We start from the raw sequence: 60,948 nt of genomic DNA, 5'->3' as shown, positions 1-60,948 counted from the left end.
AAAAAAAAAAAAAGCCTGCAATGCCTCTTCTGTCTAGCGTGTTATGTGTAGGGGGCCAACTCAGGCCTTCCCCAGGCCCCACACTCGGACACAAAACCAAGATGGGCCCCGGCCCGGGCCCCCTAGGATGGAGTCACGTCTCCTCAGACCAAACCTGGGACAGAGCGAACCACGCCATTCTCTAAATATATTTATATGTGTGTGTATAGAAAGAACCGAACTCCAAGTCTAGCCCTGCCCCGCGGCCCGCCCCCCCAACACCCTTCTCCAAAAACAACCAAGAAAAAAAGTTTATAAAAATATCTTGCAGGAATTCTTTAAAGTTTACAGTAGCTTGCCGGCGCTGCACCGGCCGGCTGCCCCCAGCACCCCGACGGCTCTGTCCATGGGGCACCTTGGCCCAGACCCCACCCTGCCCAAGACACACACACACACACATACAGACAGACAGACGGACGGACAGACGGCAGGACGGCGCTGCTGCTGCCCCTTCCCTGAACAGAGAAGAAACTCAATAAGTTAAAACAGCAAATAAATAATACTGATCTCGGCCAGCCTCGGGGCGACGGGCACGCTGGGCCCGGGGTTTCGTTCCACCTGCGGCCCCCAGGGAGCTGGGGGTGGGGCGCGGCGGGTCAGGTGGGCGGCGCTGAGGTGCATGGACGTGGACGAGGAGCGGCGGGCTCGGGGAGGGGCGCGCCGGGGAGAGGCCGAGGCGGCTGGGCCAGACGACTGCTTCGCCCCCTCGGGCCCGCCCCGGAGGCCGGCTGGACCCGCCGAGGGCGCTAGTCAGCGCGCGTCCAGTTGGGGGGGCCTGGGTCCTCCTCCCCATGGCCATGCGGAGCTGAAACTGGGCAGAGCTGCCACGCGGGCAGGCGGGCAGGCGGGCGGGCGGGCGGCAGGAGGAGAGAGGGCGGGTCTGCGGCAGCTGCCTTCGGTCAGCCGGAGTCCGGCGGAGAGCACGGAGGGCGGCCTCGTGGAGGTGACATGTTAACTTTTCGGGATAATTCCTGGTATCAGAGTGGAGACAGTGGCGTTGTCAGAGACAGGCAGAGAGAGACAGCGAGAGAGAGAGAGAGAGAGAGCGGGCCCGGTCGGCCTGGCCTGGGCTGCAAACCCCGGGGCCCCCTTTCCTTTCCTCCCCGGCTTGATGGCAGTCTAGACGGACTGTGGCCCTGGGTCCACCCCGGGCGGGCGGGCGGGCGGGCGGCGGGCCGCACAAGGGGCGGGGGCTATGTGTCTGTCTAAGGCTGCTCCCGGCGGGCGGCGGGCAGCCCCGTCCTGGCCGCGTCCTTGCCCGCTGGGTACTCGGCGTCCCCTCCAGGGCCGGGGCCAGCGGCCGCGGAGTCCCCGAGTGGGCTGTGGGAACTCCGCTTGGCGGGCGTGCTGGGGGCCTGGGCCGCCTGCCCGTTCTTCTCGTCTGAAAAAAGTTGTTTAATTACGTCAAAGAAGTTACTCAATGGGCTGCCTGGGTGCACAGAACAGAGACAAAAGAAAAAAAGAAAAGAGAGAAAAGGAGGGAGGGAGGGAGGGAGGGAGGGAAGAGAGAGAACAGACGGATGAACCAGGGGCCCACGAGGGCGGGCGCGCGGGGCCGCGGCAGCAAGCGGGGCTGGCGGCCGGGGGGCTCGAGGCCTCTGGGCGGCAGGCTGGGGCCCAGGCCGGCGGGGACCCTCCTCCGCCGCCAGGCCTCCCATCACCCTGAGTCCTCAGCGGTGGGAAGGCCAGGGCCAGGCAGGACCCAGGGAATGGAGGCCCAAGCCAGTCACACTCCTCCTGGGAGGCCTGGAGCCCCGCCCCCGGCCAGCCCGGGTGGCACAGCGTGGACACAGAGGTCAGCAGCGGACAGACAGACGGATGGATCGGTGGACAGGCATGGAGCTTGGGTGTGGTGAGGGCTGGGGCAGGCAGCCAAAGTGGGGGCCCCAGAGAGACCATCCCGAGGGAAAAGGAAGGGGCAGCCGTGGGGGCCCAGCCTGTGCTCCTGGCCCCAGGGCACCTCAGCCCCTCCTCCTAAGCCAGGCCTCCACCCGGGCAAGGACAGGCAGGACCCCCATCTCTGCTCTGATGACAGAGCAGCAGGTGCCCCGCTCTGCTTCTGCCGACGGCAGAGGGCCTGACCCGAGCCTGCAGCCCAGGGCCTGGGGGCCCCCTGACCTCGGGCCAGAGCCCGCAGCTGGGAGCCTTGCTGGCCTTGGGGCTGAGGCGCCCCTTCCTGCTCTGAGCCTTGGAGTCCCTCCCTGGCCTGCCTTGATCTTGGGCCGGGCTTGCGGCCGCTCTGGGGACTGAATGAGGGAGGTGGCTGGTGGCAGAGACTGGGGGCTGGGCACAGCCGGGCGCCTTGGGGGCAAGCGCGGCCCTGTGTGCGTGTCCGGGCTCCTCAGGCACACAGGGACCCCAGGACAGCCGGGGGTGGGGGCAGCACCCACCAGAGCAGGCTGCAGGGGGTGCAGGGGTGAGCAATGGGGTGACAGGCTGGGGGGCCCCGGTGCGCGTGAGGGGTTCTTACCACATTTGGAAAGCCTCCCCGTCATCATTTCCATACAGTTAGTGGTGTCTGGAGCACAGAACGGAGAAAGGAGGGGAGACGTGTGAACACAGCTTCCAGCTCAGACCTCGAGCTGGGGGGGGCAGCCTCAGGCCGGGCCCGGGGAGGGGGCGGGGCCCTGGGAAGGGCGGGGCCTAGGAAGCGGGCGTGGTTGTGACCAAGGGTGGGCGGGGCTGGGGCCAAGGGGTGGAGCCAACGCAGGCGGGCTATGAGGGCCTGTGCTCAGAAAGGCGCCAGGAACACGGAGTGCGGGGCTCAGCGGGGAGGCGCCCGCCGGGGCGGGCAGGGCTCGGCAGAGGGCAGCGGAGAGCGGGACCCCTCTCCTGGGCACTGGGGGTCATGCCTGGCCCTCCCTCCCCTCTGACTCTGGGTCCAGGGCACGCGCTTCAAAGCTAAGAGGTCCAGGCCTCTGGCTGGGATCTGTGTGGGCCGCCTTTGGGTCCTCAGCCTACCACTCACTCTTTGACCCGGTGGCTGCAAGGCTCCCCTTTTCCAGACTCAGGGAGGCACCCTCTTCCCAACCCTCTCCGCTCGGCCGGGCCGGGTGGGCTGGGGGTGGGGAAGGCAGCCAGGCCCTCTAAGAGCCCCTCCTTGGGCTGCATGGGGCCCTGCTGGACTGGCTACCAGGTCTCAGCCTCGTGCCCCAGAGGGACCCCAGCTTCTGCCCCCTTCCCACATCCAGCGGCTCTGAGCTCTCGGGACAAGCAGGGCAAGAGGGAGGGACCTGGTAAGGGCCGACCCCTGGAGGAGGGGCTGGGGTCCCTGAAGGAAAGCAGGGCAGACGGGCTTGGCCCAGAGCTGGCACCCAGCAATCTCCAGGGAGGCGGTTCAGACCCAAGCTGGTGCAGGATTGGGACCCTGCAAAAGGGTCGGTCCACCAGGTTTGCTCCTGGGCCGGGGCCTAGCGCAGGGCACACTGGCAAACGGGAGGGGGCCCCCTAGGGCGGGACTCTGCCTGGCCAGGAACAAAGAAGGCCCGTGTCCCTGTCCTCCAGGCAGTTCGCCAGGCCCCCTGCTCGCTTCCCTGGAGAAGCTGTCCTGACTCAGCTTCAGCCTCCCCCTGGGAGCGCTGCCTCCTCTGAGATGGGGGCATTAAAGGCACAGCCCCCAGGCCAGCCAGCTCCCAGGGCTGGGGGAGTGGGCCCCCTCCGTGGGTCAGAGCCCTCCAGCCCCAGCCCCCCCCCCACCAGAGGGGCACACGTGACAAGGGGGAGAAGGTGGAACACAGACGATGGAATGAGCATGGCGGGGCGGGATGGACGAGGGCCACTCGGCCTCTAGGATCCCACACAGAAGCACAGACGGTCGGCCACAGGGGCCCTGAAAAGGGGGCTCTGGGCTGGACCCTGCGCTCCCCAGGCCCCACATGGGCCTCACGGTCAGCTGGCATCTGCCGCCGCGAACCCGCGCCGCTCACCCTCCCTGACACGCCGCTCACCGTTCATGCACGAGCCCCAGGGCTCACCCACACCTGCGCGGCGACAGCCCCCTCCCTGCCAGGGCCCAGCCGTGCTGACCCTCAGGCTCCTGGGCCTCCAGCGCTGCAGGCCTGGGCAACGCCAGCCCCTGTGTGCACCCCTCTAGGCCCACCGGGAGACCCCTGCTTCGCCTGGACCTCAGGCCCCCGTCCTGCCCGTCTAGGGGAGGGTGGGTGGCGGACAGCCCCTCACATCAGCCAGAGTGGGTACCACCCCCCACCCTGGAGAATGCTGTGTGGGGGACCCCAAGGGCTCAGGGCCCTGGCAGGACCCCAGTCACTCCGGAGAAGCCTGCTCTCACTGGCCAGGGGCCGGGCTGCCCCATGTCCAGCTGCTCAGCTGGGTGCTGGGCCCGCGTGGCCTGTCCAGGGCCGGGAGGCAGCCGCTGGATGTGTGGGTGGGCACAGGGCGCCCTCCTCGGGCCAGCCTGGCTCTCACAGAGGACCTGCCCACAGCCCCCTCCCTGCCCCGGCGGTGGGGCCGGACACCTTACCTGCCAGCGTCAGAGGCTACTCTCGTAGCTGGTGGCCACCTTCTGGCCCTTAAGCCCAGCACCCCAGCTTAGTCCTGGAGCTGGCGGGGGGGGTTCTACAGTGGACAAGAGGCGCCTTTCAGTGTGGCGTGCGGCCCTACCTCCCTGGCGTGCAGAGACGCCGCTGTGCGGGAGCGCCCTGCTCCCTGGGGGCGCATGGCTGCGGGCCAGGCGGCTCGCAGAGGGGGCCACACCCCGTCCCCAGCCCTCGGCCGCCGGGCCAGGCCCCTCCCTCACCTGACAAGTGCTGGGCAGAGGGCTGCTCGTGTGTGCTCAGCAGCTGGGCCTGAATGGTCTCCACGACCCTCTTGAAGCGGCGGCTCGGGCCTGGGGGAGACAGGGCGCGTGAGGGGCAGAGCCCACGGCCCCGGCGCTCCAGCCCCGCCCCCAGGGGGCGGCCCCAGGCCTCCCCAGCGGCTCACCTGACAGGAGCGTGAACGTGACCGAGTAGATGCCGTTCTCCTTCTGCGCGGCCCCGCCCTCCGTGTACGTGATGTCCACCTGGAACTTGACCGGCTTCTGGAACACGGCCGGGCCCCCGGTCGCCTTGTACTCCGCCCGGAAGCTCGTCTGCGAGATGACGCTGTGGCTGAGGCTGGGGATCTGTGGGCGCAGGCAGTGTGAGTGCGGCCTCCCCTTGTGGAGCCGCCCGCCCCCGGGCCCCCAGACCCCAGCGGCAGGGGGTCTCCACCTCAGGCAGGGGGACCCCGACACGGGGCAGAAAGCAGGGTCTGCCGGTGGGAAGGGAGAGGCGGGGCCAGAGCCTGGGCCGCACGTAGGGGACGCGCCCCCCGGGGTCAAAGCCTGACTCTGCAGGACTCAGGCCTGCGGCTCTGGTTGGGCCGAGCAGCCTCTGCACGGAGGGGCGCGGGGCTGCGGGAGGCAGGCAGCGGGCACGCAGGACAGGGCGCCGGGCTCCCGGGGACAGTCTCGAGGCCCCAGGTGAATCCCCCAGACCTGCAGAGCCCCCCACCCCACCTCCTCAGAGCGGCTGTGCATCACCCCACCTCAGTGAGGGGTCCCTGGAGGCACCACCACACCCCGCCTGGGCTCGGCCCAGGGGACACCCATCTCCTGCCCACCTGGCCCGGCCCAGGCCGGGGTCCCAGGGCCAGGGACCTCGTGGCGAGAGGCTCACCGACAGGAAGGCGTGGACGATGTCAGCTTTGATGGAGCTCAGAGGCTTATCCTTGATGACCACGAAGACCTGCTCCTCCTTCTCTAGGCTGATGAAGTTTCCGAACCAGGACTTCTTAGCGAGCCTGGGTGTGGGCGGACAGCTGATCAGCTCAGGGCACCCCAGCCGAGCCGAGCGCGGGCCTGTCTGCTCCCCCGGGCTGCGGACAGCTCGCTGTCCTGACTGGGCCACAGCCCTGACCTCAGCATCCTAACCCTCAGCCATAGCCCTGACCTCAGCATCCTGACCCTCAGCCACAGCCCTGACCTCAGCATCCTGACCCTCGGCCCACAGCCCTGACCTCAGCATCCTGACCCTCAGCCCACAGCCCTGACCCCCACCATCCTGATCCTCAGCCCACAGCCCTGACCTCAGCATGCTGACCCTCAGCCACAGCCCTGACCTCAGCATCCTGACCCTCAGCCACAGCCCTGACCTCAGCATGCTGACCCTCAGCCCACAGCCCTGACCTCAGCATCCTGACCCTCAGCCACAGCCCTGACCTCAGCATCCTGACCCTCGGCCCACAGCCCTGACCCCCACCATCCTGATCCTCAGCCACAGCCCTGACCTCAGCATCCTGACCCTCAGCCACAGCCCTGACCTCAGCATCCTGACCCTCAGCCACAGCCCTGACCTCAGCATCCTGACCCTCAGCCACAGCCCTGACCTCAGCATCCTGATCCTCAGCCCACAGCCCTGACCTCAGCATCCTGATCCTCAGCCACAGCCCTGACCTCAGCATCCTGACCCTCGGCCCACAGCCCTGACCTCAGCATCCTGACCCTCAGCCACAGCCCTGACCTCAGCATCCTGACCCTCGGCCCACAGCCCTGACCTCAGCATCCTGACCCTCAGCCCACAGCCCTGACCCCCACCATCCTGACCCTCAGCCACAGCCCTGACCTCAGCATCCTGATCCTCAGCCACAGCCCTGACCTCAGCATGCTGACCCTCAGCCCACAGCCCTGACCTCAGCATGCTGACCCTCAGCCACAGCCCTGACCTCAGCATGCTGACCCTCAGCCACAGCCCTGACCTCAGCATGCTGACCCTCAGCCCACAGCCCTGACCCCCACCATCCTGATCCTCAGCCACAGCCCTGACCTCAGCATCCTGATCCTCAGCCCACAGCCCTGACCTCAGCATCCTGACCCTCAGCCACAGCCCTGACCTCAGCATCCTGATCCTCAGCCACAGCCCTGACCTCAGCATCCTAACCCTCAGCCACAGCCCTGACCTCAGCATCCTGACCCTCAGCCACAGCCCTGACCTCAGCATCCTGACCCTCGGCCCACAGCCCTGACCCCCACCATCCTGACCTGACCTCTGGTCCCATCATCCTGACCCTCAGCCCACAGCCCTGACCTCAGCATGCTGACCCTCAGCCCACAGCCCTGACCCCCAGCATCCTGACCCTCAGCCACAGCCCTGACCCCCAGCATCCTGACCTGACCTCTGGTCCCATCATCCTGACCCTCACCCCACAGCCCTAATCCCCACCATCCTGACCCTGACCTCTGACCCCATTATCCTGACCCTCACCCCACAGCTCCTGCCTTGACCCCATCACAGTGACCATGACCCCACAGCTCTGACCCCCCAATCCTGACCCTGACCTGTGACCCCATCCTGACCCTCACCCCACAGCCTGTGCCTTGACCCCATTATGGTTACCGTGACCCCACAGCTCTGACCCCCCCATCCTGACCCCCATCCCAGCCGTGACTGTGACCCCATCTTGACTCCACTATCTTGACCAACTTCCCGCCCTAATCGCCCCTCCATCCTAACCCCTGACCAGCCCCGCCCTGGGCCCCACAGCCCTCACAGTGGTCCTGCAGCTACCCCCTCCCACCTGGGTGTGGGCAGCACCTGCTGAGACCCCGTCAGGAAGGGAGGAGGGGAGGTGGGGAGAGTGGGGAGCGCCCTGCCCTTGAGCACACCCCGACCCCAGCCTTGCGTTATACCGCTGTTTGGGGGTGACTTGCAGGGTGGCCTCCCTGCAGTTCCCAGGGAGAGGTGCCCATCGGGGCTGTGTGGGTGGGGAGGGCGGGGGACCCTGTGCAGGTCTGCCCGGGGAGAGGGGCAGGGATGGAAGCTGGGGCCCAGATGCCACCTGCCCTCCCTCTGAGCCCGGGGGATTGGTGCCCGCCTGCCCGGCCAGATCACTCCTGGAAAACAGATCTCGCTCAGACCCCTGGGGGCCCAGCTGCTGCATGGAGCAGGGCAGGGGCCACCCCAGGGACCCAGGACGGCAGCCCCCTCTTGCATGAGAGCCCACACCTCACAGGCACCGGGCCTGCCCTGCCCATCGTTCTCTGTCCCTCTGCCTCATCTGAGGCCCCCATCTGGGCTGGGCCGCCCCCTCAGCGCACACATCCTGCCTCCCGTATTCAGCCCATGCAGGCCCCTCCCTCGGTGGACGAGGCTGGGACTCGCTTCTGAGCAGGAGGGCAGCGGGCCTCTCCCCCAAGATCAGGCTCTGAAAGGCTGGCCTCCCCCTGGCTAGGGGCCTCCACCTCGTGTGGACAAACTGACACGGTTAGACGCAGTGGGGACAGACGGACGGAATGGGGAGGCTTGTGTGGCCAGGAGCCTGAATCCTGCTGGTGGCCAGCTGAACCTGGAGGTGGATGGAGCCTTGGATGGGCCTTGAGATGACCGTCACTGACCAACACTGTAGAGTGGGGCCTGACCCAGAGGCTGGGTGATGGACAAGCATTGGCGGGAGCGCCTGCCCGATGCCAGGAGCTCAGCTGTGGACAGGGCCAGGGCTCTGCAAGTAGGGGGCCCGCCCAGGCCAATATTGCTCGGGCGGCACTGGCAGCGTGAGTGGTGGGGCCTGATACCCCGCAGGCGCCAGGCTGGGTCTTCAACTTGCAAGGCACTCTCCCGTGTGGCTCCCCTTTCTCTTGCCCGTTTCTGGAGCTGGCTCTGGGGCCCGTGGCAACGCTGCGGCCCTCGACACTGTGGGCAGAAGGCAGCCTGCCCACAGAGGCTGTGTCCACTTGTGGGGCTGGAGCCGGCCTCTGGGCATGGACTCCGAGGCAGAGACACGGGACCTGCCCTTCCCAGGCCCCGGCGATCGCTGGCTACCTTCTCCTCCTTCCGCACACCCTGCTGGCTCCGCAGCCATTGTCGCATCCAGAGCTCCGCGGGCCTGAAGTTCAGAAAAGGGCCAGGAGGCAGCTCTGGAGCCCTCGGTGGGGGCCAGCGCCCCGCCTCCCTCGATGAAGACACTGAGTCACAGGAGCACTCAGCTGTGTGCTTGGCGTAGGGTCTGACAGCAGCCTGAGGGGCTGGGAAGGCCTGTGCGGTTCAGTCTGGGCCTGGCTGGGCCTGTTGGTGAAGGCCTGTTGTCTGATAGCAGCTCTTACACGTGCTGACGCGGACTCTGAGCCTCACCCGCTGGGGGAAGGTGCTGAGAGCAAAGGCTGGGACTCCTGGAGGAGACAGAGCTTGCGGCCAGAGACGAGGCGCCGGCCTGGTGTCTGCCCGAGGAGCTGAGAGTCTGGGCCATCATGCAGGCCGGGTGTGAACGCCACGCGCACACGACGGACCGAGGCTGCGACCACGTGGAGGGGACGTCTCCGGGCCAACGACCACAGCCTCATGAGGAGCGGGTGCCAGGGACGCCCCTGCCCTAGGGCAACCCGTCGGCTCCCTCATCAGCCACACCCGCTGAGTGGAGGCCAGGTGCCAGTCAGGGCCCTTGTGGGGGGACCAGGCCTCCAGGACTCGAGAGTGGGCGTGAGGCTGCGGGCCGCCTGAGCGGTGCTGTCCGCTGCTCTGGGTAGGCTTTTTTTTTAAGCTTTTCTAGAAAACCTAACAATTAAGTTACAAACATGGTTGCCAGAGCTTCTGATGACGGCAGGAAATCCTGACCGAAGGGACACCAACGGGGGGTCCCAGAGACCCCGAGGCCCTGCACCTAGGGCTGGCGGCCCTCCAGCTCCACCCTGGCGCTATGTCCACAGGCCCACGCAGGGTCTCGACGCTGTGGTAACGGAGCTTCTCCTGCAGTGAGGTCACGGCGAGCCTGCCCACGGCCACCCCCCAGGTCTCATTCACACGCTGAAGGGAGAAGAGGCTGGGACCTCTCGGGAGTCTGGGCCCCAGACACGGGGACTGGCGTCCAGACATCCAGCACAGCACTGCCTGCCTGTTGCCTGAAGGCCATGCTTCCGCCTCTCGTGGGACGGTGGGTGGAGGCCCCTCCTACAGGCACCTCACAGCTGGCCAGGGGCTCAGGGCCCGCCAGCTTCCCCGCGTAGAGCCCATGGCTCACAGCAGGAGCCGACGGTCACTCTGAGGCGCGGCTGTGCTGTCCCTGCCACCCGCGTGACCCGCCCCCTGAGCTGCGGCTTCGGAGCAGACCTGGGCAAGGCTTCGTCGCTGCCCCGGCCTCACACCGACCCTGGCACTCAAAGTGAAGTCGCAGGCGGCCTCAGCACCCTAGTGACCCCGGCCTGACACCCAGGATCCATCCCGGATGCCCACACACTCCACGTCCAGGCAGCGGGAAGAAGCCAGCAGCACATACTCGAGCTTGAGCAGGGCCACTTACTCTGGGGACGACTCCGGGGTCAGGTTGGACATCTCCTCGGGTGTCGGAACTGCATGCGGAAGGACAGGGAGAGAGCACGGTGACCGCCCCGCCCCACCCCCAGCAGGGCCCCGGGCACAGCGAGCTGTCCGGCCTCCTGGTGCTGAAACCAGTCTTTGCCTTCTCTGGCCTCCAAAGGGCCCTGCTGGGGAGGTGGCCACGCCCCCCACGCCCTGCCCATTGACACGCTGCGGCTGGTGTACCCGGCTGGCCAGGGCCCCCGCCCCCTGCTCTCCCAAGCTCCCCCCGCCCCCTCTCCCGAGCTCCGCCGTGCCCCATCCCCCAGCCCCGCCCACCTGATCTCCCAAGCTCCGCCCCCTGCCCCCCTCTCCCGAGCTGGCGGCCCCCCAGCCCCTCTGCTGTGTCTGGCCACTCTCACCTTGCAGTTTCCGGCGGTGGAAGCGGGGCGACCCCAGGAAGCTGTTCTTGATGGAGTTGAGCCGCGTCCTCCAGGGCACCCCTCCCACGCTGGGGCTGGATGGCGGCGTGGGGTTGGGCGTGCCAGCCGGGCTCTCCTTGGGCGTGTGCACAGGCGTCCCCTTGGGGGTAGGGAGGGGACTGCCCCTCGGAGAGGGGTGAGGGGTCACCTGTATGATGGGGACAGATTTGGTGTTCGGTTCAGTCCCAGGGGGTGGGAGCCGGGCAGGCGACGGCAAGGCGGGTGGGCCCGGGGGCAGGGCCGGCTGGGGGCTGAGGCCCCCTGGGACAAGGGGCTGGGCCTGGGTGCCTGCCGGGAGTGGGTTGGACTTGGTGCCCTGCAGCGGCTTGTCGGTCAGCTTGGCCTTGCTCGGCAAGGTCTGGGTCTTGGGGTTGGGCCACGGGGCGGCCTGTGGAGGGAGGAGGTGTCCGGGCCGGGAGGCGCTCCGACAAGCTTCAGGCTCCGTGGAGGTGGCCGGGGGGCAGGCCACAAAGGGGAGCTCGGGGGGCGGGGGGGGCAGGATGAACTTTCTAATAGGCTACAGGGCAGACGGGAGCCGCAGGGGAGAACAGGGGGCGCCCAGAGCCCAGAGCATGCCCCGCCCCCCGCATGCCCCGCCCCCGCAAGTACACACACCGCCAGGAGGACCCCAAGGCAGGAGGGGGGACAGGCGGGTGGGGGGAGCGTTCGCCACAAAAGGAAACGACACACGAGGGAACAAAACAGAAAACGTGCCGTTAGCAAGAGCAGCCGGAGCCCCCGAGCAGCAGGTGGGGTGGGGTCCGCCCGGCCACCCCCCGCCCTGGGGGGGCGCCCTGGGGGGCGGGGTCACTCACCCGGGGGCTGCTGAGCGGGCTGGTGGACAGGCCCGAGGAGGCGCCGCTGATGGACCTGGACCTGGGAACACGGGCACGCAGGGCGGCTCAGACCCGGGGCTCCCGGCGCCTCCCCCCTCGGGTGGGCCCGCAGAGAGCCCTGCAGTGGCCCCGGCCCAGCGCAGGCCTGGCAGTGCCCAGGGCAGGCCTGCCATCCCCCCCGCTTTGCACCAGGCCCAGGAGGGCCCGGGCCCCTGGGGGCCACTGGAGCCCCGTGGTGCAGCTGGCGGCCTGGGGGCTCCTCTTCCCCCCACGCAGAAGCTGCCTCACGTCCAAGGCCCAAAGCCCCAGGCCCAGAGGGCAGAGAGGGGCCCTCAGCAATGCTCTCGAGCCTGGTGAGCAGAGGGACAGGGGAGGCAAGGCTCCCGGGGGGCCCTCTCCACACACCCACTGACCTGAGCCCAGCTGAACTTCCAGGCTGAGCTGTTGCAGACCCAGAGTCCTGCACTCCACCGAGCGCCTCACCCCTGGCGCCTGGGCACCAGCCTAGCCCCTCCATGCCCACGGTCCACCTGTATGGCTCAGAGCCGCCCCCCCCCCCCACCTGCCGCCTGCACGGCGCCTGTGACGGCCGTCAGCAGGGATGTGGACGGCACCCTGCCTCCGTGTGGCCTGCAGACTTGGCCTGGGCATGGCCGCAGAGAGGTCACTGGCCAGCTTGCCCGGTGGAAACCACTGCGGCCGCTGCCCCCTTGGGGCAGGAACCAGACGCCTCTGGGGCGGGGCTGGGCCTGCAGGGCCTTGCTCCACCACCCACGTGGCCTCGAGGGAAAGGAGACGCCGCTCACCCCTGGGCGCCGGCACCGGCCATCCTTAGAGGAAGGAAACCGGAGGGGTCGAGGCAGCCACAGGAGAGAAGAGGACAGAACAGCGTGAAGGGCAGCCACACCGCCCGCCCGGCCACATTGCCCACGCCGCGGCCAGCTCCTGGGCCTCGGGGAGGAGCCGGGCCCCCGCTGGCCTGGCCCCCCGGCACCCGTGGGCTGAAGCCCCCTGGCGACGACCCTCTGACCCCCACCCCACCTGACGCAGCCACGGAGCCGGCGCCTTGCCCTCAGCAGCCCCAGCCCAGTCCACTTGTATCTGCCGGGCAGGGCCCTCAGCCCTCAGCCATGAGAACGGAGCGCAGGCTGGCAGTCCCAGCGGGGGCCTGCCCCGCACTGCGGCCGGCAGGGGCAGCGGCTGCGAGCTTGCCGCTGGGCACGAAGGAAGCGGAGAAGCAACAGCAGACTGTTGGGGCCGCTCCCAGGCCCTGCTGCCTAACCCTGGAAGCTGAGCTGCGGGAAGGACACACCAGCGCAGAGCAGCCGGGGTGGGAGGGGGCACGGAGGGGGGGCCAGGGGCTCCGGGCCAAGTGAGGCCCCGCCACGGGCGCTGCCGGGCAGCGGGCCCTGCCGGGCAGCGGGCCCTGCAGGTGGGGTGCAGGGGGCCTGGAGGGCTGGGCGGCGTGCAGGGCCTCCTGGGACCCGCACAGCCCCTGCCCCTTCCTGGGGAGCCTGCAGCGCCCAGGGTGACCACCTTCACTCTGGTCCGTGTGGACAGCCGGGCGGCCCCCGGACACAGGCCAGTGTGGAGCGGGGAAGGGGAGCTGAACAGGCCCAGAGGCCCACTGACCACAGCCGAGGGCAGCCCAGGGCCCGGGGCGGGCAGAGCCCGGGTCTCCTGGCACTCCTGGGGGGCCGCGTTCCTCCTCCTGGGCGTCAGCCTCAGCTGACCGGCCCTCCCCCGCCCCGGCTCACGGGAAGTCTCCCTCGCCAGATGGGGGAGGCCACCCGAGGCCCAGCCCTGCCCCCAGGCCCGCCGCTGTCTGTGGGGCTGGGGCGGGGGATGGGGGGGCAGGGTGTATACCTGTCTTCTTTGCTGAATTGGGGGTGGGCTTCAGCGATATCCAGGCTTTTACTGAACATTGCTTTACTACAGCGGGAACAAAGTGAGAAAACAGAATTACTGCCGCGGCCCCGCCAGGTGGCCCAGGAGGCCGGCCCTCCACACCTCCGGGTTGGGCACAGCCCGCTGGCCGAGGCCAGGCGCAAAGGAGGGCCGGTCGGGCAGGGGCGGCACAGCCGGCGGCCTGATGGGCAGAGCGGCCCCGGGGGACACCTGGCGCCGCCCCAGGGGGGTGGCCTGTCGCCTCGACAAGGGGCCAAGCCAGGGAGGAGCAGCCTCTGAGACGGAGCAGTAAGTGCGGAGGTCGAGGAGGGTCGGCTTTCCAGTGAGTGACCCCTGGGATGGGTGACCCCTGACCCTGCCCCAGCCCCCCGCCGCCCCGAGGCACGCGGGCCTGAAAGGCAGAGCGGAAGCCAGGAGGGCCAAAGGTGGGGTGTGCAGGGCGGGGGGAGGCTGGCGAGCCCCCAGCCTGCCCGCAGCTGTGGAGCCGGAAGCCAGTGCAAGGCTCGGAAAGGATGGCGCCTCCAGGAGAGGCGCCCCGACAAGCAGGACCTTCCTCCTGCTTCTCCCCGCCCCCCACCCCGGGGCAGGACCCGCGGGCGGTGGACCGCGGTGGCCGGCAGACCTGGAGAGGGCCCCAGAGGCTGGGACCCCAGAGGGTGGGGGCTGGGACCGCCGGGGGTGGGGGCCGTGGCCGGTGGGTCGGTGACCCATTTAATCCTGACGGTGGCCCACAGCCTGCAGTTCCTCAGAGGCCCGGCTGGCCCCAGCGCCGAGCACCCAGCTGACTGGTGTGGCCGGGGCTCCGGCGGTGACACCTCCCGTGGAGCCTCCGCCCCAGGGTCTCCCTGAGGGCTGAAGGCCCTGCCTGGGCAGGGAGGCTTGGTCTCGCCCAGCATCCCGGGAACAGCAGAGGCTCTGCAGGGCCCCGATGCACCCCCCCTTCTCAGGGGGGCCCAGACCCCCCACACCAAGATTCCACATCCCTGACCCCTGCCCAGCCACAGCTGACCCAAACACGGGCTCAGCATCAATCAGGGTTAAGCCTCCTGGGCTGCAGCTCTGAACACAGCTGACCTCCGCCCAGCCCTGCCCAGTCTAATCCACTCCAGCCCAGCTCTGTCCAGGATGGCCGCACCGAACCCATCCTGACCCAAGCCAACCAAGCAAAGCCCTGCCCCTCTCAGCCCAACCCAGCCCAATCTGCTCCAGCCCAGAGTTCAGCCCAGATCACCTTATTCCAGCTTAGTCCAGCCCAGTCCAGCTCAGCTCAGCCAGCCAGCCCAGCCCACCGCAGCCCATGCAGGCCCCTACCCCGACACCTCCCCAGGCGCACCTCAGCCCAGTGCCACGCAGCAGCCTTAGCCCAGCCCCAGGGCCGGGGTGCAGAGAGGAGCCAGGCCCCGTCCAGCGCCGCCTGGCCGGGGCGGCAGGAGGCACGCACCTCTGGCCGTGCTGGGCCATCTCCAGGGCCCGCCGTGCGGGCACAGGGGAGCCGCCGTCCGTCACGCTCAGCACCTCCATGGACTTCCGCTCGGGCCGCCGCTTGCCGTGCCGGTTGAGCATCGGGGAGTCCACGCGCTTCCGGGGCGGGTCTGCGTGCAGAGCGGGGTCAGGGCCGGCAGCCCGCAGGGGCGGCGCGGGCGGCCCCAGGACCCCGTACCTATCTCGTTCCTGGGCGGCAAGTCCTCGTCCTCGTGGCTCGGGTACCTCTCTTTCCGGTCCAGGAGGAGGAAATAGATCATCTTCTCCTGGTTCTCCCTGCAGAGGGTGAGAAGCGCCGGAAGGCTGGGTGGGGGTCCCCGCAGGGCGGCGCCCCCGCCCCCAGGCAGGCCCCCGCACGCACTCCTCGGACAGCAGGTCCTGCAGCAGCTTGTTGCGGTCCCGGAAGCAGCCGAGCGAGTGCATGCTGTCCAGCACGTCGGGGTCGATGTCCTCCAGGCTGGGCAGGGAGCGGATCTGCACCTTGCGAGGGACAGGCTGCTCCGGCTCCGGCTCGTTCTTGCCTCCTCTGCGGGGACAGGGCCCGGTCACTCCCTCCGGCAGCACCCGAGGCTCCTCGCCCGCTCCCCGGCCCTGGGCCTGAGTCCTGCTGCTCTCCCTGCGCCCGGCCCCTGCACATCTCCTGCGTCCTGCCTGTGCCCAGCGTGGGCCGGCCAGGGTCCCCGAGAACTGGCCAGGGGCCCGAGGCTGGAGGCAGGCCTGCGTTGGGCCGGGCCCTCCCCCCGCCGTCCCTAGCGGGGCCCCCCGGGCCACAGAGGCAGGCAAAGCGGGCGATGAGGGCAGGAAAAGCTACTTACATATACCATATGTGTTTCTGAATGTGCTCTAGCTACAAGGAAAGAGAAACAGGGAGTTAGTACGAGGAAGGAGCGGAGCCGCGTTAGGGAGCCGAAGGTGCAGGAGCCGAGGGGCGGGGCTGGAGGCTGAGCGAGGAGCCAGACAGACGGCTGGGAGGGAGCGGGCGGGGGTTGGAGGGGGAGGAGACAGGTGTGGAGCCGGGGGTGGCAGAGAGCGCGGGCACGGGGCGGGCTCACGGAGGGGGGCCATCCCAGACGCCTGGCTAGCGCCCTGAGCCTACCTACCCACGGGGGAGAGGACAGGCCTCCCCGGAGACGGCGGGGAGCTAGCGGGAGCGGGGCTGCAAGCAGGGGTAGAGCACTGCGAGGTGGGCGGCAGGAGCCCCCCGGGGCTCAGGGCGGGGCGGAGGGAGGGGAGCAGCGGGCAGCGGGGCGCGGGCCGAGCGGGGGGACTGAGGGCAGGGAGAGCAGGAGGCGCTCCGCCCCGACGGGGGCGCGCTGGGCCTCTTTCAGAGCGAGGGGCCCCCAGACCCTGGCTCCCCCCAGACCCTGGCCCCCCCCAACGCCCGCCGGGCCCCCCTCAGGCCCTGACTCTCCCCCCCCGCCCCGCCCCGGAGCGGATCCGGGAGCAGCGCGCTCGGGGCCCTGCCCGGGGCGCACGCACCGTGAGACGCCGCGCCGCGTCCACCTCGATCATGCCGCGCAGCAGGCTCTGGCAGTCGGGCGGGATGAAGTGGGGCATGTGGAAGACCCCGCGCTTCACCTTCTCCAGCAGCTGCCGCAGGTTGTCGTCGTCGAAGGGCAGCGCCCCCTGCCGGCGGGGCGGGGTCAGGGCTGGCGGGCCCTCGGGGCGGGGTGTGGGGGCAGAGGGGCGGGCGTGGATCGTGCAGGGGGGAGCGGAGGGGCGGGGATTGGGGGATGGACGGGGAGGGGCGGGGGGCGAGGGGGGGGTGCGTGGGGTGGACCGACGGGGCGCCGGGAGGGCCACGGGGAGCCTCACCACCAGCAGCGCGAACAAAATCACGCCGCAGCTCCACACGTCTGCCTTGCGGCCGTCGTATTTCTCCCCCTGCGGACAGTCCTGGGGTTGGTGGGGGCGCAGGGCCGGAATTCTTGCGGGGACAGAGGGTCCGGGAAGCGATGGCCCCGGGGGCTGCGCCTCGGACAAGCAGCCAGGCCCCGACTTGGGGGTCTGCGATCACCAGGGCAGAAAGGCCCCTTGGCTGGACAAGGGCTGGTGTGGGGTGGCTACTTACCCGGATCACCTCCGGACAGGCATAGTGGGGCGACCTGAAGGCAAAAGCCGAAGTCAGGGCCCAAGACGCACCGTGCCCCGGCCATCCCAGCCCCTGGACTTCCGGGCTGCCCCCAGAACGGCAGCAGGTGGAGACCGAGGGCAGGGGGAACCCAGCTCCATGCCTCTAGACTCTGCCTGGCATGGACGCCCTACGGGGGGTTCCAGGGCTTTGGTGCCAATTCTCCCACAACCTCATAGCCTCTGCATGCTCCCGGGAGCCAGGGACCCAAGGAGCCGGCGGGCAGAGACAGGACCACGGGGCACGTGTCTCCCCACCCTGGCAGCCCCACAGGGGCGCCGGCCCCTGCCTCCAGCCCAGGCTGCGGGGCCATCTGCCGGTCCTGGCCGGTGTAGAGCCGGAGGCCGGCTGGGGGCTCAGCTCACCCGCAGCTGGTCTCCAGCAGGCTGTCGCCAACCTGCAGCGACGCCATGCCGAAGTCTGCGATCCGGATGTTATTCTTCTCGTCCAGTAGAAGGTTTTCTGGTTTCAGATCCCTGTGGCTGGAAGGAAGGCAGGATTGAGGCTGACCGCGGCGGCCCCCCTAAAACCCCGCCTCACAGCAGGAGGCCAATGGCAGCGCAGCCCGCTGATGTCACCAGCGGCCAATCGGAAGTCTCCCTCGGGCCGATGGCTGCAGGGTGGCAGGATGGGCGGACAGGACTGCCAGCAATGGGGCACGCTCTGCTTCACTCCCTGGAGTCTCTCCCCTTTCCTGCTGCCCCCACCACACCTCACACCTGCTCCGGGCCAGCACCATCCTGGGGCCCCCAGACCAAGGACACCCTGGCCACCGGGCCTCTGGAAGCACCAAGGAGATTTGGGTGGGCACCTGGCAGAAAGCTTTCTGATGCCCCGAGGGGGTCAGTAGGGATATGCTGCCTGATCCAGTGCGGAGGGAGTGGGGGGGGGGGAATGCAAGAGCTGGGGGAGGCACACGTGCAGGGATGGGGGCTGTTTGGTGGGGGGTGGGGTGCCTGGGTGCCTGCACAGAGATCCAACCAGCCCATCCTAAAGGAAATCAGTCCTGAAAATTCATTGGAAAGATCAGTGATGAAGCTGAAGCTCCAATACTTTGGCCACCTGATGCAGAGTTGACTCACTGGAAAAGACCCTGTTGCTGGGAAAGATTGAAGGCAGGAAGAGAAGGGGGCGACAGAGGATGAGACGGTTGGATGGCATCACCAACTCAATGGATACGAGTGTGAGTAAGCTCTGGGAGTTGGTGATGGACAAGGAGGCCTGGCGTGCTGTAGTCCATGGGGTCACAAAGAGTCGGACACAACTGAGCGACTGAATTGCACTGGGGCGCCTGGAGGGCAGGGGGCGCCTGGAGGGGCAGGGGGTGCCTGGAGGGGCCGGGTGCCTGGAGGGTGAGGACACACCATATGGAGTGGCTGTGGCAGAAGTCCAGCGCAGAGATGATCTGGCGGAAGAACTTCCGGGCCTCTTTGGGGGTCAGCCTCCCCTTCTTGACCAGGTAGTCAAAGAGCTCTCCACCAGACACATGTTCTAGCACCAGGTATCTGCAGGGGGCAGGCAGGCGTTCGGTGGGCGCCCCCAGCCAGGGCACCACTGCCCCTCAGCAGGTGGGCGCCCGCCACTCCCCTCCTGGCAGGCCCAGGCAACAGGCCCACACTGAGCCTCAAGACCAGGGGGCACTGAGGTAGCTGACCCTCTCGTGAGCCTGAGGTTTCGTCTTTCCAGGCCCTTCCTGGGCTCCTGGATGAGCGAGGACACGTCAGATGCTCAGGCTCTGAGGGAGCCGGGGGCCAGCAGGGTGGACCTCAAAAGGGATGGGTTGGGGCAGGGCACAGCTGGTCTGGGAAGATGTGAGGCAGGGTTGGGGGAAGGCCGGGGCAGGGGAGGGACCTGGGGGGGGGAGGGGCCTGAGGGGTGTCCAGATGGCAGATAGTGACTGCCCCCAACTTGGCTCAACACAGCTGGATGGTGTAGGGGGGAACCCTATGGCCCTCTGAACCGAGAAGGGGGCTGTGTCCGAGCTGAGCCTCCCTGGGGTGGAGCCTGAGGGGCTGGTTTCTGGGGTGGAGTGGGCGGCGGTCCTCAGGGGAGCTGGGACTCAGGCTGAGCACAGACCGTAAGGAATCCCTGGTGGGAGCCGGGCAGGGGTGGTTCTGCTGGTCTGAGGGGGCTTGGGGATGGGAGGGGGTGACAGGGCCCGTGCGGTGGGATCAGGGCAGGCAGGGACGGGGGTGTGGGCCTGGAGCTGGTCTTACAAAAATGGAGGGGCCGGTGGGGGGGCAGGCTGTCTGTGGCGAGGAGGAGTTGGGGGAGGAAGGGACGGGGACACGCTGGGATGTCAGCGGGGAGAGAGGCGGTTCCCGGGGCCCGCCCTGTTCCTGAGAGGGGGGTCCAGGCAGTGCCCCCAGCTGAGGGGCAGAGGCCCTGCCTGAGCTCCCACCTCCAGGCTCCTGGCCGCCCCTGGCACCCTGGGAGGGCACTGGGCCCAGCAGCAGCCAGGCCGGCCTGTGTCCTCCCAGCATCCTGTCCCATCACCCAGCCTGTCTTGACTGTGTCCCCCACCTGGCCTGCGATCCCCAGCCCCTCCCTGCTTCTAGCCCATCTTGGGGGGACCTCCTAGGAGCCCCACTCTCTGCCCAGCAGCCCCATAAGTATCAGAACGGGAGGACAAGTGACTGTCTCCTGTGTGCAGACGTGGCAAGACCTGCCCAGCACCCACCCGCACCCCAGGCTCACAGGCCGTCATCGAGACACGAGCAGGTGGGTCCCCAGTCAGGCCAACGGGGGTGATGTGGGCAGGAGGGGAGACCCATGGGTTGTGCCCCTCATCGTGGTCCTGATGGCAGCTCCAGCTCACCAGTGTCGGGGGCCCAGGACCGCCCCCCACCCCGCCCCGCCTCCCTCAGCCCCCAGGCCTCTAGTGCGGGGACCCTGTTCTTCCCGGGGCCCCATGGGGGCAGCTTGTCACACTGTCTGCCACTAAACACTCGGAGGGGGCTGCTGGTGGGGCGCCGGGCCCCCTGCTCCCCAAGGGCTGCCCAGAACAGAGCCACCTGGGCTGGCCGTCCCGCGTGCATCAGAGCGCAGTCAGGGCAGGGCTGGAGGCCCCGAGGAGCCCCTGGAACGGCGGGCCTGCGGGAGCGGTGCCAGACGAACCTCCTGCCCGCACCCCCTCGCGCCGCCACCGCTGTCCCAAGGAGGACGTGGGCCCTGCCTCGAGCCACGCCCACGGCAGCAGCAGAGCCGACGCCCCCTTGGAGACCCCGTGAGCGGGCGGTTCCACCCTGGGTGCGCTCGCTCAGGCCACGCGCGGGAGGGGGCACGTGCGTGGCTGCCACGCAGGGAGAGGTCGCCGGCCTCAGTGGTGACGGAAGGTCAGCCACACTCAGGCAGCCGGACAGCAGGCCGTGGCGACAGTGCAGCCAACCAGCCTGGGGTCCCCACGCCCGTGAGGAGCACGTGGGGGCTGCGCGAGGGTCACAGGGCAGGAGAAAAGGCCTGAGTGACTCCTGCCCCCGGAGCCCCGCCCCCATGAGGCCCCGCCCCCGGAGCCCTGAGCCCAGGAGGCTCCGCCCCGGAGCACTGCCCCCCGCCAGGCCACGCGCCCAGAGGCCCGCCCCCAGGAGGCCCCGCCCCTGAGCCCTGCCCCCAGGAGGCCCTGCCCCCAGGAGGCCCCGCCCCCGGAGCACTGCCCCCCGGAGGCCCCGCCCCGGAGCACTGCCCCCAGGAGGCCCCGCCCCCGGAGCACTGCCCCCCGGAGGCCCCGCCCCGCTCTCCGCACCCAGCAATACCTACAAATATTTTTTGTTTTCATAGACGTCGTGCAGTTTGAGGACGTGGGGGTGCTCGATCAGCTTCAGGATCGCGATCTCCCGCTCCACCTGCGGGGGGCCGCCGTCACTGGGGACTCCCCCGGGGGTTCTCCCTGCCCCAAGCTCTGCCCTGTTCCTGCCCCCCAGCTGTGCTCGGTCCCTGGCCACCGCCTCCCAGCCCCCGGTTGCGCCCCGTCCCTGCCAGTCCACCCCCGGGTCCCCTTCCGTGAGCTCCCAGCTCCCCACCCGGGTATCTTGGAGCATCTTACTTCGTGCCCCCGACGCACGCGGTCACCAGCGGCAGGGCCCGCGCCCGCCCTCCTCACCTTCATCAGTACGGACTCGCTGAGCTTCTCCCGGTTGACGATCTTGACGGCCACCTTCTGGCACGTGACACAGTGGATCCCCAGCTTCACCAGGCCTGGAGGGGCAGCAGGCCTCAGACCCCGTCCAGCCGGGCCTCGGTTCGCACCCTGCCCTTGGGGCCCCTCACTCAGCCCCTGGGCCCCTGGGCCCCTGCCCTGCCTGGCGAGTCCTGAGCCAGACCCCAGGAGTGCTCTGCCCCCACTCCTCAGGTACCGGCCAGAGGCTGCCCCCAGCACAGTCCCTGCCCCACGCCACGCGGCGGTCTCGGCCTCCTCCAGGCTTCAGTCTGGCCTCACTCTCTCGCCAGTGACACCTGGAGTCACTCCCCAGACCTCAGTGGAAGCCCAGCCCCTCAGTGGGGAGGCAGGGTGACACCCCATCCCACACGCCCCCCCACTCCCTGGGCCTCACCGACCCTGTACCACTACCCATCACTCTCCTTCTGGCCTGCGGACCTCTGGACAAAGGGGCCTTGGGCACCGGCTCAGCCAGGGACACTGGTGAAGGTGTAGGGCCCCTCCCGGGCAGGACACTGTCAACACACCTCCACCGTCACCAGTGCGCTGCAGGGACCCTCAGTCCTGCTCGCTGCCTCCCAGCCACGTGGGCACAGCTGGCCACCTGCCCCCTCCCAACCCCGCAGAGATTTGCTGACAGAGCCCCTGGCAGCCTCTCTCCCTCCCCAGCCTGCTTCCTGGCCTCCTGTGCCCTCTGTGGCCTCAGACCCAGACACCCTGGGCTCTCCCCTCCCCAGCATGGGCCCCGCCTGGACATTCCCCGATGGGCACGGAGGTGACCACCACAGCTGGAGCCACCTCCAGCACGTGGGAGCCCAGAGGCAGCCCCGGGGGAGACGCCGGGCTCCACAGCACTGCAGCCTGTGCTTGGCCTGGGCGGACACCCGTCTCATTCACACTCTGCTGCTGCGCTGTGACCTTGGCGCAGCTCATGGCTCCGGCCAGCTGGGCGTGCACTTGCCCCTTTGGATGGCGCTGTGGGGCAGCTCTCAGAAAACTGCAAAGCCCTTTGCTTGAGAAACAAATCTTTTGCCACATGCAGCTTCCCCTAAGGGGCATGCATCTCTTTATCAGACCGTTGGGGTCATTTCATGAATGCTCACGCCTTCCCAGCAGCTGGTGTCCTCCTCCTTGCCCACTGACCCCTCCCCGCCGCTTCCCCTGCAGCCTCACCCATGGGCAGCAAGCTTGCGGGTGTCTGAGAGATGATCCGTGCTCCCCAGAGGCAGGTGGGCCGGACGAGGGCAGGGTACCTAGCCTGGTGGAAGCCCTGAGCCCTGAGCCTGACCTTCCTCAGCTCAGGGGAGGATGGAGGCCCCGCGGGGGTGGGGCCGCTGAGGCCCAGCTCCTGCCAGGGAAGGGCTGTGGCCCTTGGGGCTCTCACCAGCTGCCTTTGATCTGAGCCTGTGATTCAGGTTGGGAGACAGCAGAGCGAGCGGGCCCCAGGGACCAGGGGCAGCAGCGGTGTCTGCAATTCAGAGCTGAGGCCCAGGGCCTCCACGCCTCCAGGACAGCACCCAGGCCTGGCACAGACCCCTCGCCCAGACAAGGTGGACAGGCCTCAAGGAGCCACCGCCACGGTGGCCCGGCTGCTCCCGAGGACATGAGCCCCTCTGAGGCCCAGGGCAGACGCCGGACAAACTGCAAACAGAACAGGCGAGGGTTCCTGGGGAGTCACCGGCAGCCCTACCGCCAAGCCTCACATCCTGCACGGGGGCTTGGCACACCAGTGCACACACATACCCCTACACGTGTGTCCTCAGGAGGCAGGACTCAGAGACACGTGGGGAAGGAAGGAACGTGAGCTTCACCTCAATAGCGACCTGGGGGGTGACAGAGGCGTCCCCAGAAGCAGGGTGTGAGGTGCCCCCCCCCCACCCGATAATCACGGCAGGCGGTCTGCTGACAGCGCACCGGGGCTGTGAGACACCGACATACAGAGAGGCCAGGAGGACCAAGAGCCCAGCGGACAAGGTGCCCGGGAACGCCGCAGGCAGGCGGGGAGCTGCGCTTGGGCCTGGGCGGGCGGGGAGCTGCGCTGGGCCTGGGCACAGCGGGCTGCCCTCGGCCGTGTCCTAGAGCTCTGGCGGCTTCCTCGCTGCCTTCATCTTCTCCCACTTGTTGCCTCTGTCTGCAGAGTCCACTGTGCACAGATTCCTACACACCCTGCAAAGCCCAGCTTAGAGGTGCCCCTGTCAGGTGGGGCTTCTGGGCCCCCTGGCTGTGCTGGTCTCCTGCAGCCCCAGGGCCCTCTGGCGGGAGGTTTGGGTTTCAAGCAGCCTCACCACTTCTCTGGAGGCAGAGAGCAGAGTGCACCCTTGGGAGGGCCTGTGAGGGAAGCCCAGGACCGCCCTAATTACCAGCCCTCCAACTGCTCAGGCTCATTTTCCAATTGTGACTTTATCTCTAATTATTGTCTTTACAGCCAATTCGGGCACAGGCAAGAGAAGAAAAGTATACAGTGCCGCAGATAATTGCTGGAGAAACCGGCAGTTCTGCTCAGGCGGCGGGTGCCCAGGGCTGCAGGGAGGGTTCCTCAGAGCTGACCTGAGAACCTGGGCCCAGCCATGGGGTCTCCGCTGCACCCCAGTACTCGTGCCTGGACATGGGGGGCAGGCTTCCTGAGCGCAGCCTGGGGAGTCCAGGGACCCAGTGGCCGCCGGCTGAGTGCAGACCCCCGCACCCAGGCCCAGGTGCCGACTGCAGGACTCTCAGACAGCCCAGCCTGCCAAGCAGCTCTGCCCTCCCCTCAGCCACTGGGCCCGCGGGCCCAGAGGCAGTCACAGGCCCGGCTCCCACCCCCAGCTGCTGGAGGCAGGATGGCGGAGCCTTGGGGACCCTGGGGCCTCAGACCTGCAGGGAGGGGACTGGAGGGCCTGAGGGGTTGGAGGCCCGGTTGGGTGGTCCCGAGCAGACGCCTCACCCGGGCCCTCTGGTCATCCTTGACCTCCCTTTTCTTCTTGGTCATGGTCCTTCGGAAAAGACCCTGTTGGAGGGCTCAGCAATGCGGGGACCGCCAGCTCGGAGGACAGGACGGAGCACAGGGCCGCTGTCTCGCAGGGAGCCCTGGGGCGGGCCCAGACCCCACCACCCAGAGACTGCCTGGGGCTGGACGGAGGTCTGGACAGGCGGTGCTGCCGCACCTGAGCGGGAGGGCCCCCTGTGCCCCGGGGCCAAGTTCTCCAGGTGGCCAACTGAGGCGGGCTGCCCTCGGCCTCCAGCCCCCGGGGGCAGGCAGCGCAGCTCAGCTCCCCAGGCACTCCACCCCTCCGTCCTGTGTCCTGAGCTCAGGGCCCCCTGAGGCCCCCTGGCCATCCACCTCCGCTCCACCCGAGACCCCTCCTTTGGCTTCTGCCACACGCCTCCCAAAGGAGGGTGAAGGCTCATGAAAGGGTGGGAGTCAGCTTGTCTCCCGGAGGCTCTGGGGGAGGGGGAGGGCCCCAGCCCGAGCGGGCACTGCTGATCTAAGTCACTCTGTATGCAGGGAGCGCGCGGGGGTGGGGGCGGAGGTGGACTGGAGCCCACGTCGGCGCGGGGCCGCTCCGGCCACTGTCTGTTGTGTCCCGAAGCCCAGCTTGGTCTGACAACCCCAAGTGTCTGAGGGACAGGACACACCCGCTCCTGCGAAGCCCGTCAGTGTGCCCACACCGGCCTCCCGGTGCTGGGGGTTCGGGCCTGCATGACCAGGCTGAGCGGGAGCGGGCACAGCGCCAGGCACCGGAGGGCCCCTCCCCTCAGCCTTCTGTGGAGCCAGGAGGAGGGAAGGGAAGCCTGGACCCCCCCAGAGCCCCTCTTGGTGCCTCAGGAGACACCAGCATCCTGCCGCTGATGCTCATGGGACCACCTAAAGGCCACTGACCCTGGGGCAGGTGGCCGGCCCTCCCCATGACCGTCACTGCGCCGCTGGACCACGTGGCCAGCTCCCCAGGGCCACAGGCACAGCTGATGGCGACCCAGTTTCCGCCGCCTCTGCACACCTCGCTGTGGGGGTGTGGGAGACGCTGCTTTCCCGGGGTGGACAGGGCGGACAGCCTGCCGTCCCTCCCGCGGGGCTCTCCCTGGACGAGGGTAGGGGATGCCGCTCCACACTGGCTCACGGGGAAATGAGTTAGCACGGCTGGCCACCTTGAGCCGGCTTCCCACGCCGGCACCGGGGTGCTTGGAGGGCAGTGGGAGCAGGCACGGCTTGTTACCATAACTAAGAAGGGCAGGACAGGACTGAGTCCCCGCTTTGGGAGGGGACACTTCTGGCATACTGCTGAGAGCTTGTAGGTTGCCGGTGACCGTCCCTGGAACCAGAGCGCCCCAGGCCCTGCACCCAGGGCCAGCCCAGTGGCGTCTCTGAGGAGGTCCTGCTGCAGTGGGGGTCTCAGCTGCTCCTGCAGCTTCCCAGCTCTTCCCTGGCCACACCCCCACGACCCCCTCCAAGTACCGGCCCAGAGACCCCAGCCCGCCCTCACCGGGGCTCACATGTGCCCTCTTGATGGAGAGGATGGGTGGTTGTGGAGGCAGAACTCAGGAAGGGGTCCAGGTTATCCATGAGCCCAAGGCCTGGAGAGGAGCCTGAGCCACCAAATGTCCCAGGGGGGCAGTCAAAGGGGGGGGGGGCACAGGACTAAGGCGGACCTGAGGGGCTCCCCAAGAAAGTGTGCCCAAGGAGCAGCCCCTCCCCCAGCTCCCCAGGCCCCCCCAGGTAGGAGTGATGAGTCAGGAGGCACAGGCCCAGCTCGAGGAGCACACGTCTGCACCTGCCACCTCAGTACGCTGCTGACCGCTCACCTCGGCAGAATGCAGCCCCCCAAGGACCCCAGGCGGCCCCCAGGGCAGTGCAGTCCTCCCCAGGGACCCCCTGCTGGCCCCCAAGGCAATGTGGTCCTCCCCAGGGACCCCGAGGGCAGTGTGGTCCTCCCCAAGGACCCCCAGCAGCCCCCAGGGCAGTGTAGTCCTCCTCAGGGACCCCCAAGGCAATGTAGTCCTCCTCAAGGACCTCCGGCCACCCCCAGGGCAGTGTGGTCCTCCCCAAGGACCCCCTAGGGCAGTGTGGCCCTCCCCAGGGACCCCCGGTTACCCCCTCAGGGCAGTGTGGTCCTCGCCAGACTTCACCAGGGCTGGTCTGTGTGGCCAGTGGGATGTGGCAGAATGGACGGCCTCCTTTCTCCAAGGTCAGATGCTAACGAGAGCTCAGCTTCCTTTGGGATCCCGGGGGTCACTGCCTGAAGGAGCCTGCTGCCCTGTCTCAAGCCGATGCTCCGCCCAGACACACTGACCCATCTCTTCCGCTGACACAGCCCCTCCAGGGTCTGCCTGGGTGGGTGGGGGTCCCAAGGGTGGGCAAGAGGCCACCCTACCACTGGGAGGGTTAGGCCTTTGTGCTCAGCTGGCTCTTCTCCTACCCCCAACCCGTGGGTGCCAGCTGTGGGCGAGAAGCCCTTCCAGGAAAGGCAGCGGCTCCTCGAGTGTTCCGGGCGGCGGCTGAGCAGCTCCTGCCCAGGGGCAGGGATCCGCCTGGGGCCCCAAACCCAGGTGCGCAGGGGTCGAACAGCGGCCCACGTCCCGATGCCTGGACCCCATGTGTGAGCCTGTTTGGGAAACCGGCCTTTGCAGAGGCACTTAAGTCACAGATTTCAGGAAGAATTGCCCTGTGTGTAGGACAAGTGGGCCTCAAGTCCAACGACAAGGTTCTCATAAAAGCAGACGGAGGCTGGCCCCAGACACGGGAGAAGGCCTCGTGGACGAGGGGGCAGAGGCTGTGGCGGTGCCGCAGGCTGCTGAGAGCTGGGGGGAGGGGCCTGGGATGACCCTCCCTCAGGCCAGAGAGCCACCCACAGGCTTCCAACTCCCGGAGCTGGAAATGAGACTTGTTCTAGCGACCAGGCTTGCGGCAGTGTGTGTGCGGCCCAGAGGGCTGTGCACGGGCCTTCAGCTCACACGGCATTCTCCCTGTCTCCTCTCATCATAACCTCCTGGTGTGCTTCAGAAGGGTTTCCCTTGGTTCCAGAGGATGCTATGTAAGCACGGTCTTCCCTGGTGGCTCAGACAGTAAAGAACCCACCTGCAGTGCAGCAGACCTGAGTTCTATCCCTGGGTCGGGAAGTTCCCTGGAGAAGGGAATGGCTACCCACTCCAGTACCCTTGCCTGGAGGACTCCATGGACAGAGGAGCCTGGTGGGCTACAGTTCCTGGGGTCACAGAGGTGGACATGCCGGAGAGGCTGACAGTTTCACTCTTTTTTGTAAGCACGTGTCTTCACGTCACTCACTGTTAGGTGCGCCCCTCCCCACACCCACCCAAATGCAGCAGAGGCCTTGTGCGTTCGAAACAGGCAGTTCCCAAGAGTCCTCAGTACTCGAGGGGGGCTGAGATGCAAGGACAGGATTGGGGAGCGGGATGAGGGTCTGCACCAGCACGAGAGCCGACACCAGCAAGCGCAGCTCCCTTCCTCACCCTGCCCGCACCAGGCACAGTGCTGGGGAAGGCGCCTCATGGGCTGCAGACCTGGCCACCCAGTGCATGGTTGAGACCCCGGGGGCGGTGCCCTGGGCCGTGGTGGGGCCTGGATGTGGCCACCGGCTGCAGCCACACCACCACCTACTCAGAACTAAGGCTCCTCCCTGTGTTCCACTTGAACCCTGACCCTTGCAACAGCCCCTCCCTTCCCCAGAAAGGGAAACGAGACCAGGCCAGGCCTGCGCAGCTCCAAGGCCCACTAACTGCCACTGCCCGAGGGGTCAGGAGAAGCTGCCCCATGGCCGGCCGGCCCTGAAGGCAGGCCTCCCCATCGCCCCCTCAGAACAGGCTTGGGGAGTAGCAGCTGTGCTGGGCAGAGAGATGGAGGCAGGACAGAGATGCTGGAGCGAGTACCTGCCCCTTCCCCGGGGCTGCAGAGGGGCAGGCAGCGAACTGGGCGTCTAAGTCCCTTTCAGCACCACGGACAGGAGCCGGCGCCGGGCAGTGGGAAGGGCCCGCCCGCCCAGGGAGCTGGCAGAAGCCAGAGCCAGGGTGCCCTAGAAGCCAGCTGTCGGCTCCAAGGCGCCCCCCTCTTATCTGGGCCGAGCAGGCAGCCTCCCACACCACACTCCCGGCTGTGACCTCTAAGCTCAGACACCCCTGACACGGCCCCAACCTCAGGAGATGCCCCCCACCAGCGGGGTCCTGGTGCCTGGATGCCAGGCCCCATCCACACCCCCACAGGGCCTCCCACAGCCCGAAGGGCCTTCGGAGTCCAGGAGCACACCACGCAGGAGGCCCCACCCTCGGGGCGGGGGCAGGGGAAGGACGGGCCAGTGGGGGATGGGACTCCAGGGCCCAGGGGGGTCCTAGGGGAGGGACTCTCCCTCATTGGGGGGTCCTCTTCGCTCCCTCCAAGCCTGAGGGAGCCTGTGCTGGGACAGGGCCCACGGTGCTCTGGGCTGGCGCAAGGGGAGCTGGGGGGTCGCAGGGAAGCCAAGCCTCACCCCCACCTGCCCCCACCTGCCGGCAGCCCTGCAGCCTGCTGCCCAGCACCCTCCCCAAGTGACTTCCCTTCGCACCCACCCACCCACTCGGGGCCCATGCTCGGCTGGGGGAGCTCTGGGGCTGCGGGCCTCGCCTTCAGTAGGCAGAGCCCTGATGAATAAATGGAGAAAGACCACACAGCTCTGTCCTCCGGAGGCCGGCACCGCGCCGAGTTCCATCCGCGCCCCCTGGCCGCGGCCCCAGTGAGTCCCTCGGCCTGGACTTGAGGCCGGGCCCAGGAGGACGTCTGGGGGCGCTCCCTGGCAGAGTCCAGGACCGCCTCCCCGGCGGCTTCAAAGTCTGCCCCTCCAGGCGCAGCGCGGGGAGAGCGGAGAGCTGGACCTGGGGGCCCCCCTCCGCGCCAGGCGCCCCGGGTCCCAGCCCTGGGGGCGCCTGCCCGGAGGCCCGCTTCAAACAGGCCGCCGCGCGCGCGCAGAGCCGGGGACGCGGCCCCGCGCGGCAGGGGCGGCCGCTATGAAGTTGCGCCACATCAAAGCGCGCGCCGCGCCGCGCCCGGTGCTGCCCGCGGCCCCGCCTCCCTCGCCCCCAGGCCCAGCTCCGGCGCGCCCAGCGGCCCCGCGGTTTCCTCGGGCTCTCCTCCCGGGGCCCAGCTCCCCGGCCTCCGCTCCTGCCCGGGCTGCTGGGGACGCCCGCATCGCGCGACACCCACCCTGGGGGCCCCCACGCTCCCGAGCTCCCCGCGCTCCTCCGGGGCCGGGAAGGAGGCCGCGACGGGAGGACTCGAGCCGGGGGCGCGCCGCACCGCGCGGCTCTCTCAATATAGGCTCCGCGGCTTCCTGCGCCCACCAGCGCCAGGCAGGCGGGAGCGGGAGGGGGCGGCGCACGTCTCTCGGGAGACGACTGTTCACGCTCCGAAAGGAACCTCTCAAATTAAATTAATTAAGCCTTGAAATATTTCACACAGCACTGCGGCCGCCTCTGCAGGGCTCCCTGCCCGCCGCCCCCGCCAAACACCCAAACACCCAAACACCCAGACACCAGAGGGGGCTGCCGGAGGCTCAGTGGGGCAGCCCTCGACCCAAGGGAGGAAGGAGATGGGGGTCTGCCCCCTACCCGCCCTCAGGAGGCCTGCCCGCCTCCGTGGCCATCCTGCGCCCCTTGCGTGGCCCCTTCGGGACCTGAAGGGCCCCCCCGGGCTGGGCCAGCGGTGAGCACAGAGCTGCGGTCAGGGCCCCCATCTTCTCCTGGCGGGGGGCTTGCCTGCCCTCCCCCAACCCCCCCTAAGCTCCTGCTCAGTTCCGGGCCCAGCAGGAAGGTGCTGAGAGACACTACCAACTTGGAGCCCTGGGATGAAGGCTCAGTTGCCAGGGCCCAGCGGAGGGTTGAGGGAGGGGCCGCAGTGACCCTGGGGACACAGACCCTCCTCCCCAAGAGACACTCAGCCCAGGCTCCCCACGGCAAAGCTGAGAAGGGCTGGGAGAGCCTGGGCACCTGCCGGGCGTGAAGGGGGTGCCAAGCACCCAGGCCTCTGGCTCAGCAGCTGGGAGACCCTGCCCCCACCACAGGCTGGCGTGGGCTCTGGAGGCAGCCAGGAATAGGAGCACCCTCCGTAGCCAGGAGGTGCCTGGAGGCGTTTCCCAAGCCGGCCCCACTGAGGCGCCCGCAGAGCAGCTCCACTGACGAGGGTGATGAATCAGGAGAGGAGGCGGGGGGGGGGGGGGGGGGCGGTCCAGAGAACTCTGCTGGTCCAGGTGACAGAGGGGCAGAGCCAGGGGGGGGCTCTGGGGCGGCGGGGGGGGGCGGTCCAGAGAACTCTGCTGGTTCAGGTGACAGAGGGGCAGAGCCGGGGGGGGCTCTGGGGCGGAATGCTGTGGGACCTGGGAGGAGGTCGGCTGGGGGTCAGCACCAGGAGAGGCTGCCAAGGTCCTGCCAGCCAGACAGGTCTGGGTCCCTTGTGTTTGCCTCCTGCTGACCCCAGCCCACGGATTATAAGAGAGGGAGCCTGGTGGTAGAAAGCAGAGATCTCAAAACCTGGAGGAGGAAGGCAGGTGACGGGGGCCAGGCAGGGGCCGGGTCTGCCAGCCTCCAGGTGGGTGCCTGAGAGAGGCTGCAGGTGCCAGCGCCAGCTGGGATGGGGCTGCAGGAGCAGACAGGCACTCACCAGGGGTGCAGCCGTGGGGGCAGCACAGGTCAGCATCCCCCCGCCCCGGCTGAGAGTGCAGCACGGCCAGGGACACAGCCCAGGACCCCAGGGGCCAGGAGGTGCCTGCTCGTCCTCGTCCTGGCAGGCCAGAAGGCCGGGCCCTGCCCTCAGCATGCCCCCACCAGACACCGCACACTGAACTCCAGGCAGGAGACGCCCCGGGAGAAGGCCAGGTGACCAAACGTTCCCGATTCTCCCACAGGTGGTAAACGGCCAGGCACACGTCAGAGGACGTCTGAGAAAAACAGCACTGGCTTGGTAGAAACAGATGGCTTTAAATTATTTTCCTGTTTATTGCATTGATTTACCAGGATTTAGTAAGTTGCTACACCTAGAAAACAAGAAGTCCCCGAAAAGGATGAAAAAACGAGGAGGAGCTCTAAGATATAACAGTAAGAGCTAGAGAAAGAGCGTGCTTAAACAGAGACTAAGAACATGAGAAAATGCCCAACAAGGCAGAGCAGAAGGAAAGCGTGCAACGGAAACAGACGACCAGCCCATGATCAAGCCCAGAGGATGAGACCCAAAGGGAGTAGCTGAGTGGAAAGAGTTAATGCCCGGAGCAGACGGTCCTGCCAGAGCAAAAGGCCCTTGGTCTGCCCGTCCACTGCGTACAAGTGGACCCACATCCGGGCACGGCCTCTCAAAGGTGAGGCCACGGAAGCTTGCTTCATTCATTCACTGATTCACTCGAAAGTATGCACTGGGCTTCTCCAGGGACAGCCATTCAAACCAGTGACAAAAGAAGAGGCGTCCACACCGTGGGCTTAACACCCTGGAGACACCAGCTAGAGCGGGACAGAAAGTCACTGAAGTGGCCACTCACTCCTGACCCAGAGAAAGCCCTACCACCCTCCATGCCCGACGGGGGGAAAGGTAAGCCTTCCTGGGGAACCCCACAATGTTCTGAATAAATGACACCTGGTGCACAATAAAGACGATGGCCTAGGCAAAGAAGCAGGAAAGTGACCTTGACCTCCAGAGGAAAAACAGCCGACAAAGCAGGCTGCAGCTGACCCGAGAGGCAGGATTTTCTGAAAAGGACTTTGCAATAATATTACAAGATATCTCTTTAGTTAGAGGAAAAGATGCGCAGAAAGAATTCACTGAACGGACCACAGAGCAGACTGGACACAGAGAAGGAAGGACTCGTGAGACAGAGAGGCCAGCGCGGAGCTGCAGACAGGAAGTCAGTGCGGAGGACAGGCCGGCGCGGAGGACAGGACTGTGAAGCCTCAGACAGGCCGGCGCGGAGCGCGCGAGCTGAAGTCAGTGCAGAAAACAGGCGTGGCGAGGAGGCACGCCCAGGCTGAAAGCGAGGGGAGCGTGAAGCTGCGCTGGGCAGGCCCCGAGCACGCGGGGAGCAGAAGGCCCAGCTCTCAGCCTGGCGGGATTAGAGGGTCCGGAGAAGTGGAATGAGAGGCGGGAGCCAAAGGGCAAATGCGGGGCTTCACGAGTGGAGGAGGCTGTCCGCCCGTGCCCCACGAGGGGACGGGGCAGGGCTGCCGAGCAACCACGGACTCGGCGCCGTCAGGGTCGGGCAGTCGGGTCAAGAAGCAGAGGGAAAAGCCTGGCTTCAAGGAGCTCTGACGCAAAGCAAGAGGCAGGAGAGCCAGACGGGCTCCTGGCCCCATCAGCACTTGGGGCCCAGCGCTCACGGGGCCGCCCCCGGGCTGCTGCTCCTGGGAAGTCGCCTGCCAGGAGGGCGCGCCAGACCAGAAGGAAGCCACCATCCCACCCGGAGGGGTCCTGGGAACCCCCCACCCCAAGGAGGAGGCCCCTTAGAGACACACAGCAGTCCAGGGCAGGGCAGAGGGCTTCCCCGGGAAGAAGGAGCCTGACAGACTGGGCGGCCTCCCTGGAAACCCGCGCGACGAGCCGACGGTAAACACTGCAGAACAGGGACGGGGAGCCAGGAAACCAGGGGACCCACGTCCCCGGCAGCCCAGCGGCTAAGCCAGCAGACGGGGCTACAGGAGGGACGCTGTCTGCAGGAACCTCCAGCCTGGCCTTGGGGAGGATGTGGCGGGGGCAGGGGGCACAGGGTGGGCTGAGGGGCCTGATCGCCTCGCTAAGTCGGGCCCCTCCCCAGACGCAGCAGGACACGGTGGACCAGAGGACCCGCTGGGGCTCGGGCACACGGGGCTGGCACCCCGGGGCGGGCACCCCTGCTCTTGGTGGCAGCATGGGGTGACGCTGCTGTGCTCAGCCAGCCCGTCTCCCACCCCAGGGCCGGGGGCACAGCCAGGCTCGCTGCCCAGCCGCAGCCCCCCACCCTACTGTGCCTGCCGACCCAGGCTCCTGGGGTGTCCAGGGCGGGCACCAGCCTCAAGAGGAGGGGAGAGGTGGGGCGGGCAGGACACCCACGGGGCGCCCGTGTCTACAGCCTTCCTGGGAACTGGGCTGCGCTGGGGGCCAGAGTCCCCGGGCCCTCCCTGCAGGATCCCAGCTGGTCTCCAAATCCCCAGCCTCCTCACACAAAGCCCTCCCCCTCCTCTCTCCTGCCAAACCACCATCCGTTGCCATGACGACGCTGGGAACAGACAAGCAGGGGCACTGAGCCCCCCCCTCCCCCACTCCCTTCAGCTGGGCCCTGGGCTCACAGCAAGCCACTGGCTGCAGCCCCCACGGGCCTCAGGGACCCCTGCCCCCAGCCCCAGTAGCACCTGCCTCCTGCACAAAAGGCAAGGCAGAGCCTCCTCCTCTGCCCACTCCCCCCACCCGCCACGGTGCCAGCCGGCCCGGCAGGGCCTGTCTTGTGCTGAGTGTGGCTGGTAACCTGCCTGGTCCCTGACCCACCTCCCCAGCTGTGCCCCTACCCGTGAAGCCTCGGGCTGCAGCCAGCCCCACCCAAGGAGCACCCCCAGGAGACCAGCCCGCCCCCGACCCTACCCTGGGGCAGCTCTGAAAGCCCCGGCGCCGCGCGGGCAGAGCCAGGCAGGAGGTGCCCCAGGTCAACTCGAGTGGAGCAGGGAGACCCCCAAGGAGCAGCCAGCACACGCGGAGGCCGTGGCTGGTGAAGACACGCGGCCGTCACGGCGACGAGAAGGCACACGGCCACGGGCAGCTCTCACACCTCTGCCAGACAGACACGCGACGGCCGCTCTCACCACAGGGCCCCGGCTCTGAGGCTCCGTGGTCGGCCCGGAGTCGCCCAGGCTGAGCCCGTGCAGAGTTCCTTCCCTCGCCCGGCTTGCTGCCCCGTCTCAGCAGCTCTGGGGAGGAGTCAGAGACTCGCAGCCTTAAAGTGCTGGAGAGTTTCCACTTGGGCGCTGGGACCGGCCGACCACCTCCCCAAGGCGTCCAGGCCCCGTCACCCCCCCCCCCCCCCGCCCAAGTAGCCTGCGGTGCACGGCCCACCTGCCCCGGGATTTCCTGTGAACCGAGTCGCTGGGAGACACACAGTCAGAAGTGACTCAGGCAGGAAGGAGGCCTGGTGAACCCGGCCCTCCTATGTGACGAGCTCTTTTAGAATCCGAATCCGCCAACGCCGGCTGCTTCCCGGAGCCGAGGAGACCGGCAATTCCCAGGAGAAACACCAGTGTCTGACACACCTAGGCAGGAACCGTGGCTGGATGGGAGCCAGACAGAGCGGTGTGCAGACCTGGGGCCCAAGACGCTCCAGGTGTGGCCCCAGCCCTTAGGCCCAGCCCAGGAGCGGGGAGCCGGAGCCAGGCGAGGCTGCAGGCAGAGCTGGGGGCCCTCCCCAGCTGCCCAGCTGCCCGGCTGCCCTGTGGGTCTGGGAGGCAGGGACGGGTGGGAGCAGAGACAGCCTGGGGCTACAGCACGACGCCCCCACCCCTGTGGTCACCATGTTCCCCCCAGGTCCTTCCAAAGGCCACCGCCCCGGCACCCAGCCATCTGGGCGTGTCCAGGACCCCTGCACGGGGGGGACCCACTCGGGGCTGCAGAAGGATGTGCTCCCGGCAGGCAGAGCGGAGTCTGCATGCAGGGTCGGGGCCAGGGAGGCCGAGGTGCCCCCCCCAGGCTGACGGGAGACGGGAGAAGGCCAGGGGGTTCAGGGCCCAGCCAGCAGGCCGCCCTCTCCCCAGAGACACCGACCCCAGCTCAGGCGACAACAGGGCGGCGCCCCCTCCGCGTCCCCATCCTGCCCGCCACCTCCCCACGCCCCAGGAGCCCTGGAGCAGGGGCAGAGGGTGAACGCTCCTCCCCAGCCGAGGTCCCCTGGCCGACACCCAGAGTGAGGGCATCACAGCCCTGCATCCAGGCTGAGGCTTTCCCGCACGCAGCGGGCCCCCGGGACCCCTCAGCCATGCCACCGAAAGCCCACCCGCCCAGCCAGCGTCTCTGCGGGGCATCCACCTGCTGCGTGCTCAGCAACCCCCGGTCGGAGGGACCCCCTCCCGCCCTGCTGGGCTCCTCGGAGCACCACGGCCGCAATGCCCCGGAGGGACTGCGGCCCTGTCTGGGGGGCACAAGCGCTGTGGAGCCGTTAGCCCTGGGGTGTGCGTGACCCAGCGACGGTCCACAGCCGGCTGGGCCCCTCCCTGTCCAGACCCCACACCCACTCACGCGGGGAAACCCTCCGAGGCGGCCAAGGAGCAGACTCCGCTCCCAGCGGTGGCAGATGGCCACGTGAGGCTTTTATTAACTGCTTTATCAACTCGACATCGTAAAATTAGCCCAATGAGACATTCTGATTGAATTCAGCAACCGTTCAGTGATTCAATCTGGTAAGTTTTTTTTTTTTTCCCCCAAGCTGGTGCCCTAGTTTCAGAAGTCTTAGGACTGGGAGCTGATGGTGGGGTCGCCAGACAGGCATCTGTAAGAAGGCGGGTGACTGGCCCGAGGTGACCAGGGAGCGGGCGGCAGCGGCCCTGAGGACAAGCTGCGAGGAACCCCGCGTCCGAGAAGATGGCCGCCAGGGGCCAGGGTCGCACCTGCCGTGGGGACGCCGGGCGCTGCTGTCCTGGCTGGCAGCTGTCTGGGCCCCAGGGATGCCGGGCGGCGGGCGGACAGAGTGGGGCTGATGGGCAGGAGCGACACAGGCTCAGTGACCCGGGGCCTGGTGCGGGAGGGGAAGGGAGGGGTCCCCAGCAGAGGCAGGTGCCTGCAGGCCCTGGGGGGGCTCCGGCAGCAAACTCGTCCCCCCAACCCCCCAGGCCCCAGGGAGCTGACAGGGTTGCCTCGGTGACGGCGACTCGGCTGGGGACGTCTGCCCTGGGAGGCCCATGGGAGCACCGCCTGCCACGGCGCACACAGACAGACGCACCCACAGCCTCCCGGCGGCAGGTGCGGCCCACGCGACGGGCCGGACGTGCGGGGCCCTCCGGCTTGGAGCCGGCCCAGAGCTGCTCGGAACCAAGCCAGGGGTGGAAAGGAGCCCGGGGCCTCCCCCCAGCCCCGACCCTGTGGGGCTGGAGCTGCGGGTGACCCCCCAGCCCTGCCTGCGCCCAGCTCCCGACACAGGACGCAGGAAAGCTTCGTGCAGGGCAAGCTCCTCCCGTCTGCCGGGCGGCCTGTGCTCACTTGTGGCCGCACCCCCGCAGCACGCCTAGGAGGGCCGCTGGGTCGGCCTGGGAAGCCACAAGCGCCTGCGGCCCAGCGGGTGGGGCTGGGGCATGGCTGTGGGGCTGGGGCATGGCTGCGGGGCAGACAAGCCCTCCAGTCAGTGGCCAGGAACTCCTGCCCCTCCGAGGGCACGGAGCCAGGGCCACAGGACCATTCTGCCGTATTAAATGTGGACTCTGCTTTTAAAAAACCCTCACCCACATTTTAAAACACTATCTGCTGACTTGCTTGTGTCCTACCCTCCCCAGGGCCGAGAAGCCTCTGTCCCCACCCCGCCTGTGGGTCGGAGGGCTGGGGGCCCCATCCTAGACTCATCCCAGGAGACCAGCTGTCCGAGCCCTGCTTGGGGGGTCCTGGGTGGGACACGGAGGCAGTTGCAGGCAGGCCCAGGGCCTGGTTTCTTCCTCTGCACCTGCCCTTTCTGTGGAGCCTCGAGACTGCATGTAGGGGGTGCGTGATCTGGGGCAGTCGGGGGCTGAGGTGGCTGCCGGCCGGTGCTGGGCATGAGATGAACAGCAAGCAGCTGGGCAACCTCCCTGCCCGGGTCCCTCAGACAGACAGACCCACACACTGCCTGTGGTACCAGCAGGAAGTGAGAAATGCCTGTGGCCCCAGCCCCGGCCCTGCCCAGCTGGGGTCAGGTGTCAGGAGCGCGCGCCTGTCCCCGGAAGGGCGCCTGTGGGTGTTAGGTGCCAGCGCAGGGTAAGAATAGATGCTGCTCAGCGGTCAGCAGGCAGCTCCCCTGAAGGACAAAGGGAGTGAGAGGCAGGGAGCACCCGCCTGCCTGGGCCCCCAGCGCGCTCACGGGGCCCAGGCAGCCCCTGCCCGGAGCTGCCCAGGCCGTGGAGCCCAGCAGGATGCCCACCCCTCCACCTCCTGCCCGTGGGGCTGGCACTTGGGGAGCAAATGGAACGGCTGGGCAACAGGACCTGCCCGCCGATGGCACAAATGGGCATGGAGGTCTCAGGACGGGAGCCCAGCCCTGCGGGGACGCTGCAGTGGCCTCACCGGACATGTCGGCCCCAGGACCTGCTCAGTGTCTCCTGGACCTGTGGCCTGACCCATGACTCCCATCCCAGGCAGCAGAGCCTGTCCCGCGTGCCGCCCCCAGCACACCCCCAGGGACGGGCAGGCGAGGCGCTGGATTCACGCACAGCTCCCTGCGGGCTGCAGGCCTGGCTCCTGGGGGCCTGGACTCAACACCTCAGGAGGCGAAGGCACACGCCATCCTGCCAGCATGGGGTCCCGGGCTCTCGCCCTGCCGGCCCCCACCTTCCCAGGCCCCCGAGCCGGAGAAGAGGAGGGGCGCAGGCACCCCAACCTCTCCATCAACACCTACCCCGAGCCTGCCCAGGGCTGACAGCCCCCCACAAACCCACGCTGTTTCCGGGGCCGCCCCGCACCACAGGCCGCTTGGCAGCCCAGAGCAGAGGCGCCTCGTGGGGATAGGAGCTGGTCCAAGGCGCCCCGGGCTCAGCAGGACTCACCCAGGTGGGGAACCTGAGGCCCAGCGAGGAACTGCAGGGTCCCCAAGACAGCACCTGCGCCGTGCGCCGATGACCACCTGCCCAGAGTCTGCCCAGGGCCCGACGGGTGCACACGGGGCCCTCTCCTCCCCAGGGCCCACTGGGGGCTCTCAGCAGAGGTGGGAGGGCAGCCAGGGCCCCAGGCCCAGCCGGAGCGGACGGGCCCAGGAGCCACCCTCCCTGAACCGTGGCTGCTCATCCGGCCCTGCCCTGGTCAGGACAGCCCCCAGCAGAGCCCAGCCTGCTTCACCGAGATGCCCCGATGTGTCCAGCGGCCGGAGACCACCGCCTCCTGCAGCAGCACCAGGAGGGCTGCCAACCAGGCCTCGGTCACCGCAGGTCCCCTCGCTCACCACCTGGCACCACAGGACCGCCACCTGCCAGGCATGACTCAGGACCCTCAGCCCCTGGACGGACGGGAGGTGAGCCTGCGAGGTCGGGGCCCTGCTCACCTTTGGAGGCCCACAGCCCTGACTGGCCCCAGGCTCATACCCTGGCCCTCACCCCGAAGCGGCCGGCGGCCCAACTGCGCTGTCCCACCAGCCTGGATCCTGACGGGGCGTCACCAGCATCACCCCAACAGGGAGGGGGCCCCACATCCCTGCTGCAGACGCCAGAGCAGCACACAGATGCCCAGAGCAGGGAGTGCCTTGCAGAGCTGGTGGCAGGAAGCAGAGCCCCTGGCTCGAGGCCCTACAGCCAGCCAACCCCAAAGGCGGGTTGCAGGACAGGGGTCTGAGTGCCCCTCTGGCAGAGGGACGGGCGGGCATGGGCGGCACCAGGGCAGCAGCCAGCTCTCATGGATGCTGAGACACCACACGCCCAGCAGGGCCAGCAGCAAAGCCGACCGTGCATCTAGGAATGTGGCCCACAGACCCTGAGCCCCTGGGCGTCAGGCAGAGGGGTCCCTGCAGCCCCTGGCACCCACCGCCCAGGTGGCACAGCCCACACCCGCCCACAGGTGCCCTCAGCTGCCCCGCGGCATCTGCTGGAGGAGGTCCTATCTGTGCCACTTTATAATTCGTCACAAATCCCCTGGGATCGGGGTTTAGAGCCAGCAAACCTCCAATCTGAGAAGAGCTCTCGCCTGGAGAGATAAGCCAGCATCTGACCCTTCCCGTCCACCCAGCCCAGCCCCCACCCCACACACGGGGTCACTCTCTCCGCCCCAAGGCCTTGGTCCATCCTAAACACCGCCTGTCCCCGGCCTCCCCACCAGCCTAGCACAGGATGATGTTTAGTGGGGGTTGGAGCTGGGGACCCTCGCTTCCCAAGTCCAGGCCCCAGGCCTGGGGAGGGGCCTGCAGGTACAGCCTCTGAGCCCGAGGACCCTCCCTGTATGTGCAGGGAGCTCAGCAGATCCGCCTGAGGCTGAGCCGGTGGAGAGTAACACCTGCCCTTCACACCCACCACACCCCTGTCCCCCAACGTAGGGGCTCAGGGAGGCAGACCCCAGACTCAGAGGGTCGGCACAGAGCCCGGCCCACAGCTGTTTCCCCCACCAACCCCTGCCAAGACCACCCCATGTCCCAGCGTTCTGAAGGAAAGCCTGCATTTCATGCTCCCTTGGGTCACAAGAGCCTCGAGATAAGGGGACCCAGGAGGGCGCCAGAGCCTCTCACAGCATGCCTGCCCCTCCCTGGGGAACCCAGGTGGTGTGGGGCACCACAGCCTTCAGAGCCCGGGGACAGGCAGGTGAGGGCTCCCAGGGAGGCACCTTGAGTTGGCGCGAGACCAGAGAAGGCGCTGAAGCCCCGAAGGCGAACAGCACTTGCTCGCAGGGACCCTGCCCTGCCCTCGCCTGGCCGGTCAGCAGCAGCCACAGGAGAGCTGGCCACCAGCTCCTTCTGCCCAGGGAGGGGACTGGGGGCCAGGGTCTCCCCCAGGAGCACACCAGGCGCTCCCACCTGCCCCTCCTCAGCACAGGACCAGTCCCACACCGGGAAGCCAGGTGCGGGAACTCACCGGAGACCCCTGGGCCTGTCCACAGGCCTGCTCACAGCTGCAGGGAACGTGGGAGGGCAAACTACTAATGGCAGCCTCCCTCCTGCGGCGCCAGGAAGCTGCGGACTTCAGCACTGCCGCGCTGGACAGCTCCGCCCGCAGGCCGCCCGGGGCGAGGGCCTGGCGCCAGGTGCGCCGGTGACCGCCCAGCCTCACCCCTGCAAGCCCTGGAGGAGGCTGCGGCAGAGAAGGGCACCGCCCAGGGCCTGCACCGCCCTTCCTGAAGACAGAGGGCCGAATGCGGAGGGTGGGGGTCCCAAAGGCAGCTGGCCCTGGGGCTGTCCTTGACCATCCTGCGCCTGAAGAGCAGTTCTCCCAGGTCACTGGGGGCCCCAGCTCTGCACGGAAACAGGTGCCCCCGGCGTGAGCCCCACTTTAGCAGGAGCACGTGCCCTGGCCTCAAGCAGCCCCAAAGCCAGGCGGGAAACCCCAGACCCAGACAGCACAAGGGGTCCAGGCTCAGGGGCTCCCAAGTGAGGTCACAGGCTGGACGTGGTAGCAGAGGCGACCCAGGAGGAGGCGCTGGAGGTAAGGGCTGGGGGTGGGCAAGGCCGAGGCTGCCCCACGGACGCATGGCCGGCCTCACACGACATCGCTCTGCCCCCCAGCGATAGGGCCACCGCAGCCTGCAGGCAGAGCCAGGACCCAGCCCGATGGAAGGACACAGGGTGCCCGCCCACCCAAAGTTGTCCCAGATCTCCAGGATAGCCTCCCTCAGCCCCGCCGCCCCCTGCGTGAGGCCCCCGCTCCGTGCCTGTTCCTCACTGACACACCAAGGGCTGCAGCGGCTCGGGGCTAAGGGACCAGGGAGTGACCGGCCACTATCTTCCAGCCTCAGGCTCACTCGCTGCAGGACGGAGCAGCCCCCCTGGGCCAGCACCCACGTGCACGGTCAGCAGGGCAGCCTGGGTGGGCCCACTGCCCCCGGGCAGGGCCAGGCCGGCATCTGGCGGTGCACCGGCCAGCACAGCAGGGCTGGGGCGGGGATGAGGGCGGCCAGGCCTCCAGGGGCCGCGCCAGGGGGCCAGAGGGACTCGGCCTCCAGGAAACAGTCCGTACCCGCCAAACCGGCGTCTGATGGGGTTGCTGCCAGCTTTGGAAATCGGTGTTGCCTTCTCAGGATTCTAAGTGTACGGTACTTTATAAAGAATATTTTTTAGACCCAGCCCTGAAACATTCACAGTTCGACAACAATGTCTGGAGAGTGGGCTGAGGCAAACTGTCCCTGCGACTGTGTTGCCGAGGCTGGGTGGGCTCTTAGGGCCCCGGGGGGCTCCTTTCTCTACTGCTGTCTCTGGAAATGACCCTATGTGGCGGGTTTCCACAGCAGCCCAGGAATGTTGGCGTCCCTCGACCCCCGGCAGGCCCCTGGAACAAAGGTGTCTGCCGGCCAGGTGGCAGGAGGCTGGGCACGAGAGGTCAGCAGGGGTGGGGGCATAGGGGGGCAGGCCACCCCCAGAGCACTGTGCACCATGGGAAGACACAAGACAGTCCCCAAGCCCAGTCTGCGTGTCCCCCGGGGGCCCTCAGCCCGGCACAGCTGGCCACTCCGCCACAATCCCCACCCACTCTGCTCACTCGCTGCCCCCAAAACCAGCGCTGCACGGAAATACGGCTGCCGAAGGGAGAAGCAGGCACGATGCCCACCTGTCCCGTCCCGGTGCCGCCTCCCCTGGCCCCCAGCCCAGGCTGTGCATTCGGCCCGAGAGTGACTGTGGTTGCCAGCCCCCTGCCTGGTCCCAAGCAGGTACATCCCCTTGGGGCACACCACCACCGCCCACCTGGGGCCGGGCCGGGAAACGGAGGCCTGGAGATGTGACTTTCCCACAGCACAGCCTGGGCTGGGGGCCCTGCCCCACGGGCTCTGCACGCAGGCTGACCGCAGAGATCCCGGACAAGAGACCCCAGATGCTCTGTGGGCCCGGGATGCGGCACCCTGTCCAGCTCCTTCCTGGCTCCACAGGGCTGGCCAAGGGACTCCTTCTGAACAGTTGTGTAAGACTCGGCCCCTCAAACACACCAAGCCCCCACCCCGAAGGGCAGGGGCTGGGAGCTCCACACGCAGTCCTCTCCAGAGGCCTTGGGCATCCCCGGGTCCCCGCAGCTGCCCACCCAGCACCTGCCCCACTCCCTGCAGGGAGGGAGCAGGCCCACGAGGCTGCCCAGCTCCGTCGCAGGCCCTCCGGGACGGCGGGTCGGGGGGAGTCCGCTGGGGGCGGCAGAGCCTGCGCTCCCACGTGCGTGGGGCTTCCACGGCCCTGCCCGCCCGTGCCCCAGCCTCCAGCTGGCGCCAAATCGATGCCCAACGAGGCCGGACCTCAGGGCCCAACGCACCGCTGGACCCGGCTCAGGGGCAACTTGGAGCAGGAAGCAGCGGCCTCAGGGCTGCCACCCCGCCCAGCCCCGCCCCGGGGCCACTCTGGCCTCATGGCCGACGGTCCAGGCCAAAACTGCTCTTCGGGAGGGACCACTGGGACGGACCCATTGGGTTCCCATGGCCACCCCTCCCACCAGGCACCGCCTCAGACCCCACCTTCCAGCTCCTCTGCCAAGCCAGCGGCTGCCAACAGCTCTGGAATCACCCGGGGGCACCGCGGCCAAGCCTCCCCCCAGAGAGGCCACATTCCTGGCCGAGCAGCCTCCCGTCGCCCCTGAGAACCGCCCACGGCCAGACGTGTCCCCAGTGCTGGCCACATCATGCAGGCCAGGCGGGCCTCCCAGCTCTGCCCTGGGGTGAGGAGGACCAGATGTGGGGCCTGGCTGAGCCCAGGGGGCAGCCGTGGCCTAGGTGCCCTGTCCTCCCCCAAAGCCCAGCCCAGAACCATGGGGCCTGGTCGGGGGGCGGGGCCTGGGCCCCGAGTGGATGAGGATAGGCCAGCCCCTGGGGAGCGCCCCTGTCCGTGCAGGCCAGCACCCCGGCTGGGGGTGTCCCAGGACGCCACATTGGCGCTGGACACACGCTGACTTCAGGGGCCCGATCCAGCCCAGGGCGCAGGGCGCAGAGAAGACACTGAGGCCAGCAGCCTCCCGGGGCCTGAGGGACGAAAGCCGAGCGGCCGGGAAGAAAACCCAGGAGAGGAGGGCCATGTCCTTGCCCGCGGGGGTTCCCAGCTGCCCAGCTCCGAAACACTGGCCCCTCAGAGGCTGCAGAACAAGGCCGGGGCCGCCTCTCAGGGCCCGGCCCAGACAATCCCCGCTTTGTCCCCGCGGCCTCAGCCCCAGCCCAGCCTCCGCCTTGTCCCGAGTCTGAGGCAGCTGGCCTGGCAGCCCCCCTCGGTGGCCGGCAGCCCCGCCTGGGGCGGCGCCTCGGGCAGGCCATGGGCAGCTCTGACAACCCCAGCCAGGGCCTGGACGCCGGGCTCACAGAGGTCACCCTGGGCCCACCACCCAGCACGGGCTGGCCTGGCTGCCTCGGCCAGCCTGTGAGGGACGCAGGGCTGGCCAGGCCTGTCACTGGGGAGGGCTCTCCTGCTGGGCTCATCCGGAGGCGCCAGCCCACTCCGTGTCCACGGACTTCTTGCAGCCCAGGGCAACACCAGGAACCACCCACAGGTGCGGGGGGCCCTTACCCTCCCCCAAGACCCTCGATGGGCCCTGGCAGGTGCTGGCCCGCATGCGTCTGGTGCTGCAACCGGCCATCGGGGCCTCACAGAGGCCGTGGAGGGGCCTGGGGCTCAGAGCCCCCCGAGCGTCAGAGCCAGGGGCCGTGCCCGGCTGTGACTCCAGGCCGTGGACACAGAACCGCCCTGCAGGGAACAAGGCATCCACAAGGTCCTGGGGGCCTGCTGCATGGCAGGGCAGGCCAGGCCCCCAGCGGTACCTGGGGCCACAGGCAGGCCCACGACTCGTGCGGCCCCAGGCCCCTAAGGACCCTGCTCTGAGCAGCCAGGCGGTACGGGTGGGCCGGGCAGGAAGGGACGCTGTGAGCGGGTGGCCAGAGGGCAGCCGCCTCTGCGGGCACTGCCTGACTCTCTGGTGCCCACTGGCCTCGACCTCTGCGGGCACTGCCCGACCCTCTGGGTGCCACTGGCCTTGAAGGTGCTCTCCAAACCGGAGCACGAGGAGGCACCAGGTCCCCCAGACACTCCTGGTGCACGGCAGCCACACACCCTCCCTGGGCCCATGAAAACAGCAGCGGGGCCCACGTAAGCTGTCCGTGCGCAGGCTCTGACCCTGGAGGGCCTGCCTGCTCCGGGCACACGGAAGGTGCAGGCAGCGAGCGGGACACGTTGGCAGGCAGAGAAGACGTGACTGGGGCTGCTGCCCGGCCTCTCAAGACACCAGACTGCCCCCCATCCCTGACACCTGCAGGCCCAGAGACCTTCCCACAGACAAGCGCCTGGAGTGAAAACCAGGGAAAAAGCAGCCAGAGAAAGGTGGGGGTGGACAGCCGGGACCTAGCGTCTCCTGGCCGAGCCCTCGCCACCCCACCCACAGCAGTCGAGGTTGGCTGGCACGGGCCAGGGCGGGGGAGCCAGCCCTGGGGGCCTCAGTGCACAAGTGCCCCCAACACGTACAGCCCAGCCTGCCGGTCACCAGCGAGCCTCGGGGAGGCCCTGGCCACCGTCCAGCAGTCAAGGGCTGAGTCTGAGACCCTCCACTCCCCTGCCCGGTGCACAGTCAGACAGCTGCCTGTCCTGCAGAGGTCCCGCCTGGACCCCCGAGTGAGGATCCGCCTCAGGGCTATGGCCAGTGTTGGCCTGGCTGCTTCCAGAAGAGCCAGACCTGGCCCTGTCCACAAGCCACTCCTGGACAGATGGGTCCAGAGATGACGCCTGGCACACGTGGGCAGAGGCGGGCCCCCCACACCACGCTGGGGGCCGCCACTGGTCCGCCTGCACCCCCCCGCGAAATCCCACACAGACAAGCTGGAGTGGCACTGGACAGCACCCAGCTCTGCCAGAGCAGGTCAGGCCTCTGCCCCCCACCCCGTCTCTGCAGAACCTGGCACCACAGCCAGTGATGAGGCAAGGGGGCGAGGTGGGTGCACAAAGACCCAGAGGTGTTCAGAGCCACAGGGGACCATGGTGGGCCGGGGACGCTCTGGGACTGGGGTCCTAGGGCTCAGTCCACCCAGACCCTCCCATCCCTTCGGGAAAAGGCTCGCCCTCTGAGGGGAAACCCCCCATCACCCCGGGGACCCTGTGCAGAGGTGCCCTCTGTGCACAAGCACAGCCCCCCCGGGGCCAGCTCCAAGCCTGGGGGAGGGTGTGTGCCTTGGGAGGACGGCTGAGCAGCATCTGTCCCAGCATCACTGATGGGGCGCCAAGCCTTTCCACGCTGGCCCCGGGGAGGCAGGGGCATAGGTGTGCGCTCCCCGCTGCCCCCCAGCTCTGCCCACAGCTCCTTGAGGACAGGGCGCTAACATCTAACCAGGGTGCCGTGAGCATCGCGGGCTTTCCCACGGCCGCTGGGAACCACTGTCCCGGGCCACGTTAGGTTCTGAGCCTGCTCCCTGCTTATAAAGTGGGCTAGACAGACTGGGTCTGGCCTGAGGCACAGAGCGGGAGGCTCCGAACCCACGGCAAAGGGCGATGTGGCCGGCCGACAGCATTGACCATCCAGCAGGACAGGTGGTCCACGTGCGCCCAGTGGAGGCCCACCCTGCCCAGCCTGCGCTGTCCACCCACACGGGGACGCCCACTCCGGGCCTCAGCCCCCCACGGCACCCTAGGCTGGTTTCTGCGCCAGCCCCTCCCTGACCACCCCTGGGGCCAACGGGTTGTGGCCACTGGCTGGCTACACAGCTGCCTCCCTCTGCTCAGCTTCCTGAAACGGACACAGCCCTGCACACCACCCTGCCCGTCTCCATCTCTGCCTGCCCCCGCCCCCAGTCCTGAGCCATGGGTCACCCCAGGGTGCAACCCCTCCCTCCAGCTCACCTGTCTCTCCTGCTCACATCTGCCTCTTCCCAGCTCACCTGTTTCCCTCCAGCTCACACCTGTCTCTCTTCCCAGCTCACCTGAGTCGCCCTTGCTCACCTGCCCCATCCCATCCCAGGAGTCCTCGCCAGCCTGCCTGACACCAGCACCCATGTTAATTCTCCCAGGAGTCCCTCAAGAGCCTGGAGGGGCTCTTCCTACCGGCACACCCACCACCCTGCGAGCCCACCCAGGGGCAGCAGGGCGGCCCCCCGATCCCCTCTTCTCTTTAGCTGGACGGACTCCTCACCAGACAGCCCCGTCTCGGCCCTCATCTCCTCCCCGCTGGACGAGGGGTTTCCAAGGGCGGACTCCACCTCCTCCGGTGGACCCCAAGCCCACCTCCCTCCTGTCCTCCCCGGGATCCTCGTAGCCGACGGGTGCCGAACCCCCCGCCCCGGCTCTGCTGTGCCCTGGGGGATGCGCTGCTGACTTCCTGATGGGGCTGGGGGAGTGACAATTGCACAGCCCGTCCTGGCCTCCTGGGTCCCTGCTGGACCCTCTGGGGGTGCCTCCCCGCCTCCCCCCAGCTGAAGAAGCCTCTCCTGGACAAGCGAGTGGGCTCCACCCTGCAGAGCGACACCCGCCCCAGCGGGCCTGGAAGGCCCTGCCCCCTGACCAACCAGAAACCCTGGTGCAGCCAGGCTGAAGACCCTCGCCAGGCCACCACAGAGGCGGCGCCAGGCCGTTAAGGGCAGCTGTGCGGAGATGACGTCCTGACCACCTCGCCAGCCTTGACGGGGAGACCCAACACCACAGGAGTGACGGACCCTCCGCCCTGAGCCCAACGCCAACCGGGCGAAACAGAACCACTCGTGGCTACAGAGTCACAACAGAAGTGGGAGCGGGACCCTGCGGCCACGAGAGGGACGTCCAGCCAGACGGAGGGGGTGGCTCTGTCCACACCTGCCCTCCATGCCTGCAGCGTCCCCTACCCCACACCTGATTCCCCGAAGGCAGTGTCTCGGGGGAGAGGGGTGGGCCCGCCTCCGGAGGACCTGCCCCCCCAGGACCCAGGGCCAGAGTGGCCGGACCAGCCACCGCACACGGCCCACTGCCACTGACGTCTACCGTCAGCTCCCCTATACAGAACCTTGGCAGAGGGCAGGCCACGCGTGAGGAGGTCGGAGGTGTCCATGAGACGAGGGGGGCTGGGCTGGACCCCCCACACCCAGGGCCTGGGGGCACCGCACGGCTCGGGGAGCCGCTCCCCCGCAGAGCACTGTTCCCCAAGGGCTCCTGGCAGGAAGCCTGGCCCCAGAAAAGGTCAGGCAGTCACCTCAGGAGTGAAGGGACAGGCCTGGGAAGCCACAGCTTTCTGGGCATTTGCTGCCAAAGAGCAGCCAGCAGGCCAAGTGAGCAGGCCTGGTGGACACAGGCCGCGAGGCGCCGTGTCCACCCAACTCTAGCCGACCCTGCCACAGAAGGGACAGAGAGCCGGGCCAACAGGAAGCCGGCGCTCCAGCCGTCAGGGTCTCGGGGGGCAGCTCTGAGCACTCAGGCCCGGAGGAGCAGGGGGCAGACAGATCCCCAGAGGGGCCTCAGCCAGAGAGCGGGCCCCACTCCGAGACAGGGGCCCGAGGAGCTGCTTCTAAACTTCGCGGGGCCTGCTGTTCACATGCCACACACGTCCTTTTGTGTTCATCACTGTCAACTACAGCGGAAACCTCCTGTAATTAACTGCGAGAGAGAGCAACTCAGGAAGAGTACGGAGACCAGCCCTACCCCCGGAGACACGCTGCCGTATAATCCACTGCTGTCACCCCTCACAGGCCGATGTTTCCTTATAACAACATTTTATTGGTGCAATAATTAGATTATTTCACTGCCTCCTGCATTCTGCTGCCCCACGCCCCTCCGCCATCGAGGATTTCACCAACGACGGTTGTTTTTGCCAGGAAACATGCGTATTTTGAACTCAGGTGAACAAGGGCTGTCTGCCACCTCCTCCTTGAACCCGGCCCGCCGCCCCCACTTCCAAAGCCAGCTGCACTAGAGCCCAGGGCCCCGGGTGCCTCGGCATTTGGCACCAGCGAGGGCTATCCACCCAGAAGGAGGGGGAAAGCACCCACCTCCCCCGCCCAGGCACCCTCTGTCGGCCTCAGTTACATCACAGCCCCCACCCCACCCCCACCCAGCCCCGAGCTTGGCCCACTTTCCTGCCACCTCCAGGCTCCGCCTCTGGGCCACCCTGGGGGGCCTGGGGAGGGCCGGCAGCGACCCTGGCTGGAGCGGCTCCCTCCTGGACCCCGCGCCTGCCGCACCCTCCTCTGAGGTCCCAGGAACTTCCCAGGGAGACAGGGGCAGGGATCAGTGCCAATCGGACCCCTGGGCCGCGAGAGAGGCCCAACCAGCGGCAAGAAGAAAATGGCTGAGCGCAGCCTCTCACAAAGCAGATGGGGAACTGGCCGCCGGCTGGGTCTAACCCAACTGCCAGAAAGACCGCCGGCCAGGAGCAGCCGGTGAGCCCCCTCCTCCCCCGGGCCGCGGGTCTGCCCCGCTGCCTGTGTGGGATCCCGGGCCGGGCTCTGCGCTCGGGCCCGTCGGCAGCCTCCCTCTCCCTCCCCCGGGGGAGCGCAGTGTCGCAGACGTTCCGAGCCGAGGCGGGGAGGAGAGAGAGGCGCTGTCCAGCCCCGTGAGTGGCCCGGGCGCTCTCCCACTCCCACCGCGAGGGACGGCCGGGCCTGGCCGGAGCGACCGGTCCCCGCAGGACGCGCGCGGCGACCTCCCCGCGCGCCGGTCGCCGGAGTTGGGGTCGCGGCCGGGGGCGCGCGGCCCGGGACGCAGCTGCGCGGGCAGCACGCCGATTAGCGCGGCCGCGGCAGACGGCAGATGGGCGCCCGCCCGGCCCCCTCCTTCCGCGGCACAATGGGCCGGGCCGCTGGGGCTCACAATGCGGCCGGGCCCGCGCACCTGCAGCCGGGCCGAGGGGCGCTGGCCGGGCCCGGGCCCGGCCGCTCGCGCCGCGTGTCCTTGGGCCGCGCCCGGCCGACCGCTACCGCGCGGCCTGCGGGGCTCCGCGGCGGGCCTGGGCGCCCGGCCTCCTATTGTTCGCGGCTCCCGGCCGGATCCGCGGGCCCGGCCTGCGGCGCCCAGCCCGGGGCGGCCTCCTTCCCCGGCCCCCGCGCGGCGCTCCCGGGCAGCGGGCCTGCGCGCCCCCGGCCCTCGCGGTCCCCTGGCTCCCCCGGCGCCCATCGGCGCCCCTGGCCCTCCGGCCCCGCCGCGGGCCGGCGTCCCGGCCCCGGCCGGCGCGCACGCACCTGTCTGCCCCTTGCCCAGCGTCTTCTCCAGCCGGTAGGGCCCCACATACTGCGCGTGCTGCGCCCCGCCGCCGTCCTTCCCCGTCGATGTCATCGCTCCCGGGCCCGGCGCCGGCGAGGTGGGCGCCCCGGGCGGGCGCGCGGGCGGGCGGCGGCAGGGAGGGGCCGCGTCCGCGCGAGTCCGTCCGTCCGTCGGCTGGGCCGGGTCGGCGGCGCCCGGCGGGCCGCGCTCGCTCCGAGACCCCGCGCCTCCCCCGCGCCGCCGCCCCCCGCGCCTGCGCCCGCTCAGCTACGGCCGGCGCGCGCTGCCTCCGCCTCTGCAAGAGGACCAGGCGGGCGGGGGCACAAGGCTTCCGCCGCCGCCGCCGCCGTCGCCGCCGCCGAGGCCCGCGCCCCGCGCCCCGCGCCCCCCGCGCACGCCCGTCCGTCCGTCCGCGGCCGCGCAGCCGAGCCGAGCCGAGCCGAGCCGAGCCCGCACGAGCGCAGCCAGACGCAGCGGCGGCCGCGAGTGGCTCCCGAGCCGGCCAATCAGCGGCGCCGACCAATCAGCGGCCTCCCCTGCCGGCCCCGCCTCCGCCCCGTCCGCCAGGCCGAGGCCGGCGCTCCCGGGAGCTGGTCTCCCGGAGGCGAGGCCGGGGCGGTGTCCGGGCGGAGCCGGGGCGGTGTCCGGGCGGAGCCGGGGCGAGGCCGCGGCGGGGGCGGGGCCTGCGCGTCTCGGGCCCCCTGACCACCGCCCACCGCCCCCAAGCCCCCGGCCCCGCCCAGGGGGCGAGCTGCGGATGCCCGGCGGCCCGCCTTTAAAGCGCATCCCTGGACCGGGCAGGCGGCAGGCTCTGGGGGGGACGGTCTGCGACCCCGGCTCCCGGCGCCGTCCCTGCTGGGCTCGACCACCAGGCTGGAAAGGCGTTACTAGCCCCTCCGCACCACCCTCGCGGGGGCTGCGGCGCTGCGTGGCGCGTGGCCCAGCCGTGACCTTGCGCGCCCGGAGGCAGTGCCCGGGACACTGCGCTCCTCCACTCCGTTTTCCCGGGTACACGACGGTGACCAGCACAGCGGAGTCAAGAGCTCATCCAAGGCTACACAGCAGGCCTTTGTGCTGGCCCACCCCGCAGAGGGAAGCCTGACCTGGGGGGCCCCCTGTTTCTTGCGGAAAACGCACGTGCTTCCCGAGACAGGGCCGCAGAGGCGGGGGGTGGAGGAGGGGAGGTGAGGGCCGGGAGCAGGGAGCGCCAACCGTGCAGGCGCGGCCCGCACCCTCTGAGCCGCTGGGTGCCCTGCTGTGGCTCTGATCTGCCGCCATGTCCTGGGTGGCCACCTTTCTCCAGCAGGTTTTCTGCGGGCTCCGGGGCCCCAGCCCCAGCCCGCACTCCAGTCAGGGTAATGCCCTGCTCCGGCCCAGCCTGAGGGGAGGGCTGTGTCAGCTCAGGGAACCCGCAGATCGTCCCAGCACCCGCGCTGGGAGGGCCGGCTTGCGTTTTTCTCCCCTCTCTCCGCTCAGGAAAGGGAGACAGCGCTCCCAACCCCAGCCCTCCGCCCGTGCAGGCCGCCCCCCCCCCCACCCGGTCTTGCTTCCTGCTTGTTTCTTAAAACGCTGCAGACTGAGTGAGTCTTCAGGTGGCAGGTGCTGGGTTTTCCAAAGGTGTGCAGAGCCTCACCCCACAGAACAGACTGCTGCAGACAGCTCCAGGCTTGGGGGGCGGGCACAGGTTTAACTGAATATACGGAGAGTTTGGGACTCTGGACGGGAGACTCCAGGGTGCAACAGGAGTCGTCAGGTCCGGATGGGCAGGACTCGGGCCAGGGCCATCGGCACACAGAGGAGGGCAGCATGCCCAGGCATCCGAAGGGGTGCAGCTGCCAGGGAAGGGACATAGCCTGTGGCCTGCCTGTCTTGCTCTGCTGGAGCCGCGCCTGCTGCGGCCCCCTGGTTTCCCCAGCCTGCAGGACTTACCGGACACATCCTTCTTGTGCCCTCAGTAGCACTGGCCAGCTAACAGTTCTTATCTGGATACTCTTGGGCTAAAGCACCTGGCTTTCAAGAGTCCCACCCCCTGCCCACACTGCACCCTGTGCCCCTGGGGTCTTCCCTCTCTGGACACTTCCCAGCCTTCTGTGTCCGTGCAGCCCACACCCATCGTCCTTTCTCAGGGCTCCGTGGGGGACCCTCTGCTTGCCTCTCCTGTCTACTTCTAGCGTATTCCTGAATCACCCTTGCCCGCTCCGCCCTCACTCCAGGGCCACAGGGCAGCCTCCCTCCCGCAACTCTCCTGGTATCGGTTGCACAAACTCTCACACTTAACACAGCACAGAACCATCTTTGTGCACGGCCCCTCCTGGCTGGGCTTCCGTCCGCCTGGCCCAGCACCGGCCTTGATGCAGAGAAAGTCCAGGTGGGAGGCCTGACTGGAGAATCTCAGCAAACCTTTAAAGGAGAAATAACACGGTCACTGCAGAGTGCTTTCAGAACAGAGAGGAGGAGGGAACTCTTTTGTGAGACCATCTTAACCCTGGTACCAAGTCCAGAGAGGACACGACCTGAAAAGGAAGTTTAAGTCCAGTACCCTTTATGAGGCCAGACAGAAGCACTTAACAGAGTATTAGAAGAAGACAAGGGCTTCTCTCGTGGCTCAGTGGTAAAGAATCCACCTGCCAATGCAGGAGACACAGGTTTGATCCCTGATCCTGGAATATCCGACAAGCCTCGGAGCAACAGCTTCGGAGCCTGTGCTCTCGAGACCGGGAGCTGTGACTACTGAACCCATGTGACGCAGCTGCTAAAGCCCAGTGCTCCAGGGCCTGTGCTCCGCAGCAAGGGGGCCGTCGAAGTGAGAAGCCCGCAGACCATGGCTGCAGAAAGCCCACAGGAAGCAACGAAGACCCAGCACAGCCAAAAATAAATAATTTTTTTTTTACAAAAAGACAACACATATGACCAAGCAAGGCTAATTCCAAGAATGTAAGTTACTATCACATTTCAGAATTGACAGTTCACAATGTGAGTGGTCTGAAGCAGAAAACCACAAAAGCATTTCAATAAATGCAAAACAAGGCATTTGGCAAAATGCAACACCCATTTATGGTTTAAGCACATACACACACGTCAGTAAACTGGGACGAACAGGAGCTCCTTCAACGGACAAGGGCTTCCCTGATGGCCCAGCTGGTAAAGAATCCGAGGGCGGGAGACCCCAGTTAGATCCCTGGGTCCGGAAGATCCCCTGGAGAAGGGGTAGGCTACCACTCCAGTAGAGACGGAAATGGCAGCCCGCTCCAGTGTTCTTGCCTGGAGCATCCCAGGGACGGGGGAGCCTGGTGGGCCGCAGTCCATGGGGCCGCTAAGAGTCGGACATGACTGAGTGACTTCACTTTTCACTTTCATGCATTGGAGAAGGAAATGGCACCCCACTCCAGTGTTCTTGCCTGGAGAATCCCAGGGACGGGGGAGCCTGGTGGGCTGCAGTCCATGGGGTCAACAGAGTCGGACACGACTGAAGCGACTTAGCAGCAGCAGCAGTCAGTATTCCTGGGCTTCCCTGCGGCTCAGCAGGTAAAGAATCTGCCCACAGTACGGGAGACCTGGGTTGGGAAGATCCCTGGGAGAAAGGAAAAGCTCCCCACTCCAGTATTCTGGACTGGAGAATTCCATGGACTGTAAAGTCCATGGGGTCACAAAGAGTCGGACACGACTGAGCGACTTTCGCTTCAACTGAGAAAGCGGATCTAGAAAAACCCAATGACGTTACACTCGATGGTGAAAGACGGAGTGGGAATGAGGTCGAAACACCCGCTGCCACCAGGGGGCGCCAGTGGTCAAGAGCCCTCCTGCCAATGCCACGGACTGGAGAGATGGGGGTTCCGTCCGAGTCCGCAACACCCCTGGGACGAGGGCATGGCAGCCCCCTCCACTATCCTTGCCTGGAGAACCCCACGGACAGAGAAGCCTGGTGGGCTACAATCCATAGGGTTGCAAAGAGTCAGACACGACGGAAAAGACAGCACACACCCATCACCACTTTACTAGAGCACCTAGCCAAAGTAATAAGGCAAGGAAAATAATGTTTTCATATAACTGGAAAGGGAAAATTGAAACAGTCTTGATCCACAGATGACATTTTTGTCTGTAGATTAAACTACATGATACTCCTAGAACTAACAAGTGAGTTTGGCAAAGTCACAAGATAAAAAGCCAAAATATAAAAATGCTGTCTCTGTGTCCTAACAGTGGACAAATAGAAGTTGAAGTTGTAAGAACAATATAACTTTTAAACAGAATAAAAAACCATGAATTATTTAGAGAAAGTGTAAGAACAATGCAACTTATAAATAGAATTTTAAAAACCATGAATTATTTAGAGGAAAATTTAACAGAATGTGTGTGAGACATGTACCCAAAAAACTAGAAACTATCGCCGAGAGATCTAAAAAGACCTAAATGCATGCAGAGTCATGCCATGTTTGTTGTCAAGCCAATCCTGGACCCACTCACCCAACGTGCAGCAAAGCCAATCTTCTGACCCCAGGTTGTGATGAAGAAAAGTGCATTTCATTGCAAGGTCAACCAAGGAGAATGGGCAGCTCAGCTCATGCTCAAAAGGCACAAATTCCCCTACAGCTTTCAGGGAAGGGATTTTATAGGCAGTGTGGGGAGGGGGGGGTCACAGGGTGTGCACAATTCTCTGATGGGTTGCTGGTGAAGTGTCTGGAATCTCAATCATCAACCATCCAGTTCCAGCCAGTCCGGGGTCTCCACGCTGGTGGTCAGCTTGCAGTTAACTTCTTCCACCTGCGAATCAGCTCGAGGCCATGGCTCAGAGTATTTCCCGCAGTCCTTGAGGGGAAGCCTTGCCTTTGACGCTCGTTACTTTTTCTGGCTTGACTCCTTGCCTTTGTGTCTGCATTTTCTCACTTCTCTGATTAAATTTGCTCTTCAGAACTCAGGGAAGGCCTAGGAGGCTGAAGCCTTCCTATGTACAAGAGGTGTGGGACCCGGGGGGACTCTGTGCCTGAAGCCCCCACAGGGTCCCACTCAGTCTCGTGGTCGTGGGTTCCAAGACTGTGTTGTTAAGGTGCTGATGCTTCCCCATGGTGATCTCTGGGTTCAATGCGATTTCCAGCAAAACCACCCGATTTTTAAAAAGACTTTGACAAGACGATTCCAAAAACGTATCAAGAGATACAAAGGACGAAGGAGACCCCAACAATGAAGAAGAAGGAAGTGGGGAGACTTGCACGACCGGATTCCGAGTCGTGTAAAGCTATAGCAGACAAGACTGGACAGTGCTGGCTTAAAGACAGATAAAGCAAAGGGCGAGACCAGAGCTTAGAGCTTAGTCCCTGCATTTACGACAAGAGGGTCTCAACAGAGGCGCAGAGGCCATCCACAGAGAAAAGACACGCGTTCCAGCAGAAGGCGCGGAGCTAAGCAGGCAGCAGCTGTTAATAAAGGAACCTGGGGCCTCCCCGGTTGTCCAGCGGTTAAGAATCTGCCCTGCGCTGCACGGGACACCAGCTCAATCCCTGGTCCCGGAAGATCCCACGTCTTGGGGCAACTAAGCCCGGGTGCTATGACTACTGAGCCCAGGCTCTAGAGCCCACTAGCTGCCGGGGCTGCCAGAGATAAATAAATAAATGAAAGTTTAAAAAAGAACCGCAAAGCTCACTCACCATCTTTGATACAAATATCAACCAGACGAATGCTTATTCGTGTTAACTAGCAATTGTGCAGATAAAAATGTAAGACTTCTAGACATAAAACTGCTAGAAGAAAACAGAAAACCAATGTTCTGTCCTTGAGTTTATGTGGAGACTTTTCTAGATAAAATACGGAAAGCACAAACCACACAATTTTTAAAATAATAAATTGGACCTCATCAAAATTAAAAATATTTGTGCTCCATAAAAACACTGTAAAGAAAATGAAAAGCCACAAATTGGGAGAAAATGTTTGCAAAACACATCCCCAATAACAGATTCGCATTTTGAGTAGACAAAGAACACTTGCCACTCAATAAGAAGACAGCTTGATTTAAAAATTGAGCAAAACAGGACTTCCCTGGTGGCACAGCGGATAAGAAGCCAACCGGTCAATGCAGGGCCTGGAGAAGTTTCACGTGCCGCGGAGCAGTAAGCGCACGCGCCACAGCTGCTGGGCCCGCCTGCTGCAGCCGCTGAAGCCGATGCTGTGGGGCCCGTGAGCCGCAGTCGACCAGCCCGTGTTGCAACTACTGAAGCCCAAGCACGCTACAGCCCGCAAGCCGCGACTGCTGTAGCCACCGGCGCCCGTGTGCCTGGAGCCTGCGGTCCGCAGCCAGAGAAACCGCTGCAAGCAGAAGCCCACTCACCGCAACGCGGAGGAGCCCCGCTCGCCCCAACCAGGGAAAGGCCCCCGCGGCAGCGAAGGCCCAGCCTACACAGATAGAACACCAGTTTAAGACTGGGCAAGGCGCTTCAGCCAAGGGAAAAGGAGGGCAGATAAGCACGTGGGGGGAAATGGCCGAAGTGATTGGTCACGCCACCCAGGAAAGGCACAACTGCAGCTACAGGCCTGTCGGAACGACTGAAACTCCCCGTGCGGGCAGTGAGCACCTCCTGCTAGAGCTCTTGTGTGTGTTGCTGACGGGGATACAGACGCCTGGCCGCTTTGGAAAGCGGTTTGGTAATTTCTTATAAAGTTCAACATACACTTACCACGCAATCCAACAATCCCACTCATAGGTATTTTCCTAAGAAAGCGAAGCTCGGCCCACTTGAGCCAGCATGCCAGTGTTCATAGCAGCTTTGTTTTTTGTTTTAATTTGCTTTATTTTAGTCTGTGTGGAACCAGAAGCGTTGCTACTTGAACACATCATGGTTTAGATTATTACACATGACGGTTGTACTGAAAACAGGGGCATCTCCAAGTTACAGACTGTCTGAAACTGCTTTCTCTTTTTGAATTAATTTTCATTAGCATATATTGATTACAGCGCTGTGTTAGTTTCTGCCGTCAGCAGAGTGAACCAGCTGTGCATATACGTATCGGGGGTTGCTGCTGTTGTTAAGTCGCTCAGTCATGTCTGGCTCTTTGTGACCCCCTGCACGGTAGTCCCCCAGGCTCCTCTACTCACGGGTATCTCAGGCAAGAATGCTGGAGCGGGCTGTCATCTTCTCCTGTGCTCCAGGGATTGAAACCAAGTCTCCTGCATCGGCTGCCAGGTTCTTTACCACTGAGCCACTTGGGAAGCCCACGTATATGCGTACGTGTGTGTGTATATATCTGTCTCTCTATATATATTCCTTCTTTTTTGGGATTTCCTTCCCATTAGGTGCTCGCAGAGTACTGAGCAGTTTCCCTGAGCTGTTTATACAGTAGGTCACAGCAGCTTTATTCATAATGGCCAAAAATTGGAAGCAACCCAAATGCCCTCCAGTGAGCGGCAGGATGGGTAGGCCGGGGTCCATCCCCACGGTGGACACCTGCCCCACAGTAAACAGGACTGGGGCGAATGCCCGCCGTGACTCAGATGAACGGCAAGCGTGTCGCACCGAGAATCTGGGCTCGAGAGGCGCGCGGCGATGTCACGTGTGACCCTGTAGAAGAGGCAAGACGGCCGCTAAGGGGAGCAGACGGGGCGGCCAGGTGCGGGGCGGGGACAGAGGTCGCTGGCAGAGGGGGATGCTGCAGGGGACGGGCGTGCTCTAGGGCCCTGTGGTGGTGATGCAGCTGTGGCTTTTGTCAAGCTCGTCGAGTCACACACGTAACCCAGGCAGTTTTGCTGCCTGTGAATTTTGCTTGGCTAAAGCTGACTGGCACAAATGGGATCTACTCAAGGAGCTGAGGGCCAGGTGGGGAGAGAAAGCCTATGTCCTCCGCCCATTTTCAGCATTCCCTGGCTGTGGGCAGTGAGTGGCAGAAGGCCTCGTGGAGGAGGTGGGCTTGAGCTGCCTGAGGACCTGAGCGCAGAGGAGAAGACAGGGATACCCGGCTGTCGCTGGGCCTTCCCACATCCACTGCACGGGGTCAGCGTGGGTCCTGTGGGTCCACAGTGCCCACAGCCCACACACAGGCCCTCAGGAGAATGATCTGGAACGACCAGACTTAGTCACTCAGCTCCATGAGGGGCAGAGGGCAGTGGACCAGCCGCGGCAGGAGGGCAGCCTGTGGGGCTCAGGCCCAGCGGCTCCTCCAGGAGGGGGTCCGGGGGCCACACGGGACGTCTGGCTGGCCATGACTGCACCAGAGGGTCTCTCTCGCCTGCCCACCGTCCTGCCCACTTGCATCCCCGGGGACAGAGGCTCCAGCTCCACGGCGCCAGCTCTTGCTTTTTGAGGCCAAGCGCAGATGGACTCATCACTCACTCACTCCACGTGGCCTGAGGCTCGTGGCCGCAGGGATTAAAGACGGGGTGGCAGCCTCTGGACAGAGAATCATGTGAGTAGATGATTACGATGCCTGGTAGCACAAGTGAGCTGGGGAGACGCTCATAGCCCTGAGTCACCAAGTCACCGCCATGGAGGAATGTGATGCTGGCTGGGAGCGAAGCCCCCAGGGAGGGTGTGCAGCTCTGAAGACAGGCCAGAGGCCCGCGGAGAGATGGGACCCTGGGCAGGCCTGCAAAGGCAGAGGAGGCGGAGCAGGGGGCCCAGGACGGGAGAAGGGGCAGAGGGGCCGCAGGGCGGGTGGGACCACGTGTCCCCAGGCTCCGTGGGGAAGGTGGCGCTCGCGGGAGTCTTGATTACCAAGGAGGGTGTGCTCATGGGGAGCATTTCGACACAAGTGTCGTGCTTCTTTTGTCAAATGTATTAAGTATTTTATCCTTGATGATGTTATCGTGTCAGTGTTTTCATTTTCGGATTGCTCTTGCTAGTGTACAGAGATGCACGTGGTTCTTGCGCTGCCTCTTGTGAACCTGCCACCCTCACTGGTTCTGGCGGCTTTCAGCAGATTCCTTACGCTCCTTATATTCAAGCTCAGGCTGTCTGCACACAGAGACAGCTTTACTCCTTTTCCGACCTGGATGCCTTTATTTCTTTTTCTTGCCTTATTACCCTGTCCCAAACCTCCTGGAGAGCGTTGAATACAAGTGGAGGTGAGCAGACATCCGTGTCTTGTTCCTGATGTCAGGAGGAAAGCTAGTCTTCCGTTGTTAATATGGTGTGAGCTGTGGGATTTTCCTAAGTACCCTTTGTCAAGTGGAGGAAGTTCACTTCAATTCCTAATTTGTTAAATGTTTTTATCACACAAGGCTGTTACATTTGGTCAAACGCTTTTCCTAAGTCTGTTGAGGTGGTGCAGCTTTCTAAAATCCAATTGATGTGGTGTATGACATTAATTGATTTTCAAACACCAAGCCAGCTTTGCATTCTGGTGATCAACACTGCTTGGCCATGGTGCATAGTGCTGATGGACTCAGCCTGCTAACATTTCGCTGGGGACTTTTGTGTCTATATTTGTAGGGTATGGTGGTCGGAAGCTCTCTTCTTGTAGTGTCTATATCTGGCTTTGCTATCAGGGTGGTTCTGGCCTCGTAGAATGAGTCGGGAAGTGTTCTTCCCTCTTCTTGGAAGGGTTTGTGAATGATTAGAATTAATTCTTCATTAGTGTTTGGTCAGATTCACCAGAGAAGCCATCTGGGCAAGGGTTTGTCCTTCTGCGAATCTAAATTATTAATTTGACCTCTTTATTTGTGATAAGTCTGTTTGGATTTTCCATCTCTTTTGGAGTTTGTTTTGGTTGTTTGTATCTTTCCAGGAACGCCCCTGTTGGAGCACATGTTTATTCACTTGAGTCCTTTGCTGTCTGGGTCTCGCCTCGGCCTCTGAGCGGCTGGGACTGAAAAGTCAAGTCCTGGCCCCCTCGGCTCGTCCCTTCCACGGCTCCCCTCCCAGGCCTCCTCTCCCCCCAGCTGGCCTGCCTCAGTGCCAGGCACTGGGTACCAGGCACACTTGTCCTCACAGCCTGGAAGGGCCTGCACGTTCTTCATCAAGTGTCAGAGGATTTGTCTGCCAGGGTGGCTGTAACAAGTCCCACCAACAGGCTGGCTTAAACAGCAAACGCTCACTGTCTCCAGCCCTGGAGCTGGAATCCCAGACCCAGGTGTGCGCGGGGCTGGGCTTCTTGAGGCCTCCCTCCGGGCGTGCGGACGGCGGGCCTCTCCTCCCACGTCCTCACAGGGTCGTCCCTGTGAGTATGTCCGTGTCCCGACCTCCTCTTCCTGTAAGGACCCCAGTCCTGGGGGATTAGGGCCCACTCTAGTGACCTCACTTTACCTTGCTGTTTAGACGCTGAGTCATGTCCAACTCTAGTGATCCCATGGCCTGGAGCCCATTTTGCCTTGATCACCTCTTTAAAGGCCCAGCTCCAGACAGCTGCACTCTGAGGCTCCAGGGCTTAAACACGGGAATCTGGGCACAGGATTCAGCCCATAACCTTCCGTTCTCCCTGAGGCCCAACACGCCTCGCCTCTAGAAACGGGCAACACTTCCAAAGACGCCACATCCCCCTCCCCTGCTCGCCCCTCCCCTGCTCGCCCCTCCCCTGCTCGCCCCTCCCCTGCTCGCCCCTCCCCTGCTCGCCCCTCCCCTGCTCGCCCCTCCCCTGCTCGCCCCTCCCCTGCTCGCCCCTCCCCTGCTCGCCCCTCCCCTGCTCGCCCCTCCCCTGCTCGCCCCTCCCCTGCTCGCCCCTCCCCTGCTCGCCCCTCCCCTGCTCGCCCCTCCCCTGCTCGCCCCTCCCCTGCTCGCCCCTCCCCTGCTCGCCCCTCCCCTGCTCGCCCCTCCCCTGCTCGCCCCTCCCCTGCTCGCCCCTCCCCTGCTCGCCCCTCCCCTGCTCGCCCCTCCCCTGCTCGCCCATCGTGTCCTTTTCCATGGCAGGTATCATCTTTTGAAGTCCATTCTGCATTACCTTTGGCCCATCTCCCGCTGTGGAACTCAGCCTTCGGAGGCAGGATCCTTGTCTTGTTTCTGGATGAATCTTGGGAGCCAGAGCCCTGCCTGGCACAAGGCTGGCGCTCAGCCAGCGAGCCGCTCCCCTCCCTGCAGGTCCCTTTGTAGCGTGAGCTCCAGGGGCCGCAGCAGGTGCAGGCTTCGTGACGGTGAGCGTTAGCTGGGGTCTCCCGGGGACAGAAGCCGCAGATCTGTGCAGCCTCTGGCTGTCTGATCTTCCCATCTCTCTGCCTGTAATGAGGGAAAGAGCAGGAGGCCCCCGAAGCAGGTGGTGCGGTTCCAGTCTGAAGGCAAGAGCAGACTGAAGTCCCAACTCACGTAGTCGGGCAGGAGGGATTCTCTCTTACCTGGGGAGGCTCAGCCTGCTGGGCTATTCAGGCCTTCAGCTGATCGGATGAGGCCCACCCACCATTGGAAGAATCATCTGCTTTACAGAGTCCACCAATTCAGATGTTCCTCTTATCCAGACACACCAAGACTCTTTAGACAGATATATATTTAAATTTGTTAATTGGGTGGTAATCACTTTACAATGTTGTGCTGGTTTCTGCCATACATCGACAAGAATGAGCCATAGGCACGCATCTGTCCCCTCCCTCTTGGGCCTCCCGCCCAGCCACCCCTCTAGGTTGCCAGTGGGCTTGAGCTCCGTGCGTCACACAGCACATGCCCACAGGCTACCCTGTTCCCACACGGTGATGCTCTGTGCATATTGCAACGCTGCTCGCTCGGCTCGCCCCACCCTCCCCTTCCCTCACTGTGACCGCAAGTCTGTCCTTTATGTCTGCCCGGCGAATAGGTGCATCAGTACCTTCTTTCCAGATTCCACAG

The 60,948-nt window shown here is 66.2% G+C and overlaps 1 protein-coding gene across 2 annotated transcripts; it reads right to left on the bottom strand.

Annotated features, from left to right (window-relative positions):
• Positions 1-990: 990 nt before the first annotated feature.
• On the bottom strand, positions 991-49,291 carry BRSK2 (BR serine/threonine kinase 2). 2 transcript variants are annotated; one of them, XM_068977051.1, is made up of 20 exons: positions 49,198-49,291; positions 21,240-21,334; positions 20,897-20,982; positions 18,505-18,645; positions 17,506-17,622; positions 17,081-17,114; positions 16,825-16,893; positions 16,489-16,635; positions 15,825-15,856; positions 15,371-15,535; positions 15,188-15,285; positions 14,969-15,119; positions 11,599-11,659; positions 10,724-10,931; positions 10,306-10,354; positions 5,697-5,820; positions 4,981-5,161; positions 4,796-4,885; positions 2,510-2,557; positions 991-1,010 (listed from the first exon to the last, which is right to left on the bottom strand). In XM_068977051.1, exons 1-20 carry the CDS (start codon positions 49,289-49,291, stop codon positions 991-993), a joined length of 2,010 nt encoding a protein of 669 aa, XP_068833152.1. The 2 variants fall into 2 exon arrangements, with proteins under 2 accessions (XP_068833152.1, XP_068833151.1); XM_068977050.1 differs by lacking the exons at positions 991-1,010; positions 2,510-2,557 and adding an exon at positions 4,529-4,614.
• Between the last annotated feature and the right edge of the window lie 11,657 nt (positions 49,292-60,948).

Source organism: Capricornis sumatraensis, chromosome 8 (assembly GCF_032405125.1).
Source record: "Capricornis sumatraensis isolate serow.1 chromosome 8, serow.2, whole genome shotgun sequence".
NCBI lineage: Eukaryota > Metazoa > Chordata > Mammalia > Artiodactyla > Bovidae > Capricornis > Capricornis sumatraensis.
The sequence above is the reverse complement of the archived record's forward strand: the minus strand, read 5'-3'. Positions and strand labels throughout refer to the sequence as shown.

Coding starts and splice junctions, on each gene's coding strand:
- BRSK2 (XM_068977050.1), bottom strand. CDS start 49,291: ATGACATCGACGGGGAAGGACGGCGGCGGGGCGCAGCACGCGCAGTAT. Junction 21,335..49,197: donor GCTGGGCAAGGGGCAGACAG/GTGCGTGCGCGC, acceptor CTGCCCCTCCAG/GCCTGGTGAAGCTGGGGATC. Junction 15,286..15,370: donor CAGGACCTGCTGTCCGAGGA/GTGCGTGCGGGG, acceptor CACCCTCTGCAG/GGAGAACCAGGAGAAGATGA.